This window comes from Ambystoma mexicanum, chromosome 7p (genome assembly GCF_040938575.1).
Source record: "Ambystoma mexicanum isolate Mex_15411 chromosome 7p, UKY_AmexF1_1, whole genome shotgun sequence".
NCBI lineage: Eukaryota > Metazoa > Chordata > Amphibia > Caudata > Ambystomatidae > Ambystoma > Ambystoma mexicanum.
In genome coordinates this window covers 398,315,759-398,387,847 of record NC_090939.1, presented here as the reverse complement: position 1 = coordinate 398,387,847, position 72,089 = coordinate 398,315,759, and positions in this window count along the sequence as shown.

Here is a 72,089-nt window from a genome sequence, read left to right as displayed (position 1 = left end):
CACTGCCATGGTCAGATTTACAAGTCGACTTTATCGGACCCGTGATTCTCTCCTCTAGGGGGAATAAGTACATTTTGACGGTGACATGCTTATTTACTAAATGGGTGGAATGTCTCCAGGCCCCAAACTGCAAGGCAGAAACAGCAGCTGCCCTGATGATCGTATTGGACTACCCCAAAGGATTGAGTGAGACAGAGGTAGCCATTTCACCAGTGAAGTAATGACAAAGATATGGGAGATACTGGGGGTTAACAGGAAGCTACACATTGCTTACCGGCCAGCCTCTTCTGGTGCAGTAGAACGTTACAATAAAACCATTGTGAGCATCTTGAAAAAGTTTGTGGCAGATTCTGGGCCAAGTTGGGATATCCGATTACCTCTTGTCCGAATGGCCATCAGATCTACCCCTTCATCTGCAACTAAAATGTCACCGTTTGAGTTGATGACTGGACGCAGGATGGTCCTTCCCCTTCTCAGCATCTGTTATACAGGACCTAAGAGCAGACATTGATCAATGCCTCCACAACTCATGAGTATGTTGAGAATTTAAGGAAACACCTTCAACATGCTTTTGGCTATGCTCAGCGAAATCTAGAAAGATCAGCCGATAGCATGAAGACCCACTATGACTTGAAGATCACCAGGAAAGAATACAATGTAGGAGACCAGGTTTATCTGTACAATTTCCAAAGGAACCAGGCCAAACAGCGGAAGTTTCTGCCTACCTGGAAGGGACCTTTTGAAATTGTAGACAAGATCTCAACAGTCGCCAACAAGATCCGCATCCCCAAAGGCAGTTTGGCGGAGGGGGAAGACAATTGGGTCCATATTAATCAACTAAAGTGTTGCCATCCCAGGCACACTCTGCAGCAACTGGAGCAGTCCTCTGGAACCCCCGAGGGGGCTGCTCCAGAACAATAAAAATTGCATCCCTAAAATATCCCACACATAGTCCATAAAATATTATAATAAAAATGCAAATGTCTCTTGATTTATAAAATGTATAAGTTCACCCCACTACATTAAAAGTGGTGGGGAAATGTCTACGAATATGTTTCTGCTGCTTTGCTTTGTCATCCTAAGAGAGATAAACCATGGATACTGAACAAGGAGGATGCCCCGGGGACCGGGAGCAAAGATCCGTGGGGCCCGGAGTATCACCCAATACTCCCATCAGGACCAGCGAGGAGAACTGATCGATCCACTCTGATGGAGTAAAGGATGCTGAACTTTGCCATCTGCGGAATCAGAAGAAGATGAGGACATCCCAGTCTTGCGAAGTTCCATCGATGAAAGTTCAGAATGCCCATCGCAAGAGGGGGGCTTGTGGGATGTTTCAACCCACGCATCCAAGCCCTGCAACATCACTGCATTACTGGCAGCAGAAACATCATAATGGCCGCCGGAAAGCATGCTGCTCACCAGGATTCATCCCAAAATGCGCAGTAAAAATCTGAAAGATAGGTTGCCATCTTCTTTTGCCTCTGTCAGTGTTAATACAGGACACCATTGCCAGACCCCATCCTTCGGCTGCACACACAGCAAAATCAGTGCAAAGGAATATAGAGCTGTTCAAAATCCATTTTATTTGATGTCAAAAATAGCTAAAATCATGGCTCACCAAAACCACTAAAAAGGTCCCACCTCCTTGTTGGGGGTCAACATCATTCTCCCGAAAGAATCTACATGAATCTGATGTCCACAGAAGTGTATCTATATTTGAACAAAGTATATTTTGAGGATTTCTTACTGGTAAGACAGCTGTCAAAAATAGGTGCAGTACCGGTGCTCGCCACCGACCGGCGCTGGTGATCTAAATTCTGACAGGAAACCTGTATTTCAGAAGCTAAACAGTAACCTGAGTTAGCTAAGACTTCAAAAGGCTTGCTGTCCCAGGGAATCCTTCACACCTGGGGACTCCACACCAGAAGGCAGGATATCACATGGTCCTGTTGATTAAGAGGGAGGAGATTTTCCCTGCAGCCTGGAGGAAGGAACAATGGGGGCTTTGGGATGAACAGAATATGCTGATTTGAGGTGTAACTGTCAACACTGTTCTGGGAGAAGCAAGACATGTGACCATCTGACTCACCAAGCTTCTAGGGGCAGGCCAGACTGGGTTGTGGATTTCATATTGCACCAAATATATGTTTAAGGAAAATGCTTCTAAAATATTGTATCAAGCTGACAGAAATGTACAATTTTCAGATTCTTAAAATGACACCTTCACTCACGGTTTAAGACTAAGCTGGACGCCGTGTGATGTTCTGAGGCCAAACCCCAGGATTTATTAATATTGTAGACACTGTGCTTATACTAGAAAAATGAAAACTTACTGTAATATGCCCAGAGAGGGTGTGTACATCCATGTAAGAATCTGTGCAAAACCAATATTGCGAAACCCACTAAAATCGCAGATAAATTCTCATTTCTGAACCCAAGCTCTTAGAAAGGTCAGGGTTAAACAGAGACCTGTCTTAATTAATATGTGATATGTACATGTATTCTCAACAACCTGTGTATCTGCGAAGCATGTTTAATTATGAAAAAAATGATTTTCTTGAGTAACCAAAGGGGAGTGTTCTTTCCTTCAGCCATAAAGATGATACCTGATGACTCATTCTGACTCACGACTCCATTCTCCAGTCAGGTCACAGGGAATCCTCTAACCTATCAAATCTTTAGTGGGTTGGGCATAGAAAGTCAGCCTCCTTTGGAAACACATAAAACACATAAACACATAAAAAGAACCACTGAGACCCAGAAAGGGACACTCACTTTTTCAATTCAACTGATTTCCTGCGCAGCACGCTGCCCGACCATATCCAGACAAAGACTCCAGACTCCTGAGACTCCTGATTCCAGATAAACTCTAGAACCCAAACTCTAGAACATTGGAGAAGCTGTGGCCTAATCCACAAGCTGAACTCTTCTCAGCAGGCCTCAGAATCCAGCAACCTAACTAAACTATTCAACAGCCGGGCAAGCTGTTTTGCTTCTGGCTTGAACCCTGTGCCAGAACCAGACCCAGAAAGCAGAGCTGTATCCAGAACCCGTCAGACCCAGACCAGACCATTGTGCAGTGCCGATAGCAGACCAGAGGCCACGCTGTGAGCAGAACCAGTGCCTGACCGTCCGGTGGCGAGAGTGCAGTCCAAACCTGACCAGATCTGTGACGAGGTCCATTCTATTCCAAAAAACTAGGAGTGAGTATCTATTCTAGAACTATGCATAGTCATCTCTTAGTCTAAAGTAATCTTATCCCATTCATTTCAACCTGTCCACAACTGCATAGAAATCGCGTGTCCATTCTGTGATTTCAAATCTGTAAAAGCGTCATCTGTCATTCTGAAACCTTGACTTTATTTTTGAAAATCTACCTCCACAAAAACGTCCGTATCATTTGAACCGCACGTCCTAGAAGCGACATTTAACTATCATTTTAAAGCTAAGATCCTACGCTGTCCAGCAAATGACATTCCAACTCCTTATAATTTTTCCATAATCGCGATATAAGCATGCCTAAAAAGTGCCGCGAATTGAAAATTAGCTTCATTTCACCACTTGTAAAAATAGCTGCTTCTTGCTTTCCACTGCTGAACATCGTTTTCAACCTGATAATCACTCATGAGTCATTGCTAGTGTTGACATGTACCAATCTAAAGTAACTATCACCTATCCTGAATCTCCTTTAGTGAATAAAAATCATTTTTAGCACATTTTTCACTTCATTGCAATCACATTTAAAAGTATTTTGCCTGTTTAAAATCATACCGGTTTTCTCTAAGCTTGCTGGGGGGAACTGGAACTGAACTGAATTTGATTGTATTCTGGAAACCTGTGTGCCCTCCTTTCCATCTCTCCATATTGCAAAGGGGGGTCGTGAGTAGTCACAGGGGAATAAGTGATTATATGATCTTCTGATTTAATTCATATCAAGTTTATTTCTGTGTTGCATTCTTTCCCATCTTGCATTTACTTGAAACCATACAAAGCCTTCTTTGCTACCTTATTCTTTGTACACCAACTCCTAAGTGATTAAAGAATTGTGCTATTGTAATATTATCCATTGTTGATCACTATTATATTCATATTCATAAGTGTGCTATCAAATATTAATTTATTCATAAAAGTGTGATATATATATATATATATATATGTATATATATATATATATATATATATATATATATATATATTGTTTAATTCTTCAAATAAATCTTTTAATTTGCAAAACAAACCTTCTTCTTGGCTCAGTGAGGTCAGGCGGATTCAAAGAGAGGGGCGTTATAAAAGGGTTCATCATCCAGATTTAAGAACTTGACATATAAATTAATTAATAAGGGCTTCCATTGGGCATCCCGGACTAGGCAATGACTTAGTGGGATTGTTGGATTGAAGTCACTTACAATAGTACCTCCACCACTCCTGTTTTGGGTATATTAAAGCCAAATGATCAATGGCGTCTGTAAGACCTGAGAGGATTAAATAAAAGAGTGCCAGTGTCTAGATGGCCGCTGCCATTCATTGATCAAGGCCTTGCTCAGGTGCATGGGTCAAAGGTTTTTAACACATTAGTTCTTACATCGAGGTCCTGGTGTGTGCCATTGGCAGAGGACATTTAGAATTTATTTGCATTTTCATTTGATAAAACGCAATACGCTTAGTCTAGAACATCATTTGGGTATGTCAATAGTGGGAGTGAATTTGGCACATTTTTGAAAAAGGCTATGCCAGATGCAGCCGAACGAGGGACCATAGATTATGTAGATGATGTCCTGATAAAAAATGAACACTTAAAAAGTCATTATGATGAAATTAGACATGTACTTGACCAATTGGAAAAGGCGGGTGCCAAAGTATCTTTACAGAAAGCCCAATGGTGCAAGAAAAAGGTGAATTTTCTAGGCCATGAAATAATTGAACATGGGTTACATGTACAAAAGAAAAAGGTGGAGGCCATACAGAAATTAAAAGATTCTAGAAACATGAAAGGTTTAAAAAGCTTATTAGGAATGACGTGATATAACAGGAAATGTATTGAAAATTATGCTAAAATCCCTCAACCATTGACTAAACTATTGAAGTTGAATGTGCCCTGGAATGGTAAAAGGAGCAATCTGAGGCAGTTGCTAAATTGAAAGAATGCCTCATAAAGGCACCCTGCTTGGCATACCCCAAAAAGAACAGAGATTTATTTATAGAAATAGGATTCACTGAACACTGCATGCCAGCAGTATTATCTCAAAAACATGATTTGAACCACAAAACTATTGCTTATGCGAGTAAGGCAGTTACTCAGGTAGGAATTTAATTCAGTGAATGTGAAAAGGCTCTTCTGAACACTGTGTTGGCATTGCAACATTTTCATCCCATTGTCCAAGGGGAAAAGGTAATCATTGAGACAAATCGTCAACCATTGCACTTTTTACAGAGTAAAATGGTTAGATCAGGCAATCTAACTCAATACAGAATTACTTCATAGGCATTGGCATTGCAAGGCTTCCCTGTAGAAGTGAGATATGGCCAGAATAAAAAGAGCCCCATTGCTCAAGTGTTAGTAAATTTACATGACTGTGCAGCTGAATGTGTATCAGATGAAGTAGAGGTGGAGTCTAGTATGCAGGAGTTTGAATAGTCACCACACAAAGCTTCTGATGAAATTACATGCAAGAATTGACCAACTGTATATGTTGATGGGTGTGCTTTCCACATTGAAAATGACAGCAATAAACAGTTGGTGTCAAGGATAGGAAATGTCTGGTTGAGATGTGAGGATATTCCTAGTATAGGAATGATAATTGGGGCTAGGAGTAGCAAGATAGCAGAGTTGGCAACCATTTATAAAGCAATCACTACTGCAGTTGAGAACAAATTCAGTGAAATTGTCCTGGTGACTGATTCTGATTATGCACAAAATAGTTTTGTAGAATATCTGCCTGGCTTGAAAGCAAGAGGCATGCTCACACATAACAAAAAGCCCCTCAAACATGGGAAAATGATACAAGCTATAGACAAATTAGTGTCAGAGAATAATTTAACAGTATATTGGAGGAAAGTTTGTGGACATTTGAAAACACCAGGTGCGGATAAGGAGGGAAATGATAAAGCAGATCAATTAGCCAAGATTGGGGCTGTTATGGGAGAGTTGTTACCCATTGAATACTTAATTGATGTAATACAAATAGATGCAGTTGGTTGTTACAATTTAAGAGGGATGATTACTATTCAGTTGTTGTTAGTCTGCTTCTATCCCGGAATGTTGAATAACCAGATGTTTAGATGTTTCTGAAAGGAATTCATCTCCATGCTTGTGTAGTGCTCTTTCAGTGGTGCAGAGGGCTTTGAAATTGATAATTGTTATAACCGGTAACAAGTGCAGACTTCTCATGACTGAGGTGATGTGTTCTGTCCTGTTTAAACTGAGGAGTAGTCTTGCTGCTGTGTTTTTGATGTGTTGCCATTCTCTGGTGAGTTAGTCAGTCATTCCTAGGTATAGGCTATTTGCGTAGAATATTCTTGTTAATAGCAGGAGATACTGCTGATGGTTCATTGTGGGAAGTTAAGGTATGGGAGGATGCCTCTTATTAAGGATACAGGATAGAAATATGTTCTCACTATTGCATTAACCTGTGGTTTTAGACTGAAACTGCTGTCCATGTGCTTTTGCAGATTTTTTATTACAGTTGAGGATTCCAGTTGTGTTCCCTCTAAACAGTGGTGGGGAAGAGCCCCATGCACTGCCTCTTGCCTACCACCACCCATCTTTACCGTATACTTTCCCCAAACCCACCATCTACAGATTTGTGGGGGGAAAAAATAGGCAAAAAAATGTACGACCATTTTACTTTCAGTCAAAAAGGAGAGTACAGATATCACTTGTTCTACCATCCTCTACAAATTCATAACCATGGTAATTGTGCGCTGTTTTTTTGTGTTTTGACATTCATTAGTTAAATGCATTTTGGATGAAGCTTTAAAACAGCAATCTTTTCTGAAACACTTTTTTGGCCACAGGAGGCTTCTTGCAGTGCCCCACATTTCCCACAGAAGGTCAATTACGTAAACTGGGTGGCGGGAAAGGTGGATTGCTTGGAAGTTCATAGAATGTGCCCCCTGAGTGACTCATGAATATTCATTGTTCACTTCATATGCAGCGGTTGTTTTGCCAACAAGTGTGCTATGTTCCAATGTCCACATTCGCAAATGCCTGAAAGGTGTGCTCAAAGAGACCGATGACGTTGTACACACAGTGTGGCTGAAAAAACACCTTTTCAACGAACTATTTAAAAGTAAGCTTCCTATTAAAATCTCAGGAAAACACTTTACAACCTCGTGCATATTGAAGATGATAGTTGAGGCTACTGTGCCACGTGCTGCATGTACATTGTCTGTAGGGGGTTGCTGGAACAAGGGGCATGTTGAACACAGGGATACACGAAGCTGGTTCGACATGAACAACCCAATCAGATATGCGGTTTTACAAGGTTAGGAGCATGTACCTTTAAAAGAGCTATTATATAAGACAGGCACCGTAGATATTCCTCCAGATACACTGCAATACACTTCCGAAGAACTGCTCAACTCCCGGAAGAATAGATTACTTGCTCGGAATGAATATCTTATCTTCACTGCTAGAGCACAGGCAAGACGACATGACTAGTTTGCTAATTGATTTTCCACGATAGTTTTCTCCCTCATTAATATAGTATACTTTTAGGCACAATTGTCCCTTCGAATATAATTAATTCATTTTAGCCTGTTTAAAAAAAAAAAAAAATTACATTAGAAACATTGATGAATAGTCGATTATATAAGTGGAAATGTAAAATAGATTGCAACAATAAAGCAAAAAAAGATGGATAATGCATGGGTTTGCTAAATGTGAGTCCTAATTAGGCATCCCCTTTGCTATTGAACATCAAGGGTTACACGTTTCTGGTGCAAATGCAGATTTCCATCTCCCTCGGGGCAAACTCTGAAGCAACTTCTTTTTAAAAAATCACATCTATAAGTATTTGAAATATATGAAAAAAATAACATCGCAGGACTGCAGAATCATATGAAAATGAAATCTTCATGTATCTGATAATGCAGCGAAAACGTTGGGGATCACAGAAAGGGTTATGAGAAAATGAAGCAAACACTCAAAGAAGTGTTTTAGACAAAAGATACAAATGTAAGAGATTATCGGGCCGATTCATGGAATAAATGTGCACTGAAAAGGGGAGCGCAAGCATGAAAAGAGCAGCGCAAGCGTGAAAATCACAGCGCACGCGTGCCAAAGCCACGCACATCGATTCATGGAATTCAGTTCGTGTGTAAATCCTGGGATGTGCGCTAAAATCGTGGGTGACGCACGTGGGTGCACACGTCATTAAACGGCGTGCGCTATGCGCACAGGGAAAGCGCACATAGCGCAGCGCACACAACAAAAGTGGGCGTAACACGGGGCGTAACACGCAGAATGGGGAACAACGCATGAAAATGTGGGCGTTACGGGGGAAGTACAGTAGATAAATGCTCCCAACACCCACACGTGCGCCAACAACACATATTCATGGAATCGAACAGGGGAAAGGCATGCGTCAAAAAAGACACAATAATCCGGAAACACGTACGCAAGCAGGAAGCAGGCGTAAGCGGCCCCACGCAGCATAAAAGTGCACGCAAACAACAAACAAGCTCAGATGCTACGATCAATATACCGTTCCTCGCAGCAGTGGTCGTGGGACACCTCAGGTGGAGGAGGATAGCCAGGCCCCGCATTTTGTTACCCAGGACCAGCCTTTTTGGGATGCCTGATGGCCAGGTGTATGGGAGGTACAGGTTTCCACCACAAATAATCCTCGATCTGGTGAGTGAGTGGGCGGATGACCTTACATCACTCACCCTGGGCTCGCAAGCACTGAGCCCCTTGGAAAAGGTGCTCAATGTACTGCACTTCTTGGTTCATTTCAGCGGACAAGTGCCATAGTGGGGGGGTGTAACAGGCCACGCAGTCACGCTGCCTACACCAGGTGTTGGCCATCATGACTGCACGCCCCTCAGTCCGCAGGCACATATACATGCCCAGAACACCTGTAGAAAGGCAGGCCGTGGTCCAGGACTTTTACGGGTTGGGCACACTTCCCCAAAGTGCTAGATGCCATTGATTGCACCCATGTGGCTCTACGTCCTCCCAGGGCCACTGAGCACATCCATCGAAACTGCAAGCACTGGCATTCAATCAACGTGCAGGTAGTATGTGATGCCAAGTGAATCATCACTTCAGTATATGCCAACTATCCAGGGTCAAGCCATGATAGTTTCATTTTCAGAATGTCACCCCTAAACCGGGACCTGGAAGCTGGGTGGCATGGCGACACATGGCTGATTGGTGAGTATAAATGCCTCTGCTCATGCATGCATGTCCAATACTGAGTAATGTGACAACCCCACTAATGATAGCCATCATCACCTCCCCAGGGGACAGTGCCTACACTCTGAGCACCTACATGATGATGCCAATTCGGAACCCCACCACACCACCCGAGGTAAGATACAACACAGCCCATATTGCAACCCGGGGCATAGTGGAGCGCACATTCGGAGTGCTCAAGTCACGCTTTCGCTCCCTTGACCGCTCTGGAGGGCAGCTGCTATACGTGCCCCCAGTAGTGTGCAGGATCATAGTGGCAGCATGTGTCCTGCACAATGTTGCAACCCACCGGGGCGTGCTGGTGGACATGGTGGTGCCCCCACATCCCCAACCACATGCACGGCTGCTGTGCATGAGAGGTGAAACGGCATGTGGTGAGGCAGCCCGTGCCCAGCTTGTCGCAAATTACTTCACCTAAAATCCCACCGCTGGGGACTGCACACAGGCCTGGCACATACCAGCTGACAATCAATGATGATGACAAAAGGGACAGTCAACTGTCACAACCATACCAGCCTGAGATTGTTCACCTGGACGTGTTACATTGTGTGCATCAAAAAAGACACACATTCATGCAGCAGGAATGACTACCCCCTTGCAAAATACCACATCAAAATAGTGCCATGTCACCCAACCTCTCCCTATCTCAGCTACCCAACACACCATGGCATGGCATGCAATGTGAAAGCAACCAAATGAATGCACAACACATGACACACGTGTCACAAAGTGCACTGTCCATAATGTAAACAGGCCACAGACAATACACTCTCAGTAATCAATAAGAAACAGCACACATGAACAAATACTTACCAGCAACACAAAACATCAGTACAGGATGAAACCGTGGCAATATATGACAGGAAAAAAATAGTGCAAGTCTCACAACCTAACTAAGGCAGCACATTGACCTCTTCCAACTGCAGAGTGTTGCTGTCTGGTAAATGTCTCAGTGTACTGCATACAACATGAACTGTATCTGCAAAGGAGACGGCCTTGTGAAGACATGAAGAACCTACATGTATATAAGGAGAAAGACATGGATGCACAAGCACATATCAATACACCATGCAGTGTATAATCCAACAACAATCCCCACTAGGGATGTACACACATGTTTGACTACAGACTGCCCACACAACTCATGGAAGCCCAATGTCACTGTTAAAGTTACTGTCACTTGGTCACACCCTTTGCAAGCCCATGGAAAGGGGAAGCAGGAGGGTGTGTGTGTCAGGAAAACCAAGCATCTAACCCAAATACAGGACAGGCCTGCATGTGCCCAGCTGGAATACACAGTGGATGCCCACGGGAGCCACACAAAGCAACACAAAAAAAATAAATTACAAAAATAAAAATAAATGAAAAATGGCCATGTGTGGACCAGGGGGGGGGGCACCCTGGAGGGACGAGGTACAGGGTGCACCCCAACACACACATGCGTGGATGTTGAGAAAAAAAAAACTCCATGGGCACATGGTCTGCACGGCTACGCTACAGTGGGAGAACTGCCGTTGCTGTCATCACCCTCTTCTGCTACATCATGAGGTGGCCGTGATATGGGAGGCAGCCCACACAAAACCCTGGTATGGTCCTCCATCGCAGCAAGCATGCAGTTCTGGAAGGTTTGGTTCTGCAGGATGATGGTACGGAGATCCCCATGCAGCACCTCACAGGTAGTACGCATTTCTGCCTGCATGGCCTCGCGTGATGCCTGGATCTCCTGACGGGTTGCCTGTAGCTCAGCTGAGAGTGAACGTGTGAGCTGCTCCAGCTGTTGTTCTGACCTACAATTCCGGGAAACCTCAAGTTCACCAGAGTATCTTTGAGGGACCCGTGTTCTAACCTCAGGGCTTCCCTGTGGGCCTGTTACTCTACAGATATGGCTGCGCGCAGAGTCTCCAGTGCAGCCCGTCGCTCTTTGTTGGACGCCAACATGTTCTCCCTGTGTGAGTGGCAAATGGAGTCTGTTTCCTGCTGCTCGAGCTCCATCTGCCTTTCAGGGGGGATAATGGAAGTGGCCACCCTAGCCATTGCCTGAGCCATCATTTCACATGATGCCCCCTGTTGTGCTGCTATACTGTATATTGAGTTCTCCCAAACAGGATTGCCTGGTGGCGCATAGCCACCGCGTTGGTGGGCACCACACCTGTTTGGGGCAAGGCGATCTGCACCTTGCTGTGCTGGCACTGCCTGAGGCTGCAGGACTGCATTCCAGGACTGGAGGACTGCATTCCTCCTTTGATCTTCTGGCCCAGGAAGAGGAACAAATATTGTGGAGTGTGACTCTGCATCCATAATCGCCAAAGGCAGATTTACCAACACTGAAATCCCCATAGAGGGGTCTACCCCCGGTGCAGGTGGGTTGGACAGAACAGCATCCCTGCCAGAAACACTCACCTGCAGCGGCACATATGTCTCACTGTCCGATTCAGCACCTGATTCATAGAGGTCTGCGGAGGTGTACCCAGAGACACCCGTGGACAGTATGGTCTGCAGGAGGATTGGGTTTTCACCCACCACCACCCCACGTCCTCCACTGCTGCCCGGTTGTGGCTGTGATTCCTCCTGGGTCTGCACCATCTCCTCCTCCTCAACAGCATCAGGTGCCTCATCACCTGCAAAAACATGAAAGATAACAAATGGAAACAGGCATGAGCACCATAGCACACACATAGGCCTGACGAGGCAGAGATCCAGTACATAAATTGCACATGTCCCACATGACTATAACCCTGGCATGCATGCACTGTCAATGAGTTGGAAGGGGAGGCAAAAAGCAGACACTGAGGAGTCCAAGATGGAAAAGCAACACATGTGCAGCATGCTGGATAGCACTGCCATCACACATTAGCCTGTGGGTGGCATGTGCAATATACATACATGACACATGTCATCACACAGACGGCACGTAGCATAGCCATGGCACATTTGACAAGTACAGCCATATGGTAGGAAATCAGTACTGTTACCCAACCATGTAAGATGGACATAATGAGATAAAACATGCAAAATAGTGTGACAAAACACGCATGTGCCACACGCTGCAACCAATCCAGTGTTCACTGATACAGTGATGGCAGGCAGATGAATACATCAATGGTTGGTTACTTCAACATGACAGAAGACAACAGTCATGTTCAACATTCAAACAGGGCCCAGAAATTATTGTGTGCAGGCCATTACTCAATCAGCCTGAATGGTTAAACCATTCTCATAACAAGGTAATAAATGTGGGCCATTGTGCGGTGTAATCTATGACAGAAGTATGTTACATTTGTGGCAGTACGGCAAAAAAATGTGTCGTAAATATGGCAAGGATTGAAACAATCAGGCTGAATGAACAGGAAAACATTTTGAACAATGTTGTTGCAAGATGACAGTTGAAGGGCAACTGCAGTAATCTGGTGCAAATTGGCAACTGTGGTCAGAAGGGATACTGTCATACCCAAACCCAAGGCCGGGGAATGGTTTGGAGGGACCACATGGGTGACCCATACCAGTCATGACTACACAGCCTCACCTGGCACTCAATCAGAACACATCACCCAAGCAACATACACATGGCTTGCACACACATGCATGGGCACTCACCGGACAATGCTTCAAGATCTGGTAGGTCTCCCACACCTTGGATCTGATCCTCTGTGATGAAGACTCCAGCGACAGACTCATGTTCAGTGAGTTGGTCATCCTCTGGTGGAGACCCACCGCCAGTCACCAGAGTAGAGGCATGATTGGAAGCCAGCTTGTTCTTTGCTCTGTGTTTCAGGTAATTCCACCGCTTATAGCAATCATCAGATGTGCGCTTCACGAATCCAAGGAAACTAATGCGGGTCGCGATGGTTTGCCAGTGGGCCCTACGTTGAGCAGGCGTAGTCTTGCACCCTGCAGTCACCACCATTGTGCGGCTATGTGCCAACACATAGGCCACAAGTGCATCTAGTTTGGCGTCATTGAAGCTAGGCTTCCTTGACGTGCCAGAGTGTGTAGCCGTGTCTGGGGTCCCAGCCTGTAGTGCAAGAGCACCCTTCTTCTTTTTGGAAGGTGGTGCGGATCCTGAGTGGCTTACGCCGCTCTGGTTGGTAGGGGCAGAAGTGCAGGTGGACTGCGTACTGGAAGTTTGCAAAGGCACAATGACCAAAGGTCTCGGTGCATGCATTGGCTGCAGGGTGATGTTGGCAGGACCAACCTCGGTGTGATGGACTTGGACCGACACTGTCCCGGCTGGGAGACTCGGAGCTGGGGTGGATTGAGCTGCAGCTTCCCCTGCAGCCTCCTCACCCTGGCTACTTGGGGCAGCAGATGACATTGCTGCCCCAGATCCACGTGGCCTGGTGACAGCAACTTTCACCGCCACACGTGGCTTAGACTTGGTGACACGGAAGTCAGCCTGGGATTCATCCTGTGCCAGTTCAGTTGACAATATGGGCCGGTTTAACAAGGGCTGAGCTGGGATGGTGTCAGCTACATTTTCCCCAACCATTGGGGGAGGGGGGCATAGGTGGCTCTGATCGGTCCTCCACACACTGGCCTCTTGGGCTACCTTGCATATCCTGGCCACGTCCCCTACCGTGCCCACCTCCTTGAGCTCGGCCACTTTTGCTTCTCTTACTGTTTGGTCGCCTCCCAACCATGGCACTGATATTGTTGTGTGTATGGGAGTTGCAGTAAACAATTGTCCTGGGCAATTGGGGTGAAAGGGGTAGGGTAGTAGATGGAATTTGTACCCTAATGCTCTAGCAAGGCTGTCTGTGACCCCTGGGGGAAGATGATGGGTCACGCAATGCAGAGGCACCCCGAAAACAAAATTAAACGTGCACGCAACCCCTGGTAGACCACGTGCGTGGAAAAATGAACCTGCACTATGCTGTGACACCCAGAAACACATAAATAAGTGTACGCATGACACACGCAGCCTACAATGACCTGTGAAGGGGTACGCGACACACGGGGGCAACTACAGTTGGAAAATACGTGTGCGACTCACTGTCTACCTGGAAAAAGAATGTGAAAAAGACGCACATGTTCGCGTTGGCAACACCCCTGCCAAAAGAAGAATTGAACGCTGTCTGAGTAAACAGGGAGTACGAACTGGAACCGTTGTGAAGTAATTGCGTGTGAACCGACAAGAAGTACAAGAATCACCCGCTTGCTCTCCACAAAAAGCACATACAAGAAAATGGTGTCCTACGTGTACCTTTTAAGCCAGCCCACACGTGCCACATCACTTAGTGTGTACGCGCTAAGGGCCTTTCCTCCAATTACACACAGTGACACCCAGACGTGTAGTTTTTTCACGTGTACAATGAACATGCACCCGTGTTGTGGATAACGCCCGTGCGTGTAACGTCACAGACGTATTTACGCGCTAAGGGCCTTTCCTCGAATTACATGCTGACGTGCAGTTTTTTCACATGCCAAATCACTCCGTATCAAGCTGGCCACACGATAACACACGGAAGACGACGCTCCTGCCCAGAAGGCCATTTTCCTGCCCCCCACAGCCCTGAGCATGCTCCCATGTGCCATCTGCTGCGGCCTGCCTGCCTGCTGCCCACATGCCCTGCTGTTTGGTGCCTGCACACCAGCCATCTGCAGGGGCCCAGTTGCTGTGACCACCCCTGCTGGAACAGAAGACTCCCGACTGGAAAACCATCACTCCACAGCCCAGCCCCAGGACCCAGTTGCCCACCCACACCTGCCTCTGGGTTGCCATGTCGGACACAACACCATCTGGCACCACTGGCAACCCCCAGCCAGAAAGGCAGAGGGCTACCAGCTTCAGTGCCAATGAAGTTGGTATCCTGGTGGAGCAAGTCCTGGGGCAGTATGATGCCCTCTTTGGAAGTTCACGTGCCGACAATGAAAGACGGAAGAGGATCTGGATTGACATTGTGGCTGTCATCAACGTAGAGGGGGTGGCAGCACGCAACATTCAACACATCCGGAAGTGCTGGGAGGACTTCAGGTCCAGGACCCTCAACAAGCCCCGGCGCCTCTTGAAGGCAGCGGATGCTGAGGAGTGCCGGGTCCACCTACCAACCAACATGATGAGGGTCCTGGAACGTATACACCCAGCGCTCCACATCCAGGTCCTGGAGAGGCAGACCCGTCTGGAGTTGAGCGGTAAGTGTACATGCGTACTGATTGGACACTGTGCATGTTGAGGTGTGCCAGGAGTGTGCAGGTTCAACATATGTCTTAGTAGGCCCATGTATGGTTGTGTATGTACAGGGACATGAGGCGGCCGCATGTGAGTCCTGTCATGTGTGAGACACATCAATGGTGTATGTGTTCAAATGCATGCTGGGCAAATGCATGTGTGGGTGCACACATGTAAAAATGTCTGTGTATGTACTGTGGCATGGTTGTGGTGTCACACATGGATGCTGGTTCCAGCTGCATGTATTTGCAATATGTACATTTGCATATGTGCGTATTTGACAAGTGTGCAACTGGGTTACAACATGGATGCATGTGACACTGACATGTAGGAGGCTGATTGCCAGATGTGAAATGGATGATGATGTTATTACTGCGACAGGTGGTGGAGATGTACAGATGCATGTAAGTCTGGTGGCGTGTGTGCATTTGTTCTGCACTCCCCGTGTTGCATGTGACGTCAGGCTCACCTTCAGCTGCTCATGCTGTTGTTTGTGTATGGATGGTGCTGCCTGGTGCAACATTCCTGTTGATTTTCTCATGTGTGTGAGTTGAAATGACATGTTTGTTGGGGAGTGTGATGCCATGTCTGAAGTTTGACACTGCCACTCATGTACAACTGTCATGTGTGTATCAGACCTTTGTACAGTGCCATGATGCCTGTGCTCTATCCCTCCCTGTCTGCAGTGTCAACTGATGAAGAGGGCGGAGAGGGTGCTGTGGAGCAAAGGGGCAGGGATCGCACCGCCAGCCGGAGACGCAATGCCCAGCTCCCCTGCCATGTTGTCATCTCGTCGGGGAGTGAGGAGTCTGGTCCCATGTCCAAGGCTGCAGCGGCCGAGAGTAGGTCCAAGAGGAGGAGGTCGGAGGTGGACTCCTCGGCAGCAGAAGGGGCAGCTGAGACCCCACAGGGTCCGACGGAAGAAGATGGCACGGAGTCATCAAGGTTGGTGGGGGGTTTGGTGGAGGAGGAGGCCGTGGAAGGGACACACACTGGGTCTGGAGGGGGGATTCCACTGGTGCTAGTGGTGCAGTCCAGGGGCAGGGACAGGAGGCAGCACAGGCCGCCGTGGAGTCTGTGTGTAATCCTGTCCCCGATCCTGTGACTGCATCATCCCGCACCAGCAGGGATGCCTACGTCCAGACCCGTTTTCAGGGAGGGGATGAGCTCACAACAACTGGCCTTCCTCTCCCTGCGGACGTGGCAATCCGGTACCGGATTGAGCCTGTCCTGGCTTGGATGGCGTTGCGTCAACGGGGCATGCGAGCTGACCTGAAGTGTTTTCGTGAAGACACTGCACGTCATCTCGGATGCCTCTTTGACCATGTTGACCTAATAGGATGGGTCACCAGTGCTGGATTCCTCCGTGAGCTGGACCTTCTTCCAACCCCCTCCTCACCTGAACCCCCTATGCGCCAGTCATCCTCCGTGCCATCTTCCCACCCATGTATCACCTGGGTACCCTGTGGAGCTGCCTCTGACCCAGCGGCCAGGCTGGTAGAGGACACATCCCTGCCAAAGTTGGGAGTCGGAGGTCCAGCAGGGGTGGCCACCCCTACAACTGGACCCAACCGGGAGGATGATGTGCAGGCAACAACGGGCAGGGCACATGCACGGCAGCAGCAGGCTGGAGGTGGGAACGATGATGGCTCGGGCCAACAACATCAGAGGGGCAGGCATCGGCCGGAGGGCAGGGGTTCCCTGGATTGGGAGTGTCCTCTGTGTGGCAGCGGTTGGGCCAGGCCATAGATGCAGAGCGGCGGTGGGCGAGAGAGGCCCGGCTCACAATGGTCAGGGTGGAGAACTCCATGCGCAGGGCGCTGAGGCGGGCCGAGTGCCTCTAGGCAATTCGCAGGGAGTTGGAGTTGAAGATGGCATCATCCCTGCGAACCCTCGGGACCATGGAAGAGACCCGCCTCCAGGACATAGATGAGGATATCGATCATGCCCTGGCCCGGGAAATCAAAAAGTGAGCCATCGGACTAGCCTGCCGCCATTGTATATAGTTTGTAGTGTTAGGTTTCATTTTCATTTTGCTTTATTTTGGGGTGCTTGGACAATGCCCCACCCTTTTGTATATAGTTATTTCTTAGATTTTTTTTTTTTCATAGGTTTCATTTCATTCGTTGGGTTTATGGACCCTGGATTGAATCATTGTACATAGTTGAACTGTGGATTTATTTTTTTCTAATCACCATGGATCAATGGATTTTACAATTTATGTTTCCTTTGGATTTGCTTTGGTGGACGGAGATTTTGGACAAACTTTCTTTTTGGATTACTTTGGATTGAGACTTCATTTCTTTTTGTCATTTTTGGACATGCATTTCTTTTCTTGTTTAAAATATTTTTCATGTTTTCATTCCATTACCTTCATTTTGTGCAAAATACATTTTGATGTATTACTTCCATGTGTGGTATTCACTCATTGGTTTACTGCATGTCACAATGTGGGTTTACACAATCACTGGCACCCAGTGTGTGTGTGTGATGGACATTTGTTGATGTACATAGTTGACGTTTGGTTTCTGTCATGTACTAGGCCTTTCAGTGTGGGGTGAATCGGAACTTCATTGGGTCTCAAGACTGGGGTGGCGTGCAGTGGGATTTTGGTGGACATGAGGCCCATGAATGTGCATCTTTATGACATGTTGCGGAGGACATGAGTCGGGGCCTGCTGGCAGGTGCCCGTCTATGCTGGTTGGGTGGCAGTGCAGGGGGACATGAGTCGAGGCCTGCTGGCAGGTGCCTGTCAATGCTGGATGGGAGGGGGTGCAGGGGGACATGAGTCAGGGCCTGCTGGCAGGTGCCCGTCAATGCTGGATGGGTGGGAGTACAGGGGGACATGAGTCGGGGTCTGCTGGCAAGTGCTCGTCAATGCTGGATGGGTGGGGGTGCAGGGGGACATGAGTCTGGGCCTGCTGGCAGGAGCCTGTCAATGCTGCATGGGTGGGGGTGCAGGGGGACATGAGTCGGGGCCTGCTGGCAGTTGCCCATCAATGCTGGATGAGTGGGGTTTCAGGGGGACATGAGTCGGTGCTCACTAGTGCATGGTGACATGTGGGCTGGCTGGAGGGCATGCCCATGGTGGATGGGCTTCCTGCAGGGCATGCCCATGGTGGATGGGCTGCCTACGGGACATGACCAGGGGTGCAGGGTAGTCCCTTGTGGTGTGGGCTGCCTGCAGGGGCTGGGAGGGGGTAGAGGGCACACCTGGGAGGACCCACACTGCCAATTCACGTGTGTAACTCCCCACGCACCCCTCAGAATACACGTACCCTGCTCACCCAAGGCCTATCGCATGTGACACTTCCTGCGCACCCCAGAAATACACGTACCCCGCTCGCCCAAGGCCTATCACCTGTGAAACTTCCCGCACCCCCCAGAAATACACGTACCCCGCTCGCCCAAGGCCTATCGTGTGTGACACTTCCCGCGCACCACAGGAATACACGTACCCCACTCAGACAGTGAAATCGCATGTGAAGCTCCCCGTGCACCCCACAGAATACACGTACCCCGCTCGCCCAAGGCCTATTGCATGTGAGACTTCCTGCGCACCCCAGAAATACACGCATCCCGCTCATCCAAGGCCTATCATCTGGGAAACTTCCCGCGCCCCCCAGAAATACACGTACCCTGCTCGCCCAAGGCCTATCGCGTGTGACACTTCCCGCGCACCCCACAGAATACACGTACGCCGCTCATCCAAGGTCTATCGCTTGTGACACTTCCCGCACACCCCAGAAATACACGTACCCCGCTCGCCCAAGGCCTATCGCCTGTGAAACTTCCCACACCCCCCAGAAATACACGTACCCTGCTTGCCCAAGGCCTATTGCGTGTGACACTTCCTGCGCACCCCAGAAATACACGTACCCTGCTCAGACAGCAAAATGGAGTGTGATGCTCCCCACGCAACCCTCAGAATACACGTACCCCGCTCTGAAAGCGAAATCACATGTGAAACTCCCCGCGCACACCACAGAATTCATGTACCCCGCTTGCCCAAGGCCTATCGTGTGTGACACTTCCCGCACACACCCAGAAATACACATACCCCGCTCGCAAAAGCCCTATCACGTGTGATAATTCCAGCGCACCCCAGAAATACACGTTCCCCGCTCGCGCGATATCAGTGTAGCGGCCCTGTAAGCTGGTCCAGGGTTAGCGCGGCCCTTTGCACTGCATTGGGGATTTCAGTGGCTTTTCCTTGCGCAAGGGGCGTTCTTGGGGGCATAAGTGGCGCTGCGGGATGTTCTCTGCGCAAGCGCTCATTATGGCTTGGAAATTCCATGAATATGCTGTGCACCAGAATGCTGTATAGCGAACAAGGCTGGCGCACGCTGGTGCACGCTCCCTCTCTGAGCTGCTCGCATGCGCTGCCTCTGCGCTGAAATCTATGAATTACCCCGTAAAATGGTAAGGCTAAGTCTGTTTGAAAGATCTTGTTATGTTATTTTCCCCATTCAATAGCGATTAAGGTTGAACATTTTAATAGCCTATTACAGAATAGAGTGTAGTGAAAAGGACATAAACCCATACCGACTCTGCCCTGGTGAATGGAGCTATTACCGCCGCATTCCAAGGTTGGCGAGGGCGGTAATTCCCCATTCACCAGGGCCCTTCCCGATTCACATTTGAGCCCCGATAGGGCTCAATGGGAATGGGGAAGGCGCTAATAACGGTACAGCAAATTGTGGTACCGTTATTAGCACCAAAGTCCCTTTGTGGGTCCTGTCCTTAATGCCTGGTAAAACTAGGGGTTAAGGGAGGACCCGCAAAGGGAACTCGTAATAGGGCGGTAAGGGATTACCGGTACCGGTGCCCTTACCGGTAATCCCTTACCACCCGGGTCGTAATGAGGCCAATTGTTTTGTTTTTTATTCACTCCGAAAATTGCAGTCATTTATCATTCACTAACTAAAGTACTTTGACCAAAACCCAAGCAATTTCGACTGCCCTCGTCCTAGCACAGAGTCGTTGGTCATGGTTGTAGAGCTCATACAGCAATGGTAAAGATGGATCGGACTTGGGGTATCCCTTAAAGGTTATGCAGTGAACTGAGCAGGCTAGATGGGTATGACACTATTATCTGCTATCAAATTCTATGTATATGAGTTCCAAAGAAGGTGAATATTAAACTGATTGATTAGTTCTGCCCATGCTGTGTGGCTGATAGAAAATCACACCCACTACCACAAAAGATGCATACCCAGAGGCTTTGGTGCTAATATCGTTAACACACAAGGGCCCTCATTACAACCCAGGCGTTAAGGGGTTAACGGCGCCGTAAAAGGTGGCGGCACCGTTAAACCCTTAACGCCTGATTATGAGGTCCTTTTGCGGGTGGCACTTTAACACCTGCTTTTAGCAGGCGTTAAAAAACCAACCCGCAAAGGGACCTTGGTGCTAAGTACGGTGCCGCAATTTGCGGCACCGTACTTAGTGCATTCCCCATTCCCATTGAGCCCTATGGGGCAAAAATGGGGAAGGGCCATGGCGGCATGGGAAATTACCGCCCCGCCAACCTCGGAATGGGGCGGTAATTCCCCATTCAGCCATGGCGGAGTCGGTAAATTACCGGCATGGACCATGGTGCTAGTAGCACCATGGTCCAATGCCTGGGTCGTAATGAGGGCCAAGGACACATAATCTGTGATGCCAGTGAACCCTCGTCCAGGACCATGCTTCACTAGGACCTACGAGGGCTTGGACTGGCAGGTTATTGCTGCTGTATCTGTCCGCAAGGTTGATTATTAACACTGTAACATATCCACTGCCAACATGACGAGCTTACTATAAATCTGCTGGGATTTTTATGCCTATAGATTACTGTATGTTTACTTGCTTTTGTATTATACCCTCACTGTGGCACCCTATGTGTAAAATACATGTGTATTGCTTGGTTGTTCCATATACCTTAATGTTAGACCAAACGTACTGGTTGGCTTTCAGGAAGTAGTTAGCATGGTAGAGCAGTACTTGCTTCTGGAATTGATTGGAAACAAGTTTGTTAGCCAGTAATGGTGTATACCCACTTTGCATTCATGGACTTAAAGAAGGCCCTCACTTGGTGACATGCCTTACAAAGGTCTTGGAACCACTGTTAGTTCGAACAATTCACTGTTTACATATCTACAGTGTTGCCAGGGTTCAGGAAGGCCAGGTTGGGTATCTGGCAGGAGTATTCCCTTTTGCTAGGGGAATTAATAGGAGTGCATTCTAGCGCTTCTGCTGTTCAGCCTCTATTTACATCTCTTTACCAGTCATCTTCTGAAGGCAAAAAAAAGGACTTTGCACAACTGCAGAGCATTACACCTCTTGGACTGTTAGCCGACATTGTGGCGGTTGTGGCCAAATAAGCAATAACTATGACAAGACATCTGGGGTCCTTTGAGCTTTTAGCTAGGACAGGAGTTTGGACATTAACAACAATATCAATAAAATCATGATAATGCAGAATGGACTAAAACCAGCGAGTAACTACTTACTATCAGGCTTAAACCTTCAGAGTGTTGGTCTATGAGTTTGCTTTTAACTTGTTCAGCCTCTTCCTACTGGGACTAGTTTATGGGGAAAAGTAGTTTCTTTTTAGAGCAAAAGCTGCTGGGATGTTGAGACAATTAATCATGCTCTGCAGGAGTACATGGACGTGAAGTGGCACTTCCTCAGCCCTTACACTACTACAAGCCAAATCCTAGAGATATACCTCCTTTGCCTTTTGCGGGCTGATATTAGGCTATACTGTGGGATATCAATGTGAGGACAGTTGCTATCCACACAGCAGTAGTCGAAGACTCCAATATAAAGGAATACATACTGAAAGTTCTATAAAATATACATACTATTATTAAGCAAAGCAGCATGCAAAAGACATACAATTAAACATACTAGCAAAACCCACCACTGTGCAAAGAATAGAGCACATGCAGAATATGGAATTGAAGGCACTCTGGGTACTGTAGATTGTGCAAAGAGAAATAGATTGCAACAATGTAACTTTTAAAGGATACGACTTTGAGAAAAAGCTGCAGAAAGGGTGGCTTATTAGGCACGATATTCCCAAAATTCGACCAGTCAAACTGTGCCTCTCAAAATACCATATTCGGTTCTTAGTGTTTCATCAGCTTTGAACTGAACCTCTCGATGTTAATTTGTGGGTCGAACCAGGTTCAGATATGGTGAGTTGCGTTTATCCAAGTAGCGAGCTGACATTGAGTCAGGTTTGATGTGATGCTCTGTGTGGTTCGATGCAGCTCAGAACGGAGCTGTACAAATAGTCCACCGGGTTAGGTTCAATGGTTGAGCTTGTATAAGACAATGGATACCGCTGGGCAAAGCCAGCAGTGACACAATTACTTCCAGTGGTTGTAGTCGAGGTCTGGGTAGTGTCTGTGCAATGAGGTGATGTTCAAAGATGCAGTGGCTGAAAGACCTCAGCTGCAGTGAGCTTCTTTACATGTTGAGCAGGAACAAATACAGTTGGTGCAAAGATCCGTCAAACTGATTTGAGGATGCAAACAGTGGTTCAAGTTTCGAAGAGAGTGCCAAAGGCAGCACAGCTGGCCCTGAATGGTTTGAAGGATTTTAACTTCTCTGTTAAGGGTCGAGGATGGTTTGAAGTGGTGGGACACAGGAATTCAGCTGCTTTGACTTCTCTGGTGCTGGAAATCCCAATCCTGGCGGTCTGGAACACGGTGAGTCCGTTTTCCCATTCACAATTAGCCCAACGAGGTTAGATGGCACCTATAGGAGTTCTTTGCCTCCAGTGAGGTGCCTCGGTACTGCCGCAGCTGACAAGGTGCAGGCCTTCATCCATAGCAAGTCAACCCCAATGTTCCCTGGTGATAGTTAAGGGGCAGGGTGTGTCTCTTCCTGGGAATCACTCTATCTTCACCTCACAAGTGAAGGACTTTGGATTGGACTGCACTCATAATAGAGGTACAAGCAAATCTTCTTGTCTCAATGTAAATACACAATGAATCAAGGAAGAAGTAGGCAACCCTTTCACTATAAAAGCAAAAGGCCACAGGAGTTTCGCCAAAACCAAGCCTATGAGGGATTCAAACCCTGTCCCTTTCACAAGCGAACCTGCCCTTTTTTCATCATACCCAGAGTGCTTTATCCTGCTTGATATGGAGAGGGACAGGAAGGACAGAGAGCCCTACACAATGCAAGATGACCAAATATTACCTTGATTCCTTTCTCCAATATCTGGCTACGCTAACCCCAACTCCTTCTCAAGCCTGAAGCGTTAAGGTCCCTCTGCTATGCAACACATTGTTGGGAGACTAGCCTTTGTTAGGAGTGCACCTCTTTGAATAATGGCTCCCAGGAGCTCTCCTGTTTGGTGTTTCCTGCACTGGAGGAGAGGTATTACCCAACCTTGTTGAGGATCAAGACAGACCGCTTTGGTTATTTGACTTCTTCCCTGCAGGAATAAAAGGATGAGTAGAGCCTAAATAGCCTACTCATCCTTCAACTTCTACAAAACAATTTGAACCAAATCATAAAGGTATTGGGAAAGCTAATGGGAAAATGGGAAAGCTATACTCTCAAGTAGGGTGTGAAGATGAAAGAGTAGCAACCCAAACAGTAAAGTATAACAATCCAAAACAAAGGAATGTCCAATCAAATTTCTATGAAAATATATACACTTTATTAAGCATAACATAAACAATCGTTCATTCAAATGCTTTTATTCAACGTTAGTCTTATGGCACAAATACACAGTTCAAAAGAGCAAGCTTAAAAAGTATAAGATTATATAAAACAGTAGATTGTTCTTCCTGTCATGCATTTAACAGAAATGTGTACATATGCAAATGCATCCACTTAGCATCTCACAATCCATTGCTGTCATGTCTCTGCCTATCAGGGTATCCTCACCTCTCAGGTCATCTTCCCCTGGTGTGACTGTGAAACAGAATCAAAAGCCGTTCTTTACAAAGTGGAGGCTCTTTGATGCTCTCCCAGGAAAGCGGCGGTATTAGCATAAACATTGCCAGATGTCACGTGGTCACGTTGCCACGTTGTGTATTCAGGTGCATTCCTCAAACAGAACACTGCTTCTGATTGACGTAATTCCTATGTTCCTGAAGCTACGTTTGTTTCGCAGGAAATGTCCTTCCTTCCACGTTACCTGCGTTTATTGTTTAGCAACCAGATCTTCTTCTACTTCAATGGTTGCTTTTTTTCGTCACGCCTGAAGACTGAGGGTTCTTCCTTTAACCTGTGTTTCCTTATCCGACACAGCCCGCAAATCAGAACTTATTCAGTGGAATTATAGTTCGGCTTTCTCCCTCTGCCTGTTGTGTCACGTTCATCCAAGGAACGCAAGTATCAGACCCTTCCAGCGTTACCATCCGAAATGAGTAAAAAAGGGTGAACTATCATTCTTCCGCCTGACCGCTGATACTCCCCATTGTTAATTGCATCGGTGGAAGGGACTTTGGTATATTCCGTACATTCACAGACATATAACACCAGCCACTATTTCTGTTTGCAATTCTGTATTATTAGTTATGAGACTATCCAAGGGCATCTGAACAATTCCAAGGGAGGATTTTCTTTTGTATCCAGTGTGAACTGTTCAATTATCCCAAGGGGTATTTTGGACTATCTTCAAGGGAGGATTTATTTTGGAGTAGTGTTTTTTCATCTATGTGCATTGAACTTGTGGACGCTTTCCTGGGTGCACCAACCTGGTTCTAGTTCGATCCTCGTTCCATGCGGGATTAGATATCCTACTAACATTCCTCTCCCTGGTCGTTGTTTCTATTGGTGGATAATTAACTACAACTCTGGCTCTCTTCTATGCTCAAGACTCCCGATATGGTTAGTGGAGACACAGTGGGCCTCATTACAAGTCAGGCGGAATACGTTAACAGGGTCCGCTAATGGGTGCGGACCCGTTATTCCCATTCAGCCTGATTATGAGGTCCCCTTGCGGGACCCGGTAAGGACGCCTGGTAAAACGTAATCGGCCCGTTGTTAGCTCCCTCTCCCATTCCCATTGAGCCCTATAGGGGCTTGAATGGGAATGCGGAAGGTCCAGGCCCGGGTTCCCTGAGGGAGGAATTACCGGGCCCTACGAACTCGGAATGGCCCGGTAATTCCTCATTCAGGGAACCCGGACCCGGTTTTGGAGGCAGCCATGCTGCCAATAGCGGCATGGCTACCACCAAACCCGTAATGAGGCCCTTTGAAAGTTATATCGAAGAACCATTAGAAGACATATAATGATTGTTGTTCTATTTACACAGCTTGGCGAGTGTCTTCTTTTTCATGCCCTTTCAATTGATTCTTCTCTCTGACTGTGTTTAGAAATCAGGCAGAGGGTGTGATCAATAGAAAGGTTTCCTACCACGTTATTCTGTCAGTTCCCACTTCCACTGACCCTGCGCCTACTGTGAAGGAATACCTCTGCAAGTTCCAATTACAGACTAACTGTATCCTTTTATGGTTAAAACAACTTTTATTGGTCTTGTTGCATGTCTGTTGGCATTTGATTTAGTGGTTGTTCCGTGACAATTGGATAAATACTTTGCTTTAAATTAGACAATTGACTCAGCCAACCAACGTTCAAACTTCGCTATAGACAAAACAGCAAACATATATAGCTGCATCAAGGGCATCAAATAATCCATATTCTAGCTTGACATGTAACTGATATATTTGAATACAGTGTAGGCCATGTAGATGGTTTCTGTTTGGCTATAATGGGCCAATCAAAGTACCAAACCCCACTTGGGCCATATCATTCTGCCATCAGCCCTAGGAGTCGATTACTTGCATCATACAGAGCCATGCACAATGCCGCTATTTGACCACAAAGTACACCACATGCAGGTCTTCCATTTGCTTACAATAGGCCATTGCCTGGATTCAGATACTGGATTCTTAGAGATTTTATCCACTGCAAATAAACATAAAATAAGCCACTGTCTCGTTGCCCGAACTGCAAACCGGGCAATCACTACTGGTGATATTGCCCCACGAGCTAGTAAATGTAGCCACATTTAGGGTACTTAGCCTTAGCTTCAGGTAAAAATCTCATGAAAATGGGGGATTACTGAGGTATTTCTTCTAATGCACCATCCACAGGAGCGAATTCCCTCCTTCTAGACTCATACATTTTTTTAGCACTTCCCTAAACCTTAGAATGCAGAGTATGCCCACAGCCTCGCCAAATACGAAACTGGTCTGAAGCTTGCTTTGTCCCTTATCGGTCGGCGATCTATTTGCATATGGAGGAGGGCATCGGGGTCACTCAAAGGGAGCATGAGTAAGTTCTTTAAAAATATATTTTCAGCTGTGGTCAACATCTCTGTATATGAGCCCCATTTGTCAGCACCATACAGAGCTGATGCTATGGCCTGCAACCTGTACATTTCGAGAGCTAGTGGTATTGCTCCTCTGCTTTGGTTGAAGTGTCTTTAACTTCCCTCTATATTTTTCAAGATTGATATGTGCTCTACTTATTTGGGCCATCCAATAGCCACTCTCTGGAAATCTAATACCCAAATATTCTTAAAAATGAACTTGCTCCAATTTACAACAATCCACAATTATATTCACTTCCTGGCATTTCCAAAACGTTGGGCTGAAAACCAGAGCCTTGGTCTTTCCAGTTTTAATTACCAGTCATAGCTGCTTGCATTGGGATTGGAAGTTATTCATTGTGCTCCTCAGGCCCATGGAGATTGTAGCCAAAATCACAGCATCATCAGCAAAAAACAGAGCAGGGATTGCATCATTCCCTAACATGGGCTGGCCGGACTGTTCACTTTCAGTTCATCGATTACTTTGTTGATGCAGATACAGAATAAGAGAGGAGTGAGGACACAGCCCTGTCTCACTCCTCTGTCTACCACAAATGGTGCAGTAGTTTTGCCCCCCAAACCGCAGCAGATAATCTACTTGTTGTCAGTGTGAAGTTGTTGGACGATGGACACAAAATAACACAGGATTCCCCTCTTAGTCAAAACCTGCCACAGCTGATTCTGTGGAACCCTGTAAAAAAAAGTCTTTAAGTCCATGAAGACCACATAGAACTTGGATTTCTTGCAAAGTGTATACTTTTGCACTAAAAGGAATAGGCAAATGTTCTGACAGATAGTACTTTTCGTGATCAATAATTCCATTACTATCCAACCAAGCCTGGAGGTGCTTGAGGATCACCTTAGCACTCCCTCCCTCCTTTTTTCATAGATGAGGACAATTCTCATGTAATCCATCAAAGTGGGGACCACATTCAAATTAATTATGACATTTGAAAAAGTGACACAAACGCGGGCCCCAGATTAGCAGTTCCCCTTTATACAGGTCAATTGGGATGTTGTCGCTCCCTGGTGTCTTCCCTTTTTTTGTGAGATTATCACTTCCCTGATCTCAACCATATTCAGTTGGAAGTTGGCTTCGCTTGCACTGATCTTGGATCTTTCAACTACTGGGTTAAAGGGCTCAACATTGTTGATATAAACAATAATAACTAAAGTCAGTGGAGGCTTTTGTTGTTACAATCTCTCCTCCTTCAGCTCCTTTGGCTGACTCACACCCTGACACAGCCCTTTCCAACATTCATATTTATATTTGTGACACTCTTATTGCACTTGCCCCTGTCATGAGGATCCGCTTGAAGCCCAAATCCAATTGCAACTCTTGGTACAACTAGGACCTTGTCACCCATAAGCACAAGTGCAGGTTGGCATAGAGGATGTGGAGAGCAACAGACGTACCCTCTGACAAACTGGCCTGCTGCCTGCTCCAAAGGCAGTACAGACTCTCTATCCTCACCAAGAAGAGAGTGCACATCTAAGCCAGTGTCTCTGTGGCATCCAACAACTCGGCCAAACTCTTCCAAATCTGCAAGGAGCTGGCAAATCCTGCTGCAGTCTCTACCTCTCCCGTTCCATCCCATGCCCTCTGTATGGCCTTGGCTTCTCATTTCATCACTAAAACTCAGGATATCATGTCCACCCTCTCTTCCTCTTCCTCTTCCTACTCCTCCTCCACTCCTGGCCTTCCTGTGGCCGCCTCTCGTAATCCCTTCTCTCCCTTTCTTTTTTTCACCCCTGACAGCATTTCTAGACAAGTCTGATGTATGAAAGTCTCGTCAAAACAGGTTCTTCCCTGTTCTTCCAGAACCATCAAGGACCATATTGACACCTGTGCTCCAACCTTGGCCAATTTCTACAATGACTCTTTTTCCACTGGAACCTTGCCCTGACCCCTGAAGCACTACCTTGTGCACCCCCTCCTTAAGATGCCCTCTGCTGATCCCTCCTCTCTGGCTAACTATCGCCCCATCTCTAGCACTCCTTTCCTGGGCAAACTCTGGAAAAGCTGCCCATCTCCCAGCTTAACCTTCACACTGAATCAGTTGGTTGTCTCCATGACTATCAGTTTGGCTTCAGAGCAGCCAGAAGCACAGAAATTGCTCTCCTGAACATCAATGAAGGTCTGATCTCTAATTTTGATGTTAAACTTCCTGCTGTCAGTCCTCATTCTCCTCAATCTTTCTTCTGCTTTTTATAAGGTCAACCATGCCATCCTGCTCAATCGACTCTGTCATAACCTGGGTATGACTGATAAGGCCCTGGCCTGGCTGACATCCTTTCTCACTAATCGACCCCCTCAGGCCCAGCCTGTGGAGTTCCCTAGGGGTCTAACCTTTCTCCCTGGCTGTTCAACCATTACCTGGCATCTCTTGCCCGCATCATCGATCGCTGCTCTCTGCTCCAACTTTCAGTGTTATGCAGATGACACCCAGCTCTCTTTCAGGCTCCCCTCAGCCACCTATGTTCCTTCCTCCCATTCCTTACTGTCTGTCCACAATCCAGGAGGGGTGCACCGCCAATGATCTCTGCCTTCATGCCATTAAGACGGAGATCCTGCTCATCAGAACACCAGCTCCCTAATTTTCTCTCTTTCCCTGGCCGCTCTTTTTGTGCCCTCTTCCTGCTCATACCTGTGAGGCTAAGAACCTTTGGGTCATCTTCGAATCCACCCTCTCCTCTCTTCTCCTCACATTTCCGATGTCTCTAAGAAGTCAAACTATCAGCTGCACCTCCTCAGACGTATTCTTCCTTTCCTCACTTTCCCCCAGAAGCTCGCTGTCATGATGCATACCCCCGGGCATCCAGACCACGTCCATCAGCCCCGGGAGCAGGCATCATGTTGCCTAGAGAAAACCCAACAACCCCTGCTAGGGGCTGTCTGTGTTCAGTCCTGGCGCCTATGGCACTAGGCTCATATGGGACATCTGTCCTGGCGCAACAGGCGCCAGGCTCATAGGTGCACACTTACCTGATGCAGACCATGCTGCAAGAAGATCCAAGCCCATGTGAGGCCTGGAAAAGACTACTTTACCTTAGGGACTATTTTGTTACTCGGGTGTGGTCGTTGAGGAAAACCTACCTGGGACTACTTTGGAGGCTATTTAAACCATGCCCAAAGAGCAGCACACGCTCTGTGTTATTCTGCATCCAGCAGCGTAACGTTCACCATGCCAGCAGCAGCATCCAGCCTTCTGCCACGCCCGCCTCGAACCTGGAGCACCTAGAAAGAAGGAAAGAAGCAAAGGTTAGAACAAGAGTATTACCTGATTTCTTACCTGATCCCGGATTCATCGCATCTTCAAACCAGAGGAAAAAATTTGTTTTAAACGCGTCGCATCACCAGCAGCAGCGCCGCGCCATACTCACCGTTCCACGCAGCATCTCTTCGATCCGGCGCTGTCTCCATCTTTACATCGCCGAATCCCGGCACCTAAGGGGGACAAGAAACAACAGGGTGAGCAGAGAGAACAGACAGAGACAATGGGGGTCATTCCGAGTAGGGCGGTAAGGGTTAACGGTCACCGGTATCGAGACCAGTGCCGTTAAACCCTTACCGCCCTATTCCGAGTTCCCTTTGCAGGTTGGTACTTAACGCCTGCTTTTTGCAGGCGTTAAAAAAACAACCCGCAAAGGGACCTAGGAGCTAATTACGGCACCGTAATTTACGGTGCCGTAATTAGCGCCTTCCCCATTGAGCCCTATGGGGCAAAAATGGGAATGGGGAAGGGCCCATGGTGAATGGGGAATTACCGCCCCCGCCAACCTTGGAATGGGGCGGTAATTCCGCCATTCACCATGGCGGAGTCAGAAAAATAACGGCATCAGCCAAGGCGCTAATAGCGCCTTGGTTAACGCCAGGGTCGGAATGAGGCCCAATCTCTTTAGCCGCCATATGCTTACCTGATTTTACTGCCGGAGATATTATTCATCAGCACGCCACATCTTCTTATGCCGCAGCTGTAAGAAAAGGAGAAAGCAGCAAGTTTAACCCTTGGCATTATTTACCAGACAGTGTTGAGTAACACAGACTTTTACCGGAACGTTTTCAGCTGTCAATCTTCGTATTAGGTCAAAGCTGCAAGATAAAAAGAGGAATTGGACAGGAGTGAATTCCAGACATTTTGAACTCTTATGAACTTTATACTTACAGTTCTATGCCAGGACCTTTTGGAGTCAGGATTCGTCTACAACTCTTCCAATATCTTCAGGCCAGTGAAGTAACTGGTCATCAACGTACCCCTGCGTACTTCGCAGGATGGAGGGCTCATCCTTCAAGAATATAAGGTGAGATTGCTGAGAGGACACCTCAGAGGTGATTAGTGGGGAGAACAGTGGGGGTGCGATCCCTTGAATCCACAAGTGGCTAAATCCATCTCTCCACTTGCAGGAGACTATTTCTACGGGTCAAGCAGACAAGATTAGGAGGGCAGATCCAGTCAGTCATCGCTGCACTATGCATCACGTGGGTGTAGGCCGCAGCAGTCCGGGTCCGACCGACGACCCTGTGGGAGCCAGGTGAGCGTAACAGAACGCAAAGCCTATCTACAAATCCCCACCCGGGCATTAGGGAAAACTCATAAACCGACCAACTGGCCCAACTATTGGGGGAACTTAGGGCGGAAGTGCACTCCGCTCGCCAAGAGACTAATGCCCTCAGGAGAGAACTTATTTTGTCAAAGGAACGCACTGTTGATCTTGCTAGACAACTGCTGCAAAGCAAAGCTGGCCAAACACCACTACCTGGACTCGGAGGGAATCCAGCTCCTGTCTCTTTGAGCAATCCTGTGCAAGTGATTCTACCAGGGAGCATTCCTTTAGCTCCACCCGAACGTTTTGCTGGGGAGCCGAAAAGGCTCGCCGCGTTCATGAATCAGTGCCGCTTGCAATTTCTATGCAGACCAGGAGCTTTCCCAAATGACCAAGCCAAAGTAACCTTTGTACTATTGTACCTTAGTGGCAGCGCAGCAGATTGGTCAATCCCGCTGGTCAGCCAGGATGACCCTCTTCTTCGGGATTTTCAAGGTTTTCAATTGAGCATGGAAAAACTATTTGCTAGACATTCGCAGGGTCAGGCCCTGGATAACAAACTTTTATCCCTATGACAAGGCACTCAGGATCTGCTAACCTATATCGCAACCTTCAACAGGTTAGTGGTGGAAACCGGCTGTCCAGAGGACAAAAGAATTACTTTATTTCATTGTGCGCTTCGGGGTGAACTCAAAGATGTTTTGGCCCAAGTGGTGAACCCACCTCAGGATCGCACAGAATATATAGACTTAGTAGTCCAGTTAGACCACCGACTTCAGAATCGAAAGGCTGATCGAGCTAAATTCGAGAATCGAGTACTGGTCAAACAACATCTTATCTCCAAAGGAACTGAAACATCAGAACCCATGCAGATCGGGGGGGGGGTGGCTAAGGGACCCCTAACGCAAAAAGAGAGAGAAAGAAGATGACAAATGCAATTGTGCCTTTATTGTGGGGCTTCAGGACATTTTCTAAGGGATTGCCCTATTAAACCATCCAAGAAAGTAGCTGGAGTAGCTGTTAGAAATCAAACAGAGCCTGAATCGGGAAACGACCACGCCCAACAAGCGTAGAGGTCCGCTTGCCGAGCTTGAAGAAGGACACTCAGACCTCGCATCTAATCATACCAATGGTCCTCATTGATCCAAGACTTCCATCACATATGCACGCAGCAAGGGCATATGTTGATAGCGGGGCCGTAGGAAACTATATGGACCATAAATTGGCTTCTAGGATGAACCTATCTCTCTGCAAAAAGTCCTCTCCAGATGTCGTCACCACAGTCGATGGAACTGAAATTGCTTGAGGGCCTGTAACTCATTTCACTACAGAGATGACATTGCTGGGTCAGGACGGGCATCAAGAGACTATTGTGTTTGATTTAATCAAAGCTCCACAGTTCCAAATAATACTGGGGATACCTTGGTTAGAACACATAATCCTTGTATTGATTGGCGAGAGAAGAGAATAACCTTCCCGGATTGTGCACACACCTGCTACCCGAAAAAACCCTTGAACAAAGGCCTGGCCACAGTCACTACTCCAGTCGTGCGGTTACCTCAGGAATACCAAGAATTCCAGGACTTTTTCCAAAAAGAACAGGCAAATACCTTACCGCCACACAGATCATACGATTGTCAAATCGACCTCATAACCGGTGCACAACCCCCATGCAGCAGGATCTATGCCCTCACGGAACCCGAAAACCTGCACCTATGACAATATTTAGACCAATACCTTGCTAATGGCTTCATTCGTCCATCCAAGTCTCCTGCATCCTCAGCTTTGTTCTTCGTGCCGAAAAAGGAAGGTGACCTTAGAACGTTCATAGACTACCGCGCATTAAATCAGATTACGGTAAAAAACCGGTACCCATTACCTCTGATCCCCGAACTACTAGACCAAGTAAAGGATGCTTGTATCTACACTAAGTTAGCTCTCCGAGGGGCATATCATCTGGTACGTGTAAAGAAAGGCGACGAATGGAAGACGGCCTTTTGCACCAAGTACGGATTATTTCAGTATCAGGTGATGCCCTTCGGGTTGTGCAATGCACCAGCAGCCTTCCAGTACTTTATGAACGATGTCCTTTGTGAACTCATTGATGTCTGTGTTGTCGTATACATAGACGATATCCTTGTGTACTCCTCCTCAGAATCAGACCATGTTAAGCACGTACGTGCAGTCCTTCAGAAACTACGCCAGCACAAGTTATATGCAAAATTGGAAAAAATTGTTTTTCATGTTACGGAAGTTGAATTCCTTGGATTTATCTTGACTCCAAAAGGAGTCCGAATGGACTCACGAAAGGTGGACGCAATTCTCAAGTAGCCATCCCCAAGTCCAGTTAAAGGAGTACAAAGCATGCTCGGATTTGCCAATTTCTACCGCAGATTCATTCCGGACTTCTCACATGTTGTACATCCCATCACAGCACTTTTGCGAAAGAACAAACGCTTCTTGTGGACCGAAGAAGATGAAAAGGCCTTCCAAGAGCTGAAAGCGAAATTCACTTCTGCGCCTGTCTTAAGGCATCCACGCCCAGAGCTTGCATACATAGTGGAAACTGATGCATCCAGTTTAGCCATGGGAGCTGTCCTGTCCCAGAAGGATCCTGAAACTGGTCAACTTCACCCAGTGGCATTTTGGTCCAGAAAGTTCTCAGCACCCGAGTTAAACTATGCGGTTACCGATAAAAAGTTATTAGCCATCAAATCCGCCTTTAAGGCTTGTCGACACTATCTTCTCGGTGCCAGGCATACCATTACTGTAATCACCGATCACGGAACTTGCAGTATCTAAAAACAGCCAAAGCCCAATCATTGCGCCAACTTCGATGGACATTGTTCTTTGCCAAATTCGATTTTGTGATCACTTATCGACCAGGCTGTAAAAATGGCAAGGCAGATGCCTTATCCCGAATAGGAATGGAAGAAGCATATGTGAACCCGGAGCCGGTGCCTATAATTTCTGAACAAAGAATTCTTGGCATAACTACTTTACAGACACTAGAAGAAATACATTTAAAAATCCAACAACTCTTCGATCCAGCAGCCCTGCAGGACTGGGTAAAGAAAGACCCGGAAAGATAAAGAAAGGCCCAGATTACTCAGACATCTATGATCTACCCTACTATCAAGGACGGCGATTTCTACCACACAAGGAATTACAGGAACTTGTCATCTCCAATTATCATGATACCCTGATGAAAGGTCACCCAGGTATAGCAAAAACCAAAGCTAAAATTAAGAGACAATTCTGGTGGCCCACCTGGAAAAAAGATATAAAGTCATTTGTAAAGTCAAAAGAAAAAAACAGCTGGCCTTTTACAACCTTTGGATATTCCACCTACACCATGGCACACCTTGTCTTTAGACTTTATTACTGATCTACCTCCATGTAATGGATTTAACACCATTCTAGTTATCCTGGATCTTTTTTCCAAGATGGCCCACTTTATTCCTTTGAAGGGATTACCTTCTGCTTCAATTCTGGCCAAGGAGTTCCTCGAAAACATCGTTCGAATACACGGGTTTCCTTCCGTATTGGTCTCTGACCGAGGTAGTCAATTCATTTCACATTTTTGGAAGAAATCTTGCCAATTGGCGCAAATCGACATAAGATTATCAGCCAGGCACCATCCCCAGACCAATGGTCAGACGGAGAGGACCAACCAGACCCTTGAACAGTACCTACGTTGCATGCTTCACCAGACCGAAAGTAATTGGAAAGATATTTTATGGATTTCCGAATATGCATACAATAACTCTGTACATTCAGGAACCGGACAAAGCCCCTTTTATACCATATATGGACACCACCCTCGAACCTCAGAACTCGATTCGCATCAGCACTTAGAAATGCCCGCAGTTAGTCATTTGCATTCTACTACTACACAAGCCTTCAAGGAAACAACAGAACATTTGAAGGAAGCAAAAGAGAAATACAAGAAAAATGCTGATCTACATAGAAGTGAAACTCCACAGTACCAAATTGGAGATCAGGTTTGGCTAGCTACAAAACACATACCTCTGAAAAGAATTCGGACTTTTAATCCTAGATATTTGGGACCTTACACCATTAAGGCCATTATCAACCCGGTGGCCGTCAAACTGGAATTACCCTCCAATATGCAAATTCATCCTGTCTTTCATTTTTCACTTTTAAAACCAGTTCAACCAGGAACAAGATTAACCAAACCACCAGATCCTATCTTGATTGATGGAGAACCTGAATTCGAAGTGAAAAACATCCTGGACTCCAAGGTGGTGCAATCAAAACTTTTTTACTTAATCGATTGGAAAGGTTACGGGCCACAGGAAAGATCATGGGAGCCTAGTGACCACGTTCATGTACCTCGATTAGTGAAAAGATTCCATCGGGACTTCCCAGACAAACCAGGACCAAGGGGAAGAACAACTTTAGGAGGGGCCTTGAGGGGAAGTGCTGTCCTGATGCATACCCCCGGGCATCCAGACCACGTCCATCAGCCCCGGGAGCAGGCATCATGTTGCCTAGAGCAAACCCAGCAACCCCTGCTAGGGGCTGTCTGGGTTCAGTCCTGGCGCCTATGGCGCCAGGCTCATATGTGACATCAGTCCTGGTGCCATAGGCGCCAGGCTCATAGGTGCACACTTACCTGATGCAGACCATGCTGCAAGAAGATCCAAGCCCATGTGAGGCCTGGAAGGGACTACTTTACCTTAGGGACTATTTTGTTACTCGGGTGTGGTCGGGGAGGAATACCTACCTGGGACTACTTTGGAGGCTATTTAAACCATGCCCGAAGAGCAGCACTTGCTTCACGTTATTCTGCATCCAGCAGCGTAACGTTCACCGTGCCAGCAGCAGCATCCAGCCTTCTGCCACGTCCGCCTCGAACCTGGAGCACCTAGAAAGAAGGAAAGAAGCAAAGGTTAGAACAAGAGTATTATCTGATTTCTTACCTGATCCCAGATTCATTGCATCTTCAAACCAGAGGAAAGACTTTGTTATAAACGCATCACATCGCCAGCAGCAGTGCCACGCCATACTCACCGTTCCACGCAGCATCTCTTCAATCCGGCGCTGTCTCCATCTTTACATCGCCAAATTCCGGGGGACAAGAAACAACAAAGTGAGCAGAGAGAACAGACAGAGACAATCTCTTTAGCCGCCATATGCTTACCTGATTTTACCGCCGGAGGTATTATTCATCAGCACGCCACATCTTCTTATGCCGCACCTGTAAGAAAAGGAGAAAGCAGCAAGTTTAACCCTTGGCATTATTTACCGGACAGTGGGCCTGATCACGACCTCGGCGGTAACGCTAACGCTATTAGCGCAGCGGCTATTAGCGCGACAGGCGAAATCCGCCAAAGCCCTGATTCAGCGGACCCTTAAATCCGGCGGTAATAGCACTACTGCCGGATTTAAGGGTTACCGCCGAGGTCGTGATCAGGCCCAGTGTTGGGTAACACAGACTTTTACCGGAGCGCTTTCAGCTGTCAATCTTTGTATTGGGTCAAAGCTGCAAGATAAAAAGAGGAATTGGACAGGAGTGAATTCCAGACATTTTGAACTCTTACGAACTATATACTTACGGCTCTTCGCCAGGACCTTTTGGAGTCAGGATTCGTCTACAACTCTTCCAATATCTTCAGGCCAGTGAAGTAACTGGTCATCAACACGCCCCTGCGTACTTCGCAGGATGGAGGGCTCATCCTTCAAGAATATGAGGTGAGATTGCTGAGAGGACACCTCAGAGGTGATTAGTTGGGAGGACAGTGGGGGTGCTATCACTTGAATCCACAAGTGGCTAAATCCATCTCTCCACTTGCAGGAGAATATTTCTATGGGTCAAGCAGACAAGATTAGGAGGGTAGATCCAGTCAGTCATCGCTGCACTACGCATCACGTGGGTGGAGGCCGCAGCAGTCTGGGTCCGACCGACGACCCTGTGGGAGCCAGGTGAGCGTAACACTCACTGGGCCTGATCACGACCTCGGCGATATCGCTAACGCTATTAGGGTGTGGGCTATTAGCACGACCCCTATAGCCCCCGGCGCTAATAGCGCGGGATCATGAGTTGGGCGAATTGGGAAGTCCCCATTCCCCATTGAGCCCCTTTCGGGAATGCCCCATTCCCCATTGGGCTCAATGGGGAAAATTTGCGCTCTTACTGCCGGTGGATTTCCCGCCGGCGGTAATAGCGCAAATTTTCTGCGGATTTCCCCCCAGCCAAGAGCTGGATTTAAGGGTTACCGCAGAGGTCGTGATCAGGCCCACTGTCTCCAGAGATCTGGTCCTCTCCAGGCTGGAAAACTGCAACAGCCTCTTTCTAAATTGTCCTGCTTCTACTCTCCATTCTCCACAATATCTAGAACAGGACTGCAAGTCTTATCCTTGGCCTCAAGTCTATTGATTGTATTTCTCCAGCCCTGAAATCTTTTCATTGGCTTCCAGTGGCGGCAACAATCAAGTTCAAGACCCTCTGCTTTGTCCATCAGGCTCTCTGGGGCCTGGGACCACACTACCACCAACTCTCTGTTCCTAAATATCTCCCTTCTCAAGTTCTCTGCTCATACACCTCCATTTCTCTGAGGGTCAGTCGCTTTTCCAAACAGAGAGCTGGGGGCAGATATTGTTCTTCGGTTGTGACCTGCCACTGGAACAGCTTACCTGCCTCTCTCAAACTTGAGCAGAACCACCTCCGGTTATGAAAGCAACTCAAGACCTTCCTCTTCGCTTCCACTTTCTCTCTTCCTCTACCCTGCTGATTGCCCATCTCTGCTCCATGTACTGGTCACCTGGCCGCCCTTGCACTGCCTCTTGGCTCGCCTAACACTCTTGGTCTGTATCTGTAACCCTACAGTCTCTTCTCTCTGCACTTATGAGCCACCAGTTGGCTGTACTTTCTGATTACCTGCACTAAGCCACCCCTGGCTACACTTTTATTTACCTGCACTTTTCCACCCCCTGGCACTTCCCCCCTTTCCTGCACTTGCGTGATCTGAATGATACAAGGCCTAGTAAGATCGTTGTTTTGTCCTCCATCTGTTTCCCACTCCTTGCCTTGTCGCGCCTAGAAATATTTCTGTACAAGAGCGTTATAATTGCCATATCATATCATACCAGATCATTTAATATCATATCATATTATATCTATGACTGAAAATGTACCAGGAGACAATTATCCGTCGTTAATACCTTTTCATTGCCTTGGCATTTCAACACAGCGAGCTAGGCTTCTCTGTGCTGTTGCGTGGTGCAATTCAGTTTGAAAGGTGGCAGTTGTGATAGTCCAGTGGCAAGTAGATGTTGATATGAGGTAGAATGGATGGGTGCTGTGGTTCAAAGCAAAGCATTACTCAAGCGATGCGTATTATGGATGTCACCAGATTTGGTTTTGTGGTCGAGTTTCGATTGCAGGTGACCTGGCAATGGGATGTGCAGGAAAGTTAGCTCAGTAAGGGTGCCTGAAGGAGGTGAACTTATTTGGCTCAATCATTGAATGGAGGGCTATGAATAGATGGGTGGTTCAAACAGTGGTTCAAGTGATGCAAGTCCAGTGATACTTCATTGTTCGAGCAAAGGCAATGACACACTTCAACATGGTGCAGTGCAACAGTGAACTGAATGGGCAGAACTATGGTTTGATAGTACTTGAGTGCCAAAGACAGTTCTGGATGGTCCTGTTTGTTTGAAACTGTGTCAAACAAGCTTGATTCATGGCTTGCAGCCGTTTGATGGTGAAAGAGCAGGAATCCTGGCTGCCTTGGCTCTCAGGAGCTGTGAGTCCCACTCAAGGGTCTCAGGGACAAGGTGTGTCTTTTTCTTGGCCTCGCAAAATGGGGCAGGATGACACACATCTTCAGGGTATGTTCACATGGTGAGCTCCTGGCCAATAATGTGTCTGGCAGAGATGCAGGCCTTGCTCCATCAGAAATTCCCCCACAGTGGTCCATGGGGATGGTTAGAGTACAGAGCTTGCTTCTGCCGTGGAACAACTGCCTTCATCTCACAACTGGAGGACTTTGGAAAGGACTGGTCTTCCACCAGGGTCTGATAAAATCTTCTTGAAGGTTTGATGTCCAGACATAATTCAAAGAAGGAATGGGAGACCCCTTATTTTAAATACAACGGTCTACAAGTTATTGGGCAAAAACAAGCCTGCTTTAAGGTTCCAAACACTGTCCTTGGAACAAGTGGACTTTGCCTTGTGATATCACACCCTAAGTGCATTGTGCTACAGGAAGTGGAGGGGACAGGAAGGAAAGATAGAGGCAGATAGAAACAAGATGATGGAACCTTCCTTCAGCTACAAAGAGCTCCCACTGACTACACTAACCCCACCCCTTTCCCTTCTCAATAGAATTAAATACTTTTTTGGGATGCTGGACCCTGGTGTGAGTCTACTCCTTTGGTAAATTGTGGTCCATTTTGGTTCCCCTTCCCAGGGCATCTTCCTGTGGAGCGGTGTCTCTCTGGGAAGGGTGTTATCTGCCCTCAAAAAGGAACAAAGAGATGCAACCTCCAGGGTTACAGTCATGCTGGGAACACCAAGGCTACCCAGTCTGTGGGAATGTGCATAACCCTTACACAGCTGAAATGGGCTCACATGCTGACATATGTGTGATAGCAATTTGATTTGGCTTGGATAACTATGAGAGATGTGAGCCACCATACCTTAAACTCAGGTGTGGCTTATATTTACCGTTTCACATGCCACCAGGATAGCATACTCATAGTTATGTTGTTTTTTAAACAGAGGTGCATATGTTAAATGCAGACCCTGCACTGCAGTGCCACTGTGCAGAGGGCAAATGTGACCCCATACCTTTCTCTGTGTCACAGGAGAGCAAATGCTACAGATCAGAGTTCTGATTAAGCAGGGCACACGTGTACACTATTCTTTTAAGTACACAGCACAGATGTTCCCACCAGGAATAATTTAAAACTGTCTGCTAATTAAGACAGTTATTATCAAGAAAGATTATGGTATGCCTCACTGAGGTTATACATATGCAACCCTAATATTGAACAAATCATATGAAACACATATGTTGTTAAATAAATCAAACAACACAATTAATATACAGTGACAAGTTTCTTTTATAAATATATATTGTCTCATGTATGAATATCAACAACACGTATAATGCTGAAAGGGCCCCTTAAGAACAGGTGTAGTTGGTCTCTGTTATCTATCACAGGGAACTCCTAGGGGCTGCCCTACTTTTTATTTGTATGATTTTTATATTATTTGGTTATATTGACATTTCATTAATATATGTGTTTCGGGTAGTACGGCAAGGGAAATACTGTAAACAGGGTGAAACATGGGGTGGGGTTCTGGATTGAGTTAATCAGCTCAGTAGAGAACAGATCCCTGCTTAGGATGCTGGAATTCTACCCAGGGTTATTACAATAAAAATAGGAGCTGCAGACATGGGTTGCACTAATTGAAGAAATGTTTAGGTTAGACTGACTTAAGCCACCCACTGGTTTGTAGAGAATGGCAAACGGTGAGGGAATACACTAGAATGAACAGAGAGAATGCCCCATTTTTTGAATATTAAAGCTAGCTTTTCAACCTTGGGCTTAAGGCACATATGGAAGAACACAGACTGTATATCGATTCTGACCTTGGAGCTGTAAAATGTTACTTTAGGAAGCACCAGACGGCTCATTTAGAAGCAAGCACAACTACAAGCGCACTGTTGCACCCACATGTTGAATATAAGATCAACACTGTGTGCAACGGTTGCCTAGGTATGACTGAGACTTGCAAACTATGCAAATGTATTAGTCCCTTGCAATGCTTGTAGGAAAATGGCAGAACATAGATATGTCTGACTGGCAATGTTCGTAAGGTGATTCACCAGAGAGTGTAATGGATTCCTTTCTGTTTAATTCACTTTCCTCTAGACTTGGATGTTCCTGCTTAAACTGCTCCTTAGAGAAAGGGGCACACGACAGCAGAAAGCCTTGCAATACCTTGAGATGGATTTGAAGAAATGGGCCTTGTGCTCTAGCAAACCACACTATTTATATACCAGTACTGTGAGTCTCTACCTTACCTCTGAATGTGTTAAATTCTGCTGCAATAAGTTGAATGTGCACATTCTAGTTTTTTAAATAATGTGTTCTGTGTGTGTTTATGTAATAATTACATTAGGTACCATTCTTCTCTTGTTTAGTCCAGTGTGTTAACCATAAGGCCCACCGACGAGTAAAACCCCCTGAAGCTCCTTCTTCAGGGCCTCCCCACGGGCGATGAACATTGCAGAGCAATATACTCTAACAGGTAAGAGCGAAGCAGAATTATTTTCTATATTGTGCAAGAAAGACAACGACACCCGGATCTTATTCTCTTCAAACAAATTGGTAGCACCGCTGGAGTAAAAGCTGAGTAAAAGAAAGACATATTAAAAAAGCTAAACAAAACGCTGACGATTCAAAATGTAACATAGAAATTAGATACAGATTATTAAAAAGTTACTTTAGCATTAAATGACTACTTTCAGTTAAGGAAAAGTCGAATAGTATTTTTCTTTCTGACGCCACACCCTAACACTGTGGGACAATTTCTAAAGAGAGCATACATGTATTCTTCTGAGTGCAAATGACTGACAAAAGTGCCCTTTAAAATGTCACCATATGTTGAAACATACCAATACAAGGATTCCAGCCTGAAACCTTTTAAAAAATCACTATTAACTATAATCTATTAACTATTAATCTGAGACCTGCAGTCATTATCCAACTACCATCTCGTGTTTGTTTGTTTATTGTTTGCTTGTTAGGCGCTTATAAATGAAGCACATTCTCTATCAAAGCGCCCACAGGGCAACAGGGAGGAATCATGGGAAAGAAGTACAATTAAAAATCAAAAATAATAATACAGTTGGTTAGGGACGGCCAAACCTACTATGCCTTGTGAGTATTCACAATGTGCAAGTGCAGCAAGGAAGAGGGCAGTGGGGTACTTGCTGAGGTGCGAGTGCTCGAGGGTGAGCCATAGATGAAGTGCAAAAGTAAGAGCTATGCGGCCAGGGGCCGCGTTACATTGAAACGTTTGAGTCTCCAGTGCGGTGGCTGTGCCCAGGCAAGTGCTGAAAGTGGACAGAAGCTGGAGAGGTTGGGTGTGAGAGGTCAGGGGCCCACAGATGCATAAGGGTTCAAGACGCCAATCATAGCAACTGTGAGATTAAGCATCTGCAGCAATGTTGCTGGAGCATCATTATTTGCACCCTTTCTTCAAAAAAGAGCTTCACAAGGTTACATGACTGATTAATCTTAAACTACAAAATGAAATTGAAGTTGCATTTTGAGATACAACTGTGCTAAACAGTTTAATACATTTTGTGTATTTTTTATTTCATTCAAGTGTGCATTGGTTTGGATAAAACCTTTCATAGTAATAGACTATAAACTGTTTTTACAGAATTAAAATATTGTTAAAGAACTTTAGAAAATCAACTATTGTTAAGAAACAATCACTCGTGGTAAGATAAAATAACCCTTATGAATCTAACAGCAGTACGAGTCAATGAAACTTGATTAGCTGAAAGCAGTCTAGACCAGAACTGATCAGTGGTCAGAAAGTCAACATAGTATACACGTCCCAACATGGGCACATTTGTGAACGAGTGTACCGTCACACACATAATAAATGTTTCCAAGACCCCAGGCAGGCCAAATAGTCGTGATTGTAGTAGAATGTTGAATCGCAATTTCAGAAACGTCTCTCTATGGCTAGCATTATATAATGTACGTAGGCCAATTGCAGCTTCTTTACCTTTGGCACGAGTTGTGTATACAACTTGAAGTTGGTTATGGCCTCCAAAGTGTCCAAACAATCTAATTTCCATAGCTTCTTTTTGACCCAACAAGGATTAGAAATGAAATGAGTGTGGCCAGTTGCAATTGAGTTCAGAAGCTGAGTGCATCATGTGTTTAAGTCGTTTAAGCTACTACTCGAGCCAGACTCCATTATGAGTCTTATGTTCTTGTAGATGAGGTTCTCAGGTGGAATTAAAATGTTATGGTAAAGAAGACTTGTGTTCCAAGACACACAACCTTTTAAAGAAGATAAATGAAGCCCATAATGTATGACTGTTATAGCAGTGCAATTGGGTACTGATAACACTTTTCTCCACAGCATTCCCTCAAGCTTTGGAGGATTAGCCCAGTCATCAAGATGCCATGGTTCAAGGCTGTAAGTGATGCACAAAACGATCTTGCCAATATAACATTTTAGAAGTGGAAAGAGAGAACATTGACAGATGCTTCATCTGGGCTATAAGAAGACCACATTTCTTTTTAAGGCGGTCATAAAATGAGAGCAAGTGTGGGATTATTAAAAATTTGGAATCCCAACTAGGTCAAATGAGGAGATGATTTGCTGCTAAAACAAATGTAAAAACTACGGGCCTTCTTTGAACTTGAGTAAGAATGTTTTTGGTTTTCAAAGTATTTAATTCTAATTCACTTTTTCATTTATTTGTTTTGATTATTACTTAACCTTTACAAAATTCAAAAACAGTGTTTAAATATACAAGATTCACAAATTCAAAATATTCGAACAAACAAACAAAATAAAAAAGTACAGCATAAAAGACTCACTGTACCTATAAAATAAGGTACATTCTAAAATGACTCAATATTGTTTGGCCAATATGCTGATAGGACTTAACCTAGGTCCCTTGAAGTCAACAATCGATTACATATATGGTGTAAAGAAACACTAGTTAAATAATTTACATGTCTCCGTGATAAAACACAATACAGCTAGCTTTAACGATGCAGAACTGCTGTGCAGTATATCCCACCATAAAGTGTCTAGATCGACTTTTTCCAGATGTGATACAACATTTTAAAAACAGTTTGCATATTCTTCTCTCAATGCAGAACATTCTGTCATCAGATGCAATAACGTTTCTTTGCAGTTTTCAGATTTGTAGAATCTACACGCAGACGTTGCCAGGGTTATCTGACCCCTAATTAGCATCATCTTACCAGTATTTAACACATTCAACCTAAACCTCATACAATCATAATGGTACTTCTTGTTAGGAAATCTCATAAGGAAAGGTTCAGGGTAGCCCATTTTTAAAAAAAATTGTTCACAAGATGATAGTAGATCTTTGTATTCAGTACTGCGTCTACTGTTCTGGCATGCATATTGCAAGAGCATTGTAACCCTCATGCGTTGATATATTAAGAGTATAGCTTGACATAGTTTGCAGAGTAACTCACAACACTCATCTTTAAGATTTAATAAAAAGCCTGGCTGGGGAGATCCTTGGTGAAGTCCCTTTCCTGGTACAGCGCACAGTGTCACATTGGAACAAATATATTGTTTCCTACATACTGAGAGCCTTCTCCATTCCACACGACTTTCAATAGATTGAAGACCTAACTCGTACCGAATAGCAGAGAGAGGGACAGATTTAGGTAAACAATACAGAATAGAACGCTAGATTCTAGCCTCCAATTTCGGTAATTCTGCCCTTGCCCATCTGGATATATCTCCAAACGATAGCAAAGTTGTGATATGATCTTAGAGTTATAAAAACGGACCAGTGGTAACATTGAGAATTTACCATATTTAAGGTCTACTTTTTTTCATTTGAAGTATTTGTTTCAGGACTTTTTCCTGTAAGTAATGGTGATAATAACATTTCTTTGGAGTTGCAAAAATAGGAAAAGCTAGGTAAGTCATAGAGTATCTGATGGCCAATTTCATATGATTCAAAAACCACATGTAGCCAATAGAAGATGTTCATTACTACAGGTTTATTTTCATTAACGTTCAGCCCATTCAACAGAATATATTAATTAAATGCCGATATGAGACATTGCAGGCCCTTAGGGTTATGATCTATAAGCAGGAAATCATACGCGTAAACTGACCAACATTTTGGAACCCTCTCTATTTTTGGTGACACAAATGCTGCACAATCCAATGTCCTACCTGTGTCTGCCATATACAATTTATAGAGCGCTGGTGCAAAAATCCATCTTTGGCGGAGTCCATTAAAGGTATCGATAGAAGGGGAGAGTAGGCCTTCTCTTTTTTGAAAATATGCATGTAAGGATACAATTGCTTGCTGTAAGCCTATAGGGGTGCAATTGATGTGTTGCTTAATTGGCATATGTGAGCAATTGAATGGGTAAAGCTGCCAATTTAGGAGGGAAATCGTTATTTTCCAATAATTCTATTCCCAAATATGCAAACATGATTGAACAAACAAGGAGCAAGGACACTCTGTCCAAGTCCTCTATGGGTGGATATTCTTGAAAGTAGTTCTCCCTGTTGGTTCAATAGTATTCTAACATATTTATCTGAATGCAAAGGTATACACACATTCAGATGGCCATGGGGGATAGTCTAGTCTGCAAGTGCCGTCCAGAGTCGACAGCAGTAAACATTGTCAAAATGATCAGTACCTATAGCGGTACCCCATTCTTGAGGAAAGCTGATGTCTGCAGACAAACAACTATGTAGCCATTTATTTGGGTACCCATATTTCCCCTGAAACCCATCTGGAACGTATTCAGTCGACCTGCCCATTTCTCTAGTTCCTTACAAATTAAGAATGCAAAACATTTACTATTTGCATCTAACAAAGCGACTGGTTGGTAGTTTGATGAAACTGACCTATAACCTTTTTTCAAGACAGGAACATATGGGCATCATGCAAGTTAGACGGGAAATGCTACAAGACCATTATCTGTTTGAATATGGTAGTTAGGAGGTTGGTCCATGGATTTTGGGAATTTTAAAAACGTAATTATGAAGGCCATCTGGGCCAGAGGCATGAGAGCTGTAAGATTTGAACATTTGCTGTCATATATCTTCAAGAACAATTGAACAGGACCAAGTGAATTGCAGACTACCAATAGGAAACTGAAAACAGGAAGAACATTTTGAATATAAAGCACCAAAATGGCTAATCCAAGCATCCTCTAATATGGGATTAGTTTGAACGACAGGTTGGCCCCTTCATTGATTAAGAGCCAGAACTCTGAGATTTGTTTGCTGAGTTGTATGCTGAGCATAAACTGACCATCTAAGCATCAATTTGATTTACAGAATGTCAAAGTAGGGAGATGTTATCTCTAAGAAGAAAAAATTAAATTCATCAGGAGATATCAGGTTACATTTCTCTTTGTTTGTGAGTGCTCCTAGGGTTTTAGCAATGTGCCTTTTATATGTAGTTATCTTCTTTCCATGCCAGGTAATGTGGTTACCTTTCACTGAAACTGTGAGGGTGGAAAGAAATTGCAATTACTGTCTCGGAATGTCACTGAAGGAAGCTTTTAGCCTTATGATTATTCAGGGTGGTTCCTACAATTTGAAATAGGGAACAGCTCTCAAACTATGAGATCCAAAAATATATTCAATATAGGAAGTGAGATCACCATTATGCCACGTGTGGCTGTGAGGGCAATACGACAGCATGTTCCCATTCAGTTATAACAGGGCTAACACATTAAGAAGACAGGCTATTACATGTCGTAAGATGTAAAGATCCTCCTCTTTTCATTAAAGAATGTGTCAACAGCACAACGCCTATCATCACAATTGAAACAGTGTGAGTTTAAGGGCCTAATTCACAGAAGTGTTTCATAATGGTAAAACCCCACTGGAAAATGTTCTGTGAATAAGGGCTTAAATCTCCTCCTGTTATGGTGCACTTCTGATGACCATCAGCATACCATGCCGATACAACATTATCAGCTAAGTGATATAGGAAACATTCAAAGTTAGTTTAAACAAGATTCCAATAGATCATGATTACAAGAATGTCATGACCGATGTTCGAGTTTTCGGCTGCCACTTTCACTGAAGAGACCCAGGCAGGAATCTCACCAGACCTCTGCACTATACCCTAAGGTACTGTTCACATCAATTAAGAGCAACCAGGTAAATATGGAGGTTTAGTGAGCCTCACCTCTTGAACCATTATCAACAAGATGTGTTCATAGTCAAATTGTTTTTCTAGGATATACATGAGACGTCTATAGCCTCTTGAGTGCCAGGAAAGTACCCTCATTGTTTTGTTGTTAAAGGGGTTGCCTTCCTGGGTGACTTCATGCAGTGACTAAGTGCAATGCAGAAGTTAAACTGGACCTGTCCGATATATTGGGGCTGTCACATTTTTCGTCCTTACCAAACTGAACCACTCTTCAGTTAGATTTTCCAACTGGGCAGGACATTTGAAGATGTCTTGTTGTCTTTGGGGTCCTGTAAAGCAAGTTGGGGGCCATTTTTGAACATTCAAACGACCTAAAATGGGAAATAAGCCATAACCTACACTTAATAGGGTATGTGTTTCCTATTCTAGATTTTAAATAAATATACACAACATCCGTACATTAGTCCTCCAAAGATTTCACCCATTCTAAGTCCTTGGAAATCAAATTTCCTCAGTCATGGAAATTCATATAATAATGACAAAATGTTTCTCTGTTGTAGATGATGGTAATTTGGCTAGGAAAAAAGATTCCAATCCATATTTTAGAGGAAGATTATCCAGCAATCCAGTGTGTGCGGCAATGTGATCACATTTATTTTCCATTGCTATCTGAACGGTTGGATGACTCGTGGAAAGCACTGTGCACTGAAAGAGTAAGAGCCGGTGTTGGAGTGATTTGTATCTGAAGTGCATTATTGTGATGTGGCACCTTCTTGGGGCAAGCACTATGTGGGAGAGGAGATGGGTCTACAGTGAGGTGGATTTGGGGGCACAGATTGGTGAGGGTACTGGGACAGGTTTGGACTTGTGGGTGCTGCCTTAATTTAGGGTGGCTGGGGTGCAGATTATTTGGTGTACTGGCATAAGGGCAGACTTGTGAGTGCCTCTTTAATATAGGGGGTTTGGACCCACATTAGTGTGAAAACTGAGATGAGTGTGGACTTGTGAGCTGCTGCCTTAATGTAGGGGGCTGGGTGCAGGTAAGTAATAATTTATTACTTATTTCACATGGGCCCAGCGCAAATGTTGTTAGACAGCGCTATGTTCTTTTCGCTAAGGAAGTGTGTTGTGGGCATGTCAGGTGATACTCTTTTTTTTCTTTGTTCTACACGTTTCTGGGTGCTTTTGATTCCATGAACCAGCTGCTAGCACATAATGATTAGTACACACATATTGCCGGAGATACAGGGTCCAATTTACAAAGATATGCACACAATTGTGCTCTGTGTATTTGGAAATAATCAGTAATATCCAAGCCACTGATAGGCAAAGGAGATATACAGATTTTTAGGGAGATAGGAAGCACAACCAGTCACACAATAAATATACCAGAACCTTGGAAATGTCAATTTCCTGAAATTCCCTTCACCAGCGCAGCATCATGGGTTGGAGAGATCACAGCTCTACCCCTCAGAGTGAAAGCTATATTAATTGGAAGGGTCATTAAAGTCCTAACTTCAAGGTACTTATGTATCAGCCAATTGTTACCTCTTTCTACTCCATCATGAACTTTTTCGAAAGAAGCCAAAGAATATTTTAGGGCAACCATTTATACATGAAATAACCTCCCTAATATTTACAGATAAGTTGGGGACTCCAAAGCATCAGCAAGGCCTTTGTAGTTTGTTAAGCAGAATCCTGTGCAGTTCCCTTGGGGTACACTGCAAAAAGATGAATACTACAGGAGTAAGCAGTAAACCCAATTGGTAGCAGTCTGCACCACCCAGATTTAACTAGTAGCTGTGGCTGAGCAGTCAGACCTCTCTCAAGAAGAGTAGGACAGCATATAGAGTATACTCAATGGGCTAAAAACACAGTAGAGCAAACAAACACTGACCAGAGATTTGTATCAAAAGTATATAATTATTTATTTAAGACACACTTTAGGCAACACACTAGCACTCTAATTCAAAAGCAAGTTAAAACACAGTCAGGTAAAGTATAAACACCTCCCTTGATAACTATTAGACAAGTCAGGGTTAAAACACCAATATTTATTAAAACAGATGTGAGCGTGTAACCTAGATGGCACTCCAATAGTTAAGTTAAAGGGAGAGAAAAAGGCAGGGCATAAAAATAAAACAGTTCCCAACACTTTTAGAAGTTCAAAGCAAGGGAGTAAAGGAAGCATACACTGTAGAGCCAAAGTTCATAGGCCAGGCTCACTTTAAATGGAGCAAAGTGAAATGTGCCCAAGGTCACACAGTTTAAAATGCACTAAAAGTCTTTGCAGAATGTTCAAACGAGGTTGGGGTGATTCAAGAAGTAAAGTTAGAAGGTCTGGGGCCAACCCAGTTGGAAAGCCAAGGATTTAAGGGTCACCTTTAGCAATCTGTGGAAGGGAGGCCAGGCAGAACAGAGTACCTTAAAGAGAGAGGAAGCTCCAGCGGTGGCAGTTGTTCCTGGCAGTGGTTGCAGTTCATGGTATCGACCAGGGGAAGGGAGGAACTCGTCAAGGAGGAAACTTGGAGTCGATGCACTGCACAGGGATGAAACCAGCCATGGAGTTAGTCGTTTAAAAGGTGCGTTCCTTTTATTCGCGGTCAAAGTGGTGAAGCTTGGCTATCCGGCCGCCGGGGTGCTTGGCACGGGTGATTCAACCAAGAGACATCTTTGGAAGGTGAAAGGGATGAACTGGTTGATCCCACCAGCTCAAAGGAAGAAGACTCGTCCAGCAGAAGATCTTCTCTTGTCGTTGGGAAAGTGGTGAGTTTGTTGCAGCAGGGCTCCACCGGCGGTGTTGTCATTGTAGATGGCTCAGCTTCTTCCCTCTTCGGATTCTTAGGTCCTGTGGCGACTTCTGAAGTTCCAGTCCCAAAAGCCCTGCTTTTATGCAGAAAAACCCCCATTTAACTACCTCGCTGTCACTCAAACATGCTAAGTGGTAAGCCGGGTGGCTCACCACTGGGTCAATCAGAATAGAGTGTGACTTGGGTTGCTAAGGCAACGCAGTCCAGGGTGCCAATTCCACTCCCCACAAATCCTGTGGAACCCAGACAGAGTGGCACCATTTGGAGGGCTTCTGTGGAGAAGCCCGCCAAAAAGTGGAACAAAAGGCCCGACCTTGGTTGGAGTTACAGAGACGGACACAAATGCCATTTTAGAAAAGAGTTCTGGCGAAAAGACCCAACCGGGTCTTTATATTAAATAAATAAACCGGCAGTATCTTTAACATTGCACCAAAAAGTGGTGCGTTTAAAATCAATGGGAAAATCCCATAGGAAATATTCCGGTGGAATATTTTGTGTGGTAACCACTGCCACCAGCCACAAACTCGACAAGGGGGACTGGACAGTGCCCCTTTGTAAACAGACCCAGGGGCAATCGAATTAACCCCTTCCAGTACTTCCACAATATGATGGTTTGTACTGGTTCTGTTCACAATTTTGGACTAGTAAAGTCAATGGTGACTTTACATGCCCTGGGAGACAGTAGTCAGTCCCAGGGTATGGTGCCTATGTTTGGGGGTCACTATGACACCCCTGTATTACTGCACTGAGGGTGCTGTGTAACACATACACAAAAACAGATGATACCCTATGGAGTAAAAAAACCCATAGCCCATAAGCACACAAAAAGTCAAAGACATACCTCAAATCATGCCTAAGAGTGGGAGGAAAAGAGTGTCACTCTTAGCAGGAGAAAAAAACAAACCCCAAAAATCCAGCAAAGCTGCTGGGGGACTCACTAGCTTTGGGAAATTAGCCTTATAAGAGAATTCTCCCTAGCATGGTTGGATTCAATAACCCTTAGCTTTGTAAGACAACTGAACTACTTTCAGCCTGAATGTTGGTATTAGGTATAACAGTCAGAATGTTCATGATAAACATGCCAAAAACAAGTATTTTGCTTTTTTGTCCAATCGCCACGCATAAAGTATTTTTTTCTAGATTACCCCCTGCCCATCAAATTGTACAAAAAGGCTTGCCTATGTTACACATGGCAAACAAAATATGTCTTGCTTCGGTGTTATAAGATTAGAAATAGAACAAATATGATAGGGCGGCAGTCGCCGCCCTATAGTTAGGCTGAGTCCGAGACACATAGGAACCCCTCAAAATTCTACTGTTAATAACTTTTGATTCGAGCAACGGTTTAGGCCAGACATTTTGAAAGTGATTAAAGACCTGTGCCCCCCTTCTGCCCAGACTGCAAAATTAAAATGTTATTAAACATCAACAATAAAAAGTGTGGGCTTCTTCACGTTCATATTCCCATAGACAAACAAGGCACATTTTTGACAAAGCGCACAGCCCAAATCGCTAGATGGATTTGGACCGGGTCCAAAACTACTTGGGCACGAAGCATTGACTCGCTATCGATGCATGGTTTGGGGTTATTCGATGCAGTAGTTATTTAGAATTTTAAATTTACCACAATCTGGGTGTTTTTAGAAATGAAAAGATCGCCATCTTGTTTTTCTCTTGATCTGAGCGATATCCCCGGCTATAGCCGAGGATATGGGAAAAAGAAACAAAGAAAAAAAGCTATTTGCAGGTCAAAAAACATGCACATGCCTTCAGGCTAGAGGTGGTGGAGGCTTGACGGCACCAATTGAAATTTTGGAGTTGGAGGGGGTCTAGGGAATGCGTTTATAACACAAAGCTTTCCATAGCCTCTGCTATAGCCATGATAATCCAACATCTGAAAGAAAAATGCATCACTGAAACAGAGTGTGTTGTAGGTGGAATGGGAGAGGGGAGGAGAAGAGGCCATCTTCAGTATGGGGAGCTGGCACAGTAGTTGGGGGCCTTTGCTCGGTGTTGATCAGCAAACTTCTTTTGGTGATTCTTAGCTTGATGTAGGTGTTCAACTGCCCTTTTAAAGGTTTGAGAAATGGTTGTGTGCAAGGTTTTGACTGCTGGCATTTCCAGGGTTGTAGGAACGTCCAACTCAGAAGTACGTGGGTGTCTGCCATACATGGTATAAAAGGGTGTCTGCCCAGTGCTGGTGTGTAGGAAATTATCATAAGCATATTCAGCTATTTATTTATTTTTATTTTACATTTATAAAGCGCTCACACATCCCGCAGGCATCGAGGTGCTGTTACAGGAATTGTTTGTTTTTCTTAGTTGCGTTTTTTTTTTTTTTTGTTGTCTTAGTTACGTATTTATAACTCGCTTAAACACCCAGAGATTTCCAAACGCGGACCCGGGGATCGAACCTGTTGTTGCTTCGTGTCGTCTTGCTTCCAAGACGCGCACGCTGCCGCTGAGCTATCCTCCCGGGCAGGGCGGCATTAGCCATAATAGGTCGAACCAGCTTCCTTCAGCTTGGTGTAACATGCAACACAGATACTGCTCGAGCGCGTGGTTTGTCCTCTCAGTTTGACCATCCGTTTGAGGATGGTGACTGGTGGATAGCCGGATGTCGATCTGTGCCATAGAGCAGCATTTTCTCCAGAAGTTACATACGAATTGAGTACCTCGGTCCGAGACCAAAACTGAAGAAAACCCATGGAGCCGTACCATGCCTTCAAGAAATACCTTTTCCAGAGTGGAAACATTTGGGAGTCCATTAAGAGGAATGAAATGTGCCATTTTTGAAAATAGGTCCACGACCACAAGAATAGTGTTAAACCCTTGACTAGGTGGTAAGTCAGTAATAAAATCGAGGGACAACGTGTACCAGGGTGCTGGTGGGATTTCCAATGGTTGTAATAGCCCAGCCGGTTTCTGCTTGGATGACTTGTTTTGAGCACACACTCCACAAGATAGGATGAATTGGATAATGTCTTTACTCCACGTGGGCCACCAATAATTTTGTTTTACCTTGGCTAGAGTTTTAGCGATTCCAGGGTGGCCCACGATCAAGGAATCATGATAACCGGACATGACTTGTTCTCATAGTTCTTGGTTTGGCAAGAATAAACGATTCCTGAAGTAGGGCAACTGATCTTTTATCATGTAATGTTCTTATTGTGCACTCCACGCTTGTAATTGCTCCAGACTCATCAGGTTTTGGATTTCTTCATGTAATTCTTTCTGAGTTATGGTTGCTGTGATTCCTAGGAGCTTCTCACTCGGGATGATTGCTATTGGATCAGGGGTCTGATACCCTTGCTGTTCCACCCCCATACAGGAAAGGGCATACGCCTTCCCGTTTTTCACCCCTGGTCGAAATGTAATCACGTAGTCATATTCAGCAAAAAAAAGAGCCCAACGTAGTTGTTGTGAGGATTGGGCCTTTGCCATTTTTAGGTACAGGAGGTTCCAGTGGTCAGTTATTACGGTGATTGTGTGTCTGGCGCTCAAGAGCTAGTGCCGCCATGCCTTAAAGGCTGACTTAATGTCCAGGAGTTCTTTGTCTGTGATAGCGTAATTGAGTTTGGGGGGTGTGAATTTACGCAACCAGAAGGCAACAGGGATGTAACTGCCTTTTTCGGGGTCCTTTTGTGAGAGGACGGCTCCCATAGCCATGCTTGAGGCATCAGTTTCCACCAGGTATGGGAGATCAGGGCGAGGGTGGCGTAAGATTGGGGCAGATGTGAATCTTGCTTTGAGTTCTTGGAAAGCTTCCTCTGCTTCTGTTGTCCACTGGAACTTTTTGTTGCTTTTCCTTAGCAATGACATGATGGGATGCACAATTTGCGAAAATCCTGGGATGAACCGGCGGTAAAAGTTTGCAAACCCCCGGCATACTTTGAACCCCCTTGAATGAATTTGGAGATGGCCAGTTCAGGATAGCATCTACCTTGTATACATCCATTCGGATTCCATTCGGGCTGAGAATAAAGCCCGGGAATTCCACGTCTGAGACATGGAATGTGCACTTTTCGAGCTTGGCGTAGAGCTGGTGTTGACGGAGTTTCTCCAATACGGATCGGACGTGTTTAACATGGCCCTGCTTTGATGCGGAATATACTAGAATATCGTCAATGTACACTAGAGCACAGAAATCAATCAATTCCCATAGGACATCGTTCATGAAGTATTGAAATGCTGCAGGCGTGTTGCAGAGGCCAAAGAGCATTACTTGATATTCGTACAAGCCGTATTTGGTGCGAAAAGCAGTTTTCCATTTGTCCCCCTGTTTTACGCGAACAAGGTGATATGCCCCCCTTAGGTCTAGTTTTGTGTAGATTTGGGCATCTTTGACTTGATCAAGCAATTCAGGGATCAGTGGCAGGGGGTAGTGTTTTTTTATGGTAATCTGGTTCAGTGAGCGATAGTAGATGCACGTTCTGAAGTCCCCCTCCTTTTTCGGTACGAAGAATAGAGGACTGGCTGCTTGAGACTTCGAGGGACGGATGAACCCGCTGGCTAGGTATTGGTCAAGATAGGCCTTCAGGTGCTGGTTTTATGGTTCTGTGAGTGAGTACATTCGCCCACAAGGGATTTGTGCGCCGGGTATCAGGTCGATTTGGCAATCGTTTGGTCTATGCGGTGGCAGGGTATTAGCCTGTTCTTTCTGAAAGATATCTTGAAAGTCCTGGTATTCACTTGGTGGGGTGCCGATTGCCACAGTCGCAAGCGTGGAGGTTCTGGTGTCTATTGGTTGTTTCTCTTGGCGATAACATGTGTGGGCGCAAGTCTCTGGAAAGGCCAATTCTTTTGCTTGACAATCGATTTGAGGACTGTGAGCTACCAACCATGGCATTCCCAAAATCAACCAGAACTGTGGTGCCTTAATGAGGTCGAAAACGATAGATTCTTGGTGTCTATCCTGGCACAGAAGGGTTCAAGCTGCAGTGCATTGGGATACTGGACCAGAAGCTATTTCTGTGCCATCGACAGTGATAACAGTGTCAGTGGTTGGTTTAGGACGTAACGGAAGCCCCATCTTTGCCGCAAGATCCACGGTCGATGTAATTCCCAACGGCTCAACTGTCAATATACGCTCTTACTGCATGCATCCGAGATGTTTGTTGGTGATTGATCAAGACCACAGATAGTGCAAAATGGGAGGTCTGTTGTTCACTTTCTTCGCTCGACAAGTGGACCCCTACACTTGCCGGGCTGGGGAGTTTTCCGATTCCTTGATGGTATCTTCCTTGTCCGTGGCCCCTACCGCCCTCCTCGGTGGCTTCACATGGTACTCTTTAAGGAAATGACCTGACATTCCACAGTACAGACATAACTGCTGCTGTCTCCTTTTATCCCTTTAGTCAAGGGGGATCTGACCCCCCCCCATTTGCATTGGTTCTCCTAAACCTTCCGTTGTGCGGGCAATATTGTCCTTTGAAGGCACATACATAGGGCGAGGGTCCGGTCTGGTTCGATCTGCTCTTCAATCCTGCAACCTATGAGCCAGTTGAACAACAAGGTCAATGAATTCTGAGCAGTCTTTCGGGGGGTTCACTACTTGTGTGAGAACATCCTTGAGCTCCCCCAGCAACTCCTGATGAAATAACTTGGTTCTCTTCTCCACTGGCCATTCTGCTTCAACTAGGAGTCTATTGAACGTGGCTATGTATGTTAATAGGTCTTGATTCCCTTGGCGTAGGGACAGAATTTCGTTGTCTAATGCCTGCCCATGAGTACGACGGGCGAACAGCTTTTCCATCTCCTGCTGAAAACCCCTGAAGTCATGCAGCAAAGGATCGTCTTGGGCCACAAAGGGTACAGACCAGTCCGCGGTGCTACCACTCAGGTAGGATAGCACAAAAGCGACCCGTGATTGGTCATTCGGAAAGGCCCTGGTCTACAAAGGAAGTGCAGGCGGCACTGGTTCATGAACGTTGCAAACCTCTTGGGATCCCCTGTAAATCGTTCGGGTGGGGCCAAGGGAACTGCCCAAGAAAGGGTTGTCTGAACGGGATTGGCTGATGGTGCTGGCATCGAGGGCACGCTTCCCGGCAATGGTGCATGGCCTGCTTGTGACTGGAGAAGTTGCCGGCTTAAATCATCAGTGCGTTCTTTTGCTACTATCAGCTCTCTCCTCAGGGTGTTGGTCTCCTGCCTGGCTGCATGTACTTTGGAACGTAGCTGCCCCAGCAGGTGGGCTAACTGGTCGGTTTCTGACGTTTCCATGTCGCCCAGGTGGATTTTGATGTGAGGCTTTGCGTTCTGTAACGCTCACCCGGTATCCACAGGGACGTCACTCAGCCTGTTCTGACCTCTTACGACCTCGAACCCTTCCCTGGAGTCTACTCCACTGGAGACTGGGCCTGAAGCACAGGATTGGTAGAGTTTCACTCCCTGTTGTCTCTGTGTGCTTGAACCCCTTCTTCCCCGGGGTCCAACCCTTCTCTTTGATCCACAGCTCACCTCATTTTCTTGGACAGTATGCTCTCCGTCCTGCTTTCAGCGCAGGTGCGCGTTGATTGATGCGGGCTCGGTGCTGCCTAGTTACTTCACTGGCAAGAGTCCGACAGGTAAGTATAATGAGTCTTTTGAACAGTTCTCTAGCTTCGTTCCTTTCCTTCCTTAGATGATGGCCGGCGTCCGGGGATGGCGGCGTGCTGCTGAGATGAGTAGCGCTGACAGTGAGTGAGAGCGTGATGCGCGATGCTCCCCTTTCGTATTTGCATTGAACTGAGTTATTTTTCTGTGTCTTTTAGGTGCCGCGATGTTTTCAGCGTGGATGCCGGATATGAAGAAGAAATGCAGTGAGTAAGCACGGTATGCGGTGCCTCTAGATCTTTCCACGCTAAACTGCAGTGTCTTTTCCCTCTTGCAGATGGATGAGAAGTTCCGGAGAATGAGTTCCCACAGAGCAGCTGGGATTCAGGTATGCGTTTGAAGCTCGTACAGTCTTTAAAAATATGCAAAGATTTGCTGAATGCTTACTAATGCCTTTTTTCTGTTCTTTTCCCTTTTCCTTAGGAAGCGGTCTGCTGGGATGGATATGACACCGCCGAAAATGCCCGCAGAACAGAAGGCTCGATGAATGATGGGCAGAAGCGCCGCAAGGTAAGGCTGTTACTAACAGTGTTCTTGTTCTTGCAGGAGCTGAGCGCAGAAGAAAGATGCAGGCCTACTGGAGACCGATCCGAACACAGTTGGTGTTCACTTCTCTAGGAGAGGCCTGTAAGGTGTGAACACTGGAGCTGGGTGGAGCAAGTAAGTGGCAGTGCATTATCTTGTAGCTCTTTTATATTATTATCTTTCTCAGGAATTGAGAACACAGTACAGATGCAGGCAAGGTTAGTTGGTAGATCAAAGCAATGATGCGTTACAAGTTATCTTGCAACACCTTTATGAATGTGAAGGAAGACATGACGCAAATATTTTGTCATATTTTTTAAGTGAACATTTCTTCTCTTTAGAAGTTGTTTGTGAATTGTAGTCTGAAGTTATGGTTAGAGTATGTGAGGTGTTACTGAAGATATGTATAATGGTATGGGGGGATTGGTATTATTGATGAGGTTTATTATGATAGATTTGTGGGGCTGCCTATGGCACTTGGCCACAAAAACCCTAGCCAGAGCGGGGATAGGCAGTGGAGGGAGGCTATGCATGCTGATAAGTTTTGTTGAGTAGCAGTAGCAATAATTAATTTGTAGGTGAAAGGCAGATAGTGGGTCAGTCCATTGGCTTATGATGCTTAAATAGGTTGAAACAGGTGAGGTGGTTCATTTTACATGTTTTCCGGATGAGGGAAGCTAAGGATGACTAATTAAGTGGGTGTTAGGAGAAGCAAGGGTGTGGCAAGGCCCAGTTAATGGACCAGGAATATACTTAATGCTTTGCCTGGAGCTGGCGTACAGCTGTAAGTAGAGGCTTTTAAGGTGTGAAAACTGGAGCTGGGTGGGGGAACTAAATGGCAGTGTGTTATGTTGGAGCTATTTTCTCTTATTATGTTACTTATGAATTTAGGACACACCAGATATTAATGAATAGTTGGTTTGTATATGAAACGAAAGATGTTTTACATATTCTTTCGGAAAACCTTTATGAATGTGAATGAAGCAATGACAGCAATTTTTGTCATGTTGGTTCAGTGAACATTTCTTCTATTTAGACGTTGTTTGGGAATTGTACTCTGAAGTTATGTGTAGAGTATGTGAGGTATTAATTAAGAAATTATTGATTAGGTTTGCAAGTTAGCTTTAGGGCTCTGTCCAGGGAACTTGGCCATTCAAACTCTAGTGAGAGTGGGGTTGGGTAGTGGAGGGAGGATATACATATGGGGTGTTTTGTCGAGTAGCAGCAGTAACGATTAGTTGGAAGGTCCATTTTTGAATCACTGTGGCCAATTTGGAATAGGTTATTCATGGTTGCTGTCATACGAAAAGGGACACAGTCTCTTTTTGATTTAAATGGCAGTGGCATATTTTGTCTCTAATGAGAGATGTGCACCACTTGAGCACATCTCCTGTGAGGAATAAAAAAAAAGAAGATTATTTGCATCTCAGGCAGATTCTGAGTTGGGAATAACTATTAAGTCTGGGCTGAGGGGTGATCACAGGGTTTTACATCCCGCAGCCTTGACTGATGCCTTTGTTGGACAGGCTGTCAGTCCGTTAAACCTTGTCTTTGCCTGTCAGCCTGAGCATGGAAGTTATATTATATATTGAAAATATAAAGAGACACAATGCTTGACCTTCACTATCCCTCATTTTTTATACAGCTTTTTTGTAAGATGCCATCAAGAAAGCAACAACAATGACCCAGAATAAAGGATCATCTGCAGGGAAGTACATTTCTACAGTGTAAGATTTCAAAAGAAGTGTTGTTAAATCTGTATAAATCATGTAGATAATACAATACCTATTATCGATAATACTTTTTAAAATGTGCAATTTCAAATAGGAGATGTGCCAACAGAATATAATCATGGAACCGAGAATGTTTTTCTTGAAAAAATGAAATAAATGTATCAAATGTGTTACTAGCTAGTTAAAAAGAAAGATTTCTATAGGAAAAAGAGGCAAATGTGCTATCAATTTGAAAGAGAGGAATAAAGATATATTAGCAAAATGTATCACTCTTGAGTTTTTACAGATCTTTGGAGAAGTGTGAAGCCAAAATCTACATATGTGGTAAAGCATGTTTTGCAAAAGAAAACAAAAGTAATAATTAAGAAAGCTTTTGATATGAAAAGAAAATTGTTCATTTTCATATTGAATAAACTTAAGAAATTACTTAAGGTGACTAAACTATTCTATACAACATAGAAACAATTGATGTACTTAAATGTGACCACTTTTGTGACATGTTTGGAGGGGAGTGGAAACGCATTTCTTATACTGAAAGATTTTTTAATGAGGAGAGTTACATTCATGGAAAGAATGTTCCCCTAGCTATTGATGAGAGTGGATGTAGCTATGAAGTCTGAAATGTTGTGATTTCTAAAATTCATAGTATGGTGTGATTATACAGAAATGGAAAGTGTAGGTCAGTCAAAAATTAAATCAAAGGAGTGTGAGGTATCTAGGTGAAATATGTGTGTGCAATATCAATATGTTTTTGTAATTTGTTAAAGAGATTTTTGCAAGTTTTGAACAAAAATGTTAATGTTCAAAGACAGATGAAGATGCTACAAAGAATAGCTGACTTTGAAGTTTGTGAACATACAAGACTTTTGGGTCATTCTCTAGCTTCTCTTGATAAAAGTAGATGTAAGCATCAGTTTCATCATATGCAGATGCTGACTGCACATCACACTAAAATGAGATACTTTGTAGTTGAACTCTATGGGCCCTATTACAAGTTTGGAGGCAGCCATGGTGCTATGAACACCATGGCTGCCTCTAAACCGGGCTCCATTACCGGGTTCCTTCAATGAGGAATAACCGGGTCATTCCAACATTGGAGGACGCGCTAATTCCTCCTTGAAGGAACCATTCCTCATTCCCATTTTAGCCCCCGTAGGGCTCAATGGGAATGGGAGGGAGGTAATAACGGGCACATTACAAATGGCCCGTTATTACCTCCCTCTTCCCCTCACTGGACCCAGAAAGGACGTCTGGTTTTACCAGACGGCTGTTCCGGGTCCCGCAAATGGAACCTCGTAATCAGCACTCCCGTAATGAAGGGTGCCGGTCCCATACCGGCACCCTTCATTACGGGACCGCAAGGGTCGTAATGAGGCCCTATGAGTGCAAAACACTAAGTGCCTAATTCACAGAAGCATTTTATAATGGCAAAACCCCATTGGAAAACGTTCTGTGAATTATGCCCTAAGTATGTTTTGTGGTTTTAAATCAAATACTTTTGACTGGAACTGTTTAAAGTTTAGTTTCTACAATGCCAATTATAAATATGATCCATGTAAAAGAGTATGTGTACGTGGATGAAACACTTACAGGAACTGGAAATGATGATCCTATGCTTCCAAAGGATCAGATTTTTCAACAGTATAAAATAAGTATTGCAATGTTTGAGTTGTCTTCTAATGAAAGATCTGACATTGTTTGCATAGCTTTTCAATGCACTTTTCATAAGTCTTAAGTGCAACTAGTGTACATTGTGGAGAAAATTAGACACACTGTAGAAGATGTTTGGAAATAACTTTATCTGTATTTGTTTGTAGAAGAACGATTTGATTTGACACAAGAGAGGAACTTTATGTTCGTAGACACTGTGGTGGGTTTTATAATCAAAGAATAAATCCTCCAAGAAGTGTTTTGAATGACATGGTAGTGTCTGACATCCCTTCTGTGCTGCAAAAATGTTACATGTTGAAAGTGATTTCATTGCAAACTGTTAATCTGTTCCAGGTTATTGTTAGATTGCAAACAAAGAACTTCAATCGGCCTAAGAAATCATTAGGGCAAGGTGTGAGAGGCAAAGTTGTTTATTTACCCCTCAAATTGGAAGAAAATATGAACACTCTAGGAGTGAAGCGTGACATTGCAGATGCTTTGTTTGTTTTAGTAGATGGTGTTGCCACTAAAGATAAGAGCATTTGACTACAGTTTATAGATATTGGAAAAGTGAAAAATGCATTGACGTTTCTATTGGAGCACTATGATTTATACAAAGGCAGTCTGACTGTACCAGACTTACCAATAATTGATTATGTATTTATATCACTCCAAAATCTAAATGAGATCCTATCGCTCAAAATAATAGAGTCAACGAAAAGTACCATAACATGATCAAAATGTTGTGGAAACTACCTCTCACCACTGATATCTCTAGATATCAGGGTAAAATATCATTAAATAATGGCCAGAACAGACTCAAGTGGACCCCTGCAAAGATCAATCAACTACTTTTAAAGATATCACAAGGAAACATCCAAATAATGAATGACAATATGACATATTATACAGTTCGGTATAATCATTTTTTAGCCCTGTTCTATGACCAGTCTCAATCCAATTACAGACCTGATCTTGTTCACAAGCACATCTCGGAACCTGAAATCAAATTACTAAAAAACAAAAATGAAACAAAAGCTGAGGAAATTATGAATATTAGCAAAAGAACTACGATTAAAGTAGACAAAAAAGGTAAAGTCAAAATACAAAAATCGCATCAAACAAATAGTAACTAAGAAAAAGCAAGAAAATAATGAAAACATGCTAAAAGCTATATGCTAGAAATATAAATAAGAATGAAAACAAATCACTACTTTTCAATGCAATAAAAGGGAAAAAAAATTGGCTGAGCACTACAATAAACTATTCAACAATTCAAGCACGATTACGGAACATAAATGCGAACCATACAATTTACATGAATTGAACATATATCGACTAAATATTTTACTAGAATTTTTTTTTAAAGTACTTCTAGTGCTTCAGGGGCTGATGGCATTTCTAAAAATGGGCAGACATACTAAATAACATCTATCAGACAGTGAGCAAGACTAGACTAATACCATCTATATGGAAAAAATCCACTCGATACTCATATTTAAAAAAGGTGATAGGAGTAATCCAGCGAATTATAGAACTTTAGCGCTAGGCGACACTGCTGGAAAAATCTTTGCCGGATTTCTTCTGTGAGACATGTAAAATGACTCAAGATCGCCAAACAAACTGATCCCTATCAATCTGGTTTTATAGCAGTCATTGGAACCAGCACAAACTTAATAATTATCTCAACCCTAAAAGAACAAGCAAAATGTCATGGACTCCACTATATATTGCTTTTGTTGACTTCCAGCAGGCTTTCGACTCAGTAAGTAGAACAAAACCATGGGACAAACTAGAAAAGGCAGCATGTCCCAATTACATGATAACCGCAATAAGGCAATTTTATACAGATACCATCATTAGAATCAAGCTAGACGAAAACCATTAACAACATCTCAAGGATTAAAACAAGCCTGCATACTCGCTGCTACTCTTTTCAACTTTAACATTCACAATATAAGTTTACACCTAAAGGAATCTAAATCTTATCCTCCAAAAGTTGGCAAGCAAACAATATCTCATCTACTCTACGCAGATAAATTAATATTAAGCGACCAAAGACCTATTGGACTACAGCGCCAACTATTGTCACTACAGAATTATGTATATACAAACAAGCTTGAAATAAACAGTGACAAAACCAACATCATGCACATAGAAAGCAAAAAAGGAACATCAAAAAACTCTGGATAAAATTGGTTCTTGAGCAAAGTACCCCTCAAGATTGTATCTGAATATAGATACCTTGGAGTTAGAATTAAAATCAACCATTGTGACACCCCTTATAAAATCGACATTCAAGCAAAAATGAAATCACTCTCATCTCAGGGCAAAATGGTACAAACCACATATGGCAAATTTTCGATAATTCCTTCAATCATATACTACAAACAAAAAGTGATTCCAACAGCAATATATGGAGGTGAAACTAAACTCCCTCAATATCAACTCAAATGGGATTATATTGAAGGCCTTTTTGGGAAAGCACTCCTGCCAGTGCCATCCAGTTTCCCAATTGTGATAATAAGACATGAACTTGGCCTAATGTCACTAAAAGGAACAGTGTGGTGGAACATGATATCCTTGTACAGAAAATGCTTAACCCCTCAAGTGCCAAGGGCGAGTATGCTTGTCTTTTTTGCATAGACTTGTATTAAATCCAGGGAGTTAAATTAATGACCAACATATGCAAATCATCTGTAATCCCGATAATATCGGATTTCAACATGGCAGAAAGATGGACCCATCTAACAAATTGGGAGAACCATAGTGAAATATTGCTGAAAAAAGCGGATGTATCGAAGGAAATATTGATCACCAACCCTGAAAACGCTAAAAGGAGATGAAATCTGCACAATTCCTAACATTCCATCGAAGAAAAGAGGTCAATTAACAAAATACCTGCAGAAAATTCCAGGATCCTCGATACTGTGTGCGAATAATGTGCTTAATATTTAATTCATGGCCGTCTAAACAGGTTCTAGCTCGACCACAAAGAAACATGGTTTTGAGTACAAGTTGTAGATTTTGCAACGATGCTGAGAACATTGAAACACTCGAACATCTACTAACAAAATGCAAAACCTTGACTGAGCCACGCAAAGCAAAGCACACTTTTAAAAATGTTTTAATGAATATAGAAAATGTGATCATTCAGAAATGTGGAACAAGATAATTAACGCAGTTAATCTCTTCAAACATCAACACAATACAAGGGGGTAATTCATAGAATTCAGTGCACAAGTGGCGCACGCGGCTGGCGCACAGTGTGCGCGTGCGAATCCCTGCGCCAGCCGCGTGCGCTAAAATACATTTCTGCGCACAGCGTATTCATGGATTCCAGCCACCAAAACCAGCCGTGGCGCACAGTGGCGCAACGAGCCTGCAGAAGCACCAGTTACACCCCCAAGAACGCCCCTTGCGCAGGGAAAAGCCATCAAAATCCCCAATCCAGTGCAAAGGGATGCGCTAACCCTGTACCAGCACGGCAAGCGGGGTACGTGTATCACTGGGGTGCGCAGGAAGTTTCTCACGTGATTTCAGCTGGGTACGTGTATTACTGGGGTGCGTGGGAAGTTTCACACGCGATTGGCCCTGTGCGAGTGGGGTACGTATATTACTGGGGTGTGCGGGAAGTTTCACATGCAATTCCATCAGGGTACGTGTACATCAGGGGTGCGTGGGAAGTTCCACACGTGATTCCATCAGGGTACGTGTATTTCAGTGGTGCGCGGGAAGTTTCACACGCGATTCCATCAGGGTATGTGTATTTCAGGGGTGCGCGGGAAGTTCCACACGCGATTCCATCAGGGTATGTGTATATCAGGGGTGCGCGGAAAGTTTCACACGCGATTTCAGCTGGGTATGTGTATTACAGGGTTGTGCGGGAAGTTCCACATGCAAATGTCCTGGGTATGTGTATTTCGGGGGGCGCGGGAAGTTACACACGCAAATTCAGCAGGGTATGTGTATTTCAGGTGTGCGCGGGAAGTTCCACACGCGATTCCATCAGGGTACGTGTATATCAGGGGTGCGCAGGAAGTTCCACATGTGATTCCATCAGGGTACATGTATTTCAGGGGTGCGCGGGAAGTTCCACACGCGATTGGCCCCGTGCGAGCGGGGTATGTGTATTTCAGGGGTGCCCAGGATTTTCCACACGCAAATGTCTTGGGTACGTGTATTTCGGGGTGCGCGGGAAGTTACACACGCGAATTCAGCAGGGTACGTGTATTTCAGGGGTGCGCAGAAAGTTCCACACGCGATTCCATCAGGGTACGTGTATATCAGGGGTGCGTGGGAAGTTCCACATGCAATTCCATCAGGGTACGTGTATATCAGGGGTGCGCGGGAAGTTCCACACGCGAATGTCCTGTGTACGTGTATTTCGGGGTGCGCGGGAAGTTTCACATGCGATTTCAGCAGGGTACGTGTATTTCAGGGGTTCCGTGGAGTACTACATGTGAATTGGCCGACTGGGTCCTCCCAGGTGTTCGCTCTACAATCTCCACGGCCCCTGCAGGCAGCCCACACCACGGGGGACTACCCTGCACCCCTGCTCATGTCCCGCACATGCGATTCCATCAGGGTACATGTATTTCAGGGGTGCGCAGGAAGTTCCACACGCGATTGGCCCCGTGCGAGCGGGGTATGTGTATTTCAGGGGTACCCGGGATGTTCCACACGCAAATGTCCTGGGTACGTGTATTTCGGGGTGCGGGGGAAGTTACACACGCAAATTCAGCAGGGTACGTGTATTTCAGGGGTGCGCAGAAAGTTCCACACGCGATTCCATCAGGGTACGTGTATATCAGGGGTGCGCGGGAAGTTCCACATGCGATTCCATCAGGGTACGTGTATATCAGGGGTGCGCGGGAAGTTCCACACGCGAATGTCCTGTGTACGTGTATTTCGGGGTGCACGGGAAGTTTCACATGCGATTTCAGCAGGGTATGTGTATTTCAGGGAGTACTACACGTGAATTGGCCGTCTGGGTCCTCCCAGGTGTTCGCTCTACAACCTCCACGGCCCCTGCAGACAGCCCACACCACGGGGGACTACCCTGCACCCCTGCTCATGTCCCGCAGGCAGCCCATCCACCATGGGAATGCCCCCCAGCCAAGCCACATGTCACCTTGCACTACTGATCAACAATGCATGTCTCCCAGCACCCCCACGCCCCAGCAGTACAGGGCACCCTCCACCAGGCCCCCACACATGTCCCCCTGCACCCCCACCCCCCAGTACTGTGGTGCACCCTCCACCAGGCCCCCACACATGTCCCCAGCCAACATGTCATCACAATCTAGATCCCTGGCCCTTATGGTCAGCCTCCAAATGCCAAACACCCACCCGAGTATTGCATCCACCCACTTAGAAATGGCAATAACATGATAGAACCCCAATTGCAAGTTTGGAAATGAACACATATCCCTCACATACACCCAATGGGTGTCAGTGAATGTCAAAACCCATATCATGATATGCATGAAACCAATGAGATGATACTGCACATTGAAGATTGAAGAAAAAATATGTATTAAAAGCAACATAAATTGAATCAAACATAAACAAACAAAAATGGGAATTAAAAAAAAAAAACAGCATGTCCGTGAAATAATGCAAAACCACAAATCATAATCCAAAGGAAAGGTGTCCAAAGTCACAGTCCACAAAAGTAAATCCAATGGAAAATTAAAATCGAGAACCATTGCTCCATGGGTAAATCATAAAAAAAATTAAACTCCAACAGTCAACTATATACAGATAAACAATCCAGGGTCCATGATCCCAACAGAAGAAATGAAACCTATTTAATAACACTACCTAATAAAAAAAAACTATATACAAAAATGTGGCCCATTGTCCAAAAGGTCCAAAAAAAATGCAAAACCAAAGGAAACCTAACTACAGAACTATTTACAAGGGCAGCGGGCTAGTCCGACGGCTCACTTCGGGATGTTCCGGGCCAGGGCATCATCGAACTCCTGCTCAATGTCCCGGAGGCGGTCCTCCTCCATGGCCCGAGGGTCCGCAGGGCCGTCGACATGTCCACCTCCAACTCCCTGCGGATTGCCTCAAGGCACTCGGCCCACCTCAGGGCCCTCCGCATGGAGTTCTCCGCCCTGACCATCATGAGCCGTGCCTCTTCCGCCCGCTGCCGCTCCGCATCTATGGGGTGGCCCAACCGCTGCCACACGGAAGACACTTCCCGTCCTGAGTCCTCCTGCCCTCCGGCCGAGGCCTGCCCCTCCGATGTCAAAGGCCCCAAGCCATCATGGCTCCCACCACGTTGCTGCTGCTGCTGTGCCTCTGCCCGTGCACTGCCTCCTGCTGCCTGCACATCCTCCGCTGGCTGGGGTGCAGTCGTTGATGTGGCCACCCCTGCTGGACGTCCGACTCCCGACTGTGGCAGGGATGCCTCCTCCACCAGCCTGGCCGCACCGTCAGAGGCAGCTCCACAGGGCACCCAGGTGACTAATGGGTGGGAAGATGGCACGAAGGATGACTGGCGCATAGGGGGTTCAGTTGAGGAGGGGGTCTGAGCAAGCCCCATCAAACGGAGGAATCCGGCCTGGGTGACCTGTCCCAGTAGGCCAACGCGGTCAACGAGCCATTCGAGATGACGTGCAGTCTCCTCATGAAAAGACTGCAGGTCACCTCGAATGGCCCGTTGACGCAAAGCCACACCAGTCAGGACAGGCTCAACCCAGACCCGGATAGCCACGTCTGCAGGCAGAGGAAGGCCAATTGTTATGAGCTCATCCCATGCCTGAAAACGGGTCTGGACGTAGGCATCCCTGCTGGTGCAAGATGATGCAGTGACAGGATCAGGGACAGGATTGCACACAGGCACCTCCACAGCGGACTGTGCTGCCTCCTGTCCCTGGTCCTGCACTGCACCACTAGCACCAGTGGAATCCCCACCTCCAGACCCCGTCTCTGTTGCTTGCACGGCCGCCTCCTCAACCAAACCCCCCACCAACCTGGATGACTCCGTGCCATCTTCCCCGTTGGGCCCTGTGGGGTCCCAGCTGCCCCTTCTGCTGCCAAGGAGTCCAACTCCAACCTCCGCCTCTTGGACCTCCCCCCGGCAGCTGCGGCCTGGGACGCGGCACCGGACTCCTCACTCCCCGACAAGATCACAACCTGGGAGGGGAGCCGGGCCTTGCGTCTCTGGCTGGCGGTGTGATCCCCGCCGCTGTGCTTCACAGCACCTTCTCCGCCCTCTTCATCAGTTGACGCTGCAGACAGGGAGAAATAAAACACAGGCATCAGGGCACTGTACAATGGACACATACACACATGACAGTTGTACATGAGTGGCATTGGCAAACCTCAGACATGGCATTACAATCGCCAACACACATGTCATTTCAACTTGCACACATGAGCCATACCACAGCCATATCGCAACTGCCATCACCATCCATACACATACAACAGCATGAGCAGGCAAAGGTGAGCCAGACATCACATGTAACACAGGGAGTGCACTACACATGCACGCACACCACCACACTTGCATGCATGTGTACACCTCTGCCAACTGTCGCAGTGTTCAGATGGGCATCCATGTCACATCTGCCAATCAGGCTTCCACATCCCGCTGTCACATGCATCCATGTTCCATCACTGTTGCACCCTTGTCAAATACACACACATGCACATGTACACTGTGCTGATACATGCAGCTGAAAACAACATACCTGCGTGACATCACAAACATGCCTACTTACATACACATTCATCCAAACATGTGTGCCCACACAACTGCATTTGGCATGCAAGCCTACACACACAAGCACCATCCATGTCTCACACATGACAGCCCTCGCATGTGTTAGCCTCACAGCCCTGTACACCCCCACCCATACTCGGCCCCATACAAACAGACGTACAACCTGCACACTACTGGCACATCACCACACGCACAGCTTACAATCATGATGCATGTACTCTTACCGCTCGACTCCAGACGGGTCTGCCTCTCAAGGACCTGGACGTGGAGCGCTGGGGATATGCGTTCCAGGACCCTCATCTGATCTTCCGACAAGTGGCCCCGGCACCCCTTTGCATCCGCTGCCTTCAAGAGGCGCCGGGCCTTGTTGAGAGTCCTGGACCTGAAGTCCTCCCAGCGCTTCTTGACATGTTGGAAGTCGTGGACTGCCACCCCCTCCGCATTGATGGCAGTCACGATGTCCGTACAGATCTGAGTCCGTCCTTCCTTGTCGGCGTGGGAACTTCCGAAAAGGGCATCATACTGCCCCAGGACTTGCTCCACCAGGACACCAACTTCGGCCGGGGGTTGTCAGTGGTGCCAGATGTTGCAGTGCCCAACATGACAACCCCAGAGGCAGGAGTGGGTGGGCAACTGGGTCCTGGGGCTGGGCTGTGGAACGATGGAATCCCAGTCGGGAGTCTTCGGTTCCAGCAGGGGTGGTCACAGCAACAGCAACCCTGGCTGATGGGCAGGCAGCAAATGGCAGGGCACGTGGGCAGCAGGCAGTCAGGGAGCAGCAGATGGCAGGTGAGAGCGTGCTCGGGGCTCTGGGGCGCAGTAATTCGGCCTTCTGGGCAGGAGCGTGGTCTTCCGTGTGATATCGCGTGGCCAGCTTGATACGGAGTGATTTGGCACGTGAAAATTCTGCACGTCAGCGTGTAATTCGAGGAAAGGCCCTTAGCGCGTAAGCACGTCTGCACGCATACGCAATTTCATTGGACAGAAGGCCCTTCAAGCGCAAGCGCCTCTGTGATGTGACGCACGCAGGCGTGCATGGGCGTTTCAGCGCATGTGAAAAACTGCACGTCCGCGTGTAATCCGAGGAAAGGGCCCATGCGCGTAAGTGACGTGAAGCGCCCGGGCGTTTCCCTCAGCACGGGTTAAAGGTGAGCGGGGCCAGCAGTTCGCTGTACGTGCCTTTCGTGGAGACCGACGTGTGTTGCTGCTTCCTATTGTTTCACGCGCCATCACAACTTCACAGCTATCAAGGACGTATCTCTTCTTTTGGCGGGGGTATTGCCTACGCGTGTTTTTCTGCTCCGCGCTAGTCAGATGGTGAGTCGCACACGCTATTTCTCCCACTGTGGGTGCACCTGTGTATCGCACCCATTTTCGATGTCATAGTAGCCCTTGGTAGATTTCCAACAGGCCAGGAGGGAAACCAAAGGGGCGGGCAGGGCTGCTCAGACCAAGACACGTGTCCCTGGGGCAGTTATGTCATCTGCTGCCCCGAACAGCCGGGTGTTGGCAAGTGCAGGGGCAGATGCACCCAACAACACCCCGGCTGTGAGTCTGCCAACCAGGACCGTTGCAGTCAATGACCCTGCCACAGCTGATGTTGCTGCGCAGGGTCCATTAGAGGGCACCCAGATGCCACTGACACAAGTCAGGCCTTTGGTCGTCCCTCCACCTGCCACTCCCTTGGCTCAATCCACCGAACCCACTGGCCATACTGGTCAGGGCGGCATTAGCCAGCCAGGGTCTGCGCTACAGTCCAAGAGGAGGAAGGTTGCACCTGCAGCACAGGCTGGGACCCCACACACAGTCACGACCTCCTGCACGTCGAGGAAGAAGCCTTTTTGCAAGCAGGAACTGGACTTCCTTGTGGGCTACGTGCGGGGCCACAGCCGTGACATGCTAGTGGGGGCCAATAGTCAGACTACGGCTGCCCAACGTGACACCCACTGGAAGCATGTTGCGGAACATGTCAGTTCATTCGGCCATGAGGTGCGCACGGCGCAAGAGTGCAAAAAGCGTTGAAATGACATCAAACGCAGCACTAACTAAGGCTAAGTGTTTTTGTGTTATGGGCACGGACAGATTATTAACTGTGGCTCTCTTTGCAGCAAACGCAGCACTAAGGCTAAGTAACCGGACGTGAGAGTGCGCAGGCAGGAGGCCAGCACTCAAAACCAGAGCTAAGTGTCTTGTTGTTTTTCTTTCAAACTGCTCTGCATAGGCTTGCTCGGGGGTGCACTAATGCATGGATGAATGTGTAATTCAATTTGGTATGTTTGTTTTCCCCTAAACACCCGGAGTCCTATCCAATTTTAAAACCTGTACCCTCTACCCGGTGTTCCTGCTTCCCATACCTATCCAAGCAATGTTCCCTAACCCTCTTTCCCTGCTGGGGTTGCGGATGCCTGTGTAAGCCCCAAACTTGCAGGCGCCAAAACCCTAGAGGGGGTGGTTGGTTCGTGCCACTCCTAAGCCTGGACTACAGAAGGCCATGACAATGATGTCCAAGTTTGTTCGGATTGTGTATGTGTTCATGCAGGTAGTACATTTTTGTGCATTTCCTACTTTCATGTGTCATTCCTCCTCCCCTCTCCTGCCACTCATTCCGGTTATCCAGTGTGCCAACACCTGCCCCGACTGCATATCCCTGACCCTCCTTCCCCACCAGGGTCTCAGAGGCCTGTGTGAGTTTGACCTTGCAGGCACCCGGGACACGGTGGGGGTGGTTGTTTCCTGCCACTCCTGCGCCTGTACACGGGACCTGTGACAGTACACATCCGTTCATGGTGCATCATTCTATGTTATGTACCACACATGGTTCACATCCTGTTGTGACATTGTTTTACTGTGCTACCTTGATTGTTACATCATTGTGGTAGTACTTGGCCTTTGTGAGGTACTGCTACGTCAAGTCATCCACTGGAGGGTGTTCTGGTTCGTTTTTCTGGCTTGGATTTTGTGATTTTGCAAATGAGGGTGGACTCTGAGGGTGCAGGCACCTTTTTACACACAAGGTGGGAGATGGTGACGAAGGGGAAGGGTGATCCTGTGGCCAGGTGAAATTGAGGGTTGAAGGCTCCATGACCCAGGTGCAGTTGTTCAGTGGGTCATGGTCATTTGTGAGGGAGGGGGGGGTTTGTTGTTGATAGTTGCCTTGCCCTGCAGTGTGATGGGAACCCTGACATTGTAATTGTGGTATTCTATGTACATGTTGTGTTCTGCTAATCAATGCCTGTTCATGTGTTGTGTTTACCTTTCAGGTGTGAGAGGATAGTTGTGGTTTGACATGCTGGGATGTACACATGGTGAATGTTCACATGTGATGTGTAGAGGACACTGATGGTCACTTGATTGCACATGCATATGTTAAGTGCATGTCCTTACTGACACAAACACTTGCACTATGATGCACTACATGTACAACCACCCTTGCATATCCACGTGTACACTCTGTTTGCCTTCTGGTGCCCACTGTGTCCCTTCAGCACATGTTCTGTGACCAATTATGGATCCTGTACATGCCTAATTTTCTTTTTGATGTGGTTTGTCGCTTAGATGTGATGCTCAGGGTGTGCATCACGCACAAAGACTGTTCACTGTGCTGTGCGCTGAGCAGTGTGTTGCAGGAGTTGGACACAGCACACAGAAGCTGAAGTGTTGATTTTGCAA